The sequence below is a fragment of the Falco peregrinus genome, chromosome Z (genome assembly GCF_023634155.1).
Source record: "Falco peregrinus isolate bFalPer1 chromosome Z, bFalPer1.pri, whole genome shotgun sequence".
Classification (NCBI taxonomy): domain Eukaryota; kingdom Metazoa; phylum Chordata; class Aves; order Falconiformes; family Falconidae; genus Falco; species Falco peregrinus.
Window position 1 is genome coordinate 40,807,633 of NC_073739.1, and position 61,579 is coordinate 40,869,211.

The following is a 61,579-nucleotide window of genomic DNA, read 5'->3' on the forward strand; positions in this document are numbered from 1 at the left end:
TTAGATCTTAGTCAAGTTTAACGTCAAATCAACCTTATACACTATAGTGGAATCCCAGAAATTACTGATGTATGTTCATACTCTAAGGCCAGGGGTGTGGAAATCAGTTACTTTATAATGTATTGAGTTGCCTTGGCAGCAGAAGATTATTGACATCTGTATCTGCTAAAAATAACTATGTTACTTCCCTGCAGTGGAAAATGCACATCTGGATGGACCAGTACAAAACCAGTATCCTTTCAAATGATTGCTACTTCAGTTCACAGCTTGCTTGTTTCTACCCAGCTTCCACAGTAGGAGTGGTAGAGTAAAACTCTTGTCCCACTGACCTCATCAACTCCAAAAGGGCATGGGTTTCAGCTCAGAACTTGAGCAGAGTATACTTAGCCCTGTGAGTAAGATGAAAGAGGTTAGTTTTCCTCCGGCATGAATACCAAAACCTTAGGTGGTGACCGTTTTGAACTGATCTTTGGCTATTTTACACTGAAGTACAGCTCTTACTGCAGGTTGCTGATATATTTGTCAGGGTCTTCACGATTAAGGTAAATCATCACAGATCAGCAGCTCTGGGATTTGTTATCATAACTCATATATTCCCAGGCTGTTCCAGCCTACTTGCTTCTACCTAGTTTAAGTGCAGTCATTCAAAATTTTATGGGATCTTTGCTGTTAATTGTTCTCAACTATTAAGAATGATTAGCTGCTATAGGTGGTTGCAAAGCATTGTTAACCCTTAAAGAAAGAGCTAATTTCAACATTGTGTAAACTTTCCAAAATCCACCTGCCACTCCAAGAACATGACAGTGGTCTGGTTACCACTTGCCAAAGACTGAAATACCCCACTCAGAAGAGCATTACAGCTACTTATGTCTGGTATCTTCAGGACTGTCTGTAATTCTGGACTTGGCTAAATCAGGCCAAAGTTGTGTGTAGTTGCAGAAGACATTTATGCATACCTTTAAAGTATGTGATGCATAGATATGCCATGTCCTTTACATGAAGAAAGAACATATATATGTGAAGATGAGCACATTTTAAAAGATTTTTGCCCTGCATTTGGCACCAGCTGGAACGATTTCAGTCTGCATTTGCAATTTTAGGATTTGACACTGTGCTTATCCAACTCATGGATACATTCTACTGAAAAGTAATCAAAATTTCTTGGATTTATCTCCTTGGATAATGCAAACATTATGAGTAGTACCCATGTACTCCCCAAATGATGGGTAGTACAACAAATCTGCACTGTATAGATCACCCATATCCAGATTTGTACTTGTCAAATTATTGTGTGAAAGAGTGTGTCTAGAGTCAGGTGTTGGGTGACCTTGGTTTCACTTACTAATGCCTAGATTTTTCTGATCAAACATGAGCAGCAAAACATACTGCTTGAGTTTGCTGCACAATTGGGAAGGCTGGAGTAAAACCCAGTGAGATTCAGGAGGGAAGGGTCTGTGTTCTTAGGTGTGTTCTGCAGCAGTATTTGTATAAGGTGCATTAATTTCTAGCTTTTGGAGTGTGACTTGACCTACATGTTTCTATTGAAAAGGTTTGGAGAGTTTGTTATAAAAGTCTTGTTAGGTCCAGCTGCCAGGGGCTGTTCCTTTGGTGATTTTTTATGGTGTTGGGTACGTTGGTGCACGTGTGGTCAGCATGGTCTCTTTAAAGAGAAGTAGTTAATACTTCACAGAATCGGTTACTAAATGTCTGTTTTTCTTGTACTGCTGAGTCAGGATGAGAGAGCTCCTGCGAGGCAGAATATTCTAACCTTGCTCTGTAGGTTGTGTGCAGTTCACCACAACCCACATGCCACAGTCAGAGTTTTGCAATGTAGTGGTGAAACGAAGCTGACTTCTGAAGTTTTGGGTGCGCTATCAGCAGCAGGAGCACTGATGTGAGACACCAAGAGCTACCAGGGCCCGTGGCCCGGTTCACTTCCCGTGCCATTCACATGCCAGGTGCCCCCAGCACTGGCTCCCCCCCAGGGCACGGGAATGAGCCGCGCTTTGCGCTTTGGTAAAAACACACCAAGGGTACTTGCGAGGCTTCCCCGCCGCGGATATTTCGGGGGGCCCGGGGGAAGGTGGGTCGGGCTCCCGCCCTCCTCCTCACCCCATCCCCAACTTCCTCCAGCCCGGGCGCAGGCGGGGCCAGCAGGGCGGAGGCCACGCCCCCGCCCCCGCCCCCCGGCACGCCCCCGGGGCTAGTGGCGGCGGCGGCGGCGGCGGCGGTCCCACTCTGCCGGAGCCGCCACCATGACGGACCGTTCCGCCTTCGACACCAATGTCATCACCATGACCCGCTTCGTGATGGAGGAAGGCAGGCGGGCGAAAGGCACCGGGGAGTTCACACAGCTCCTCAACTCTCTCTGCACAGCCATCAAAGCCATCTCCACCGCCGTCCGCAAAGCGGGCATCGCCAACCTGTGAGTGCCGGGGTGTCGGCGGGAGGTGGCGCGCCGGTAGCATCCCGCATCCCTCCCCGCATCCCCGCGAGTGCAGAGGATCCTGCCGCCTCCGGGGTGGTGGGGATGGGGATGGTGGGGGTCATCCGACAGGCGTGCGAAGGGAGTTGCATCCGCCCACCCACTTGCATTGAGCTGTAACTAACTCGTTTAGCATCTTGGACTCTTGATTTACTCAAGTGAAATGGGTCCTGTGACTTTTTAATAATATAAGGCATGCAGTCTTTGACAGATGTCTGCTGCTAACAGACCTTCATGCAAACCTTCGGCAGGTTTTGTCGTTGACCAAACGAACAGACTAAAAGACAAAGTCTGTCAGCGTGTGGGTGATTTTTTTGCTCATTGTAGTCAGTAGCTTAATATCAAAGCGACATTTTATGCTATGAGGCATTTACTCAAATTCAGTGGTGGTTTTTGGTTTTTTTTTCATATTGCATCATAGCAACTTGAGTTTCTCTATGAAGGTTTGGTTGTCTTAGGTATTTAGAAAAAGCACTGGTTAGAAACAGTAGTGTCTGTAGTCAGCCAGTCAGAGGGGAGTTGCTCTGGAGATGCATCAGAGGGAAATTAGAGCTCTTGAAATGTTAAGTGACTGCAACTGGTCTTAGGTAACTAACCCCCCCTATGTATTTCACATATGATAAGCCTAATTGTATGCTGATCAGGGCTTTAGACATGGGTTGTTTCATTATTGAATGGAAAATGTAGTACAGAAAAAATGAATTTGCCTCTACAAACCGTGTAGTGGAAAATGTAAGTGAAAGGTATCTGGCAACACAAAGTAATATTTATTACAAAATGTATCAAAAAGCTGAAAAAAATGATGACTGAAGTTAGTAATATGGAAGTAATTGTAAGAGAGAATAAAAATCCTCCCTTTATGTATGTTTGAACTATTTTTCACTGTTTTGACTTCAGACTTTATACAACGGTGGTATTTTTTTAATCATTATGTGCTAGCCTTTTCATGTCCCTCCTACGTCTCTCAGTAAAGACCAGGATTTCCCATCTGTGACCAGATTTGTAACAGTCCCAAGTTCCCATTCTTTATGCATCCTGCGTGTGTGTTTGTTGCCAGCTACCACAGGTTCGATACCTGTGCTGATAGCCTTGCCCTGTGATCCCACACACTGGATTTACCTCTCCACCAGTGCTGGGGTAGCCAGCTTCAGGCTTGCGAGGTTCCCTGAGCAGTACATCTCCCACTGTGAGGCTGTGTTTTATAGCTTGTGGTGGAATTTTGCATGGCTGTTAGGGAATGTGAACAAGCAGGGATTGATGGGGCCCGGTTCTTTGGATTGTCCTCAGTTTCAGCTGTATTCGCAGTGTTGCTCAGCAGTGGAGGTGCAGAAAGCTGGGGAAGCCACAGTCCCTTCCCAGCTTCAGGCTCCATGCAGGACACCCTGCTGATCCCTCCCAGAAGTCCCCAACAGATGATGTGTGAGAGCTGTAGCTGATGGCTGTGTGGAGTTTTTGCTCTGAGGATGAGGATCTGTGCCTCCATTCACAAGCATAGTGTTCAAAGTACATGTTTTCTAAAAGCATTTTCACACTTGCAGAAAAATGCTCAAGCCACTGTAGCAGAGAAGCAGAGAATCATGCCAGGCATTTTTCTTTGTCTCATGCCGTAAGCTGAAGAAATGCAGTGCATTCCTAAAGTAGTGTTCAATGTTATTACAAAACCCCTGAAATACCAGTATTCAGCCTTGTAACTGAAGTATGTAAGACTCATCTGAATGTGTGCAAAGCTGGCTCTTGTTTTTCTCTTCTAAGAGCTAAAATTCTGTTTTGTATGCTTTTGAAATCACCTATCGCAAGTTCTCCTGGTACTTCCTGATGCCAGATGGTTTGATTCTGATTAGCTCGCAGGATTTGTATTTCACATTTGTATTTCACAGTTTTATTCTCAAGGAAATGTTTCTATGTAAAATCAAAACTGAAAACATTGAACCATAAAAATCTTGATTTATCTGTGAGCAAAGTGTTTCTACTGCAATTTGTACATCATATGGCTAACTAGGAGCAAATTACACACAGAAGTTATAGCGTAACTGGTGTTGTCACATTCATTGTTACTTTTTAGGTGTAAGTTTTCTAATGAAGTTTTAGTGTTTAGCATATGCAGCTATATCAGAGCCTAGGATTCAGGGACAGTATTTAGGTCTTAAAGTCAAGAGACTGTTAAATAACACAATTATTTTAATTCACCCTTCACAGCCAGAGTTTGTCATAGTTTACAGACTGTTGAAAGATTATTCCCTGTTTTGTGTTCCTCACAGTGTCTTCTAGATTTGCCGCCACAGCTAAGGTTAGCAGGTCTCAGCAGGGATCCACCACACATTAAATAAAAAACAGGCTTAGAGAACTGAGATATTATCCAAAAGTGCTGTTTGTTTTACAAGCATAAAGTTGCCAGAAACAGGGCACTTTGGAAGACGTAGTGTCCTGTTCTCACAAAATGCTCTCTCTTGCCATTGCTCTAGCTATGGAATTGCTGGGTCTACCAACGTGACAGGAGATCAAGTAAAGAAGTTGGACATCCTTTCCAATGACCTGGTGATTAACATGCTCAAGTCATCCTTCAGTACGTGTGTTATTGTGTCAGAAGAAAACAAAGATGCTGTGATAGTGGAAACTGAAAAACGGGTTAGTAGCTTTAAAGGTTTAAAGCTTTAAGGTTTCTGTTATTTCTGCTCTCAAGATTGATGTTTGTTGTTTTAAATGTTTTTCTCTGTTGTTCCTCCCCACCTTTTTTTTCCCCCCACTTTTTCCTAATTGTGGAGGAAACATTTCTTGTTTGTCCCATCTGATCTCTGGAACTATGCTCTGAGTCAGTGAAGCCCTTTTGTAAAGTAGCTTTGTCAGCAGGACACTGAGGAGCTGTTCTGTACAGGTCAAATCTCAAGTTCTTTAATTCATGTAAATTCTCTTTGAAGCCTGTGAAAGACTTAACATCAATGAAACAAAAATAATTTTTAATTACTTATTATTTATTATAATTTCTATTCACAAGTCTGCATGCACTTGTTGAGTGATAATTCCTTTTTCCTGCCTAGTACTTTCGTGTGATATTGTAAAAATCTGAGTAAAAATTTAGTGAAAGCAAACAGCTAAAATGTGATTTGGAAAGTATAATAATGTTTGCTTTGTCAAAGCAGTTTTCTCTCTCCATGTTGAGAAATCTTCAAAATTGATTTTATAGGCATTGGATGAACAAAGGTTGTTGTAGATCTGAATATGATTTTAGATCCTCAAAAGTCACTGAGGGAGGCTCAGCATTAATGCTTTTCTAAATTAAATGTGAGCTAATATGGTGTTTTTATCAGAATTCCTACCCAGAATTCCCACCTCCAGAGCAGAGCTTTGCCGGACTTAAATAAGATTCTGGCACGCAGGGTAAAATCAAAGAAAGAGCAGAGAAACACTTAGTATTGTTAACACATGATTATTAAAATGACTTTGGATAAAATAAGGGGAAAACAAGCTATTTGAAAGGTACAGTTGATTCAGCTGTTTTCCTTGTGTTGGCAATTTCCTGTACCTACAGGAATTTTTAATACAATAAGAGGCAGGAGCCATTCTTTGTTTGCAGGGGGAACCCCTAAAAAAGCAGGATAGGACCACAGACTGGTTAAGGTAATTTCTGCCTACCTATTCATTCAGAGCACAGATAAAGTGAAATGTATAGTTTATAAATGTCAGGTGTTAAAGGCCTTTTTAATGTCCCTGATTATTGTTCTATGTGAAAAAGGCTGATCTTCATTTGTCTTCTTCCTTGTAATTCAGAAAGCCATTTTGTTAGAGACAAGAAATTGTAGCCTAAATGGTAGCTATTACCAGACCTCTGATCAAAATAGTTTGGCATTAATTAGATAGATGAAGCTAAACTGATCATTAAAAAAATATTATTTTTTTAATATTAAAAATTCTGTAGGAATACTTCGCCTTCCCTGTGTCATCATCTGTTACTTGCTTTGAAGATTTTGCAGCTTCTGCTGTGGGACAAATCGCACAGTTGTAATCAAGAATGAAATCTGGGCCAAATGATTTTTAACATTTTAATTCAGTTCCTTCATAATATATAAAAGCCTTTCAGTTTATATTGCTTAGAAAGTCTCTAGAAAATTTACTTACTGATGTACTTTTATTTAGGGGAAGTGGGTAAATACTGTCACTAATGTAGTTCTCTCTTTTGTGTTTTCTAGGGTAAATACATAGTCTGCATAGACCCTCTAGATGGCTCATCGAACATTGACTGTCTTGTTTCCATTGGGACCATCTTTGCCATCTATAGAAAGGTAAAATGCTTTCATGTGGGATAGGAAATTGTGTACCTTTTGATGAAATATAATTGCATGTGAAAACTTGAAATCTAATTAAACTTGCTCGTGAAAGAGACTCTCAAGACCAGCTTTAAGTTACATCTGCTGTTTTACAGACACTTGTATAAAACATTTGTGAGGGATTTGCATTAGTCTCTTAAAAAATGAGGTATCTGTATGTACATAGAAGCCTGGCTGATATTTAATTCCTGCCAAAGGAATTACCACTTACAAACAAATCAGGTGTTAGTGTTGAGACAAATGTCATCTGGTTGTCATCCACTTAAGGAATGCACTTTCAGGTTTTCTTGTTCTCTGTACTAATAGTCCTGTTAGCCTGAGGACAGGCTTCAAACACAAACCAGAGCTGAAACATGGCATGTGCATTTGAAGTGTCTAATTCACTCTGAAAGGCAGAAACCTTGTCTGAAGGAGCTTGAAATGCTGGACTTGGATGTCACAAGAGGAGGGGAAAAGTCAGATAAAACACACCCAACTGTCCATTTTAATCATCTTTTGTATGATGTCATACATCCCAAAGCAACTATTTTCAACTTCATTTTTGTGTGAAACAAAAGAAAACAAAAAAATCCCAAGTACTTTGATCAGCTGTGAACTCCATGAGTCATGTTTCATTGCTTGCTTTGCAACTGTGCCTCGGGGTTTTCCTTCCAACTGTGTTCATCATCACCTACAAGTCTATATTATCTCCTTAATCCTTTCCTGTTTCCTGCATTCCAACTAGGTTTATACACGAGCATTTCCAGATCAATTTGTTTGTCTTCTCTGTATGATTTGTATTAGTGCATCCAGTAGGAATCTCAGTTGTGGATTGTGGAAGCATTTGTGTTACTTTATGCATGGACATGGAGAAGACCCTCCCTACCCTGGACAGTCCAGTTATGTACCAGCTATAAAAATGAAGTAAAGTTGACTATGCTCCTTCTTATTCTAGGTGTCCCCTGATGAACCATCTGGGAAGGATGCTTTACAACCTGGGCGTAATCTTGTGGCAGCTGGTTATGCTCTCTATGGGAGTGCCACAATGCTGGTACTGGCCACTTCTGCTGGAGGTGTCAACTGTTTCATGCTGGATCCGGTGAGAATATCTATCATTTTTTTTTCCTTATTAGGAATAACAAGGTATTGTATACAAAAACTGTTCCCCCCCCCAAAAAAAAAAAAAAAAAAAAAAAAAAAAAAAGGGAACAAGGAAGCATTTTTCAAGCTAATGTAGAGAAACCAAGTAGACAATAACAGACCAGCAGTCATGTCAAGAGATTTTTGCATTCTGCCTGCCCGCTGCAGCGGTGCTATGTGTGATTCAACAATGGAAGACAGCCAAGTCAGTGAAGCAAATATACCGCATGTGCCAGATCATGTGATATTTAAAATGATCTATTTTCTGCAATGCAGAATGCCCTTTAAGACTTATTTCAAAGAGTCACAGAATGGTCAGGATTGGAAAGGACCTCTGGAGATCATCTAGTCTGACCCCCTGCTAAAGCAGGTTCACCTAGAGCAGACTGCACAGGATCACATCCAGGTGCATTTTGAGTGTCTCCAGAGAAGAAGACTCCACAACCCCTCTGGACAGCCTGTCCCAGTGCTCTGTCACCCTCAAAGTGAAGATTCTTTCCTCATATTCAGATGGAGCTTCCTGTGTTTGTGCCCATTTCCCCTTGTCCTGTTGCTGGGCACGACTGGAAAGAGCCTGGCCCTGTCTTCTTGGCATTCACCCTGAAGATATTTCCATGCATTAACAAGATCCCCTCTCAGTCTTCCCCAGCTCTTCCCCAGGCTGCACAGGCCCAGCTCTCTCGGCCTTCCCTCGTGAGGGAGATGCTCCAGCCCCCTCACCCCCTTGGCAGCCCCCCGCTGGCCCCTCTCCAGTCGCTCCCTGTCTCTCCTGAACTGGGGAGCCCAGCGCTGGGCACAGCACTCCAGGTGCGGCCTCAGCAGGGCAGAGCAGAGGGGCAGGACACCCCCCGCACCCGCTGGCCACGCTCCTCCTGATGCAGCCCGCGCTGGCAGCGGCCTTCTTGCCCACCAGGGCACACTGCTGGCCCACGGGCCACTCGGTGTCCTCCAGGCCTCCCAGGCCCTTCCCCGCAGAGCTGCCTGCCAGCAGGTCAGCCCCAGCCTGTGCTGGTGCGTGGGGTCGCTCCCCCCCGGCGCAGGACCCTACCCCTGCCTTTGCTGAGCTTCATGACGCCCCCCCTGCCCCACTGCCCAGCCTGCCCGGGCCCCGCCGAACGGCAGCGCAGCCCCCGGGGTATCAGCCGCCCTCCCAGCGCTGTACCACCAGCAAACTCGCTGCGGGCACGCTCTGCCCCTTCACCCAGGGCGCTGGGGGGTGGGCTGAGCAGGACGGGACCCGGTGCTGAGCCCCGGGGCACAGCGCTGGCTGCGGGCCCCCAGCTGGGCTGCGCCGCTGGTCACAGCCCTCTGGGCTCTGCCATCAGCCAGGTCTCAGCCCACCTCCCTGCCCACGCGCCCAGCCCACCCGGCCTGCGCTCACCTGGGGCGGCTGTGGGAGACAGGGTTGAAAGCCTTGCTGAGTCAAGGTAGTCAACATCCACCACTGTCCTCTCATCTACCCAGCCAGTCATTCCATCATAGAAAGCTATCAGGTTGGTCAGGCATGATTTCCCCTTGGCAAATCCATGTTAACTACTCCTGATAACCTTCTTTTCCTCCACATGCTTAGAGATGAGCTCCAGGATGAGCTGTTCCCTCACCTTCCAAGGGTGGGGGTGAAGCTGACTGGCCTGTAGTTGCCTGGGTCCTCCTTCTTGCTCCTTTTGAAGACTGGAGTGACATTGGCTCTCCTCCAGTCCTCAGGCATCTCTCCTGGCCTCCATGACCTTTCAAAGATGATGGAGAGTGGCTTAGTGATAACATCTGCCAGCTCCCTCAGCAATTGGGGGACATCCCATCGGGGCCCATGGATTTGTGTTTTCCTTAATGCTAGAACCATAGTAAGCCAGCGAAGCAGAAATATTTAACCTTCTTCTGTATTTTCAGATCCCACCATGATGTGTAAAACAGTAAGTAATGTGTGTGCATGCATTTGACATTCTAGCACACATTGACTGTATGAGTTTTAAAGTAAAAGTCATATTGATCATAGCAGAAAGTTTGCTTTAATGACCCTTTTTTTGTAATAAGTTAGTCAGGTGCTGCCACGTGCCGGTATTAATTTTTTAGAACCTACCAGTGGTCAGGCAGCAGGAAATAAAACTTGGTGCTCCCTGTTAACTAACAGCTTAGGTAGCTCCATGTATTTTTGTCTATATTTGGATAGCAGATTTGACTTTGAGCATGCTTGCATGTTATTTTGGTTATTTTTAGCACTTGGAAATGTATTTTAGTGAAAACTAAACACAGCAGCCCTCAGCCCTCAGCTACTCAGATTGGCTCTCTTCACTCCATGCTTCCAGTTAGCTCCAGCTAAGATCAACTGGAATTTATTAATATCTACATTTATTTGAAGTGTTTGTGCATTGCTTCAATTGGCACTCTCAGTTTCCAAACTCCTCAGAGCTGTACTTTTGTTGTAAGTCTAGAAAAAGAATGAAGTGCTAAATAGATTTACAGGCAACAGCATCTTTTGGCACAGAAAAGTGAGAGAGCTGGGAATGGTAGTATGAAGAAGCTTGCCTGACCCCAGGATTCATGGTCTGTCTGTGTTTTATGGATCAATGGCACATTTCACATCTGGACTGCAAATATGACTTTTCATATGTACTGAATTATTAAAGAAAGTGGCAGCAGTAGTTAATTTTTCATACATCATGTGTATGTTTGGGGTTTGCCTTAGTTTATAAATAAATGAGCAATTAATGTTAACAAATTGTTTTTCTTTCATACTGTTAGGCAATTGGAGAATTCATTTTGGTGGATAGGGATGTGAAAATCAAAAAGAAGGGAAATATCTACAGTCTCAATGAAGGCTATGCTAAATACTTTGATCCTGCAGTCACAGAGTATCTCAAGAAGAAGAAGTTCCCTGAGGTAAACGATCCTGTTTCAGGAAACTTTCTGATGACAAACAACATTCATAATTTCCAACTTCATGATCAATCACTGTCTCATGCACTGTTCAAAGCTTGTTTACTGGGCATTTGGTAGTCCAACTAGAGAGAAGGTCTCATCTGGTAATCAACCTGTATGTGTCTGAGTAGATGGAGACCTGAGTGCGGATGGCAGTGGATCCTTGCTAGGTGGTAACACAAGCTGGGTCCTGGGGGGGCCTCTCACTTGAAAATTTAGCGTAGTCTTGCTTTGTGGTCATGCAGCTTCCTGATGTCAGGAGGCCTAAAGCTGTAAGGAGTGCCTGTAAAAATGATGTCTGTTCTCATGCCTTGCACCTGTCGTCACTGGAGTTATTATGTTGACAATGAAGTGTAAACATTTACTATTGTTAAGTGTTCATGCCCTTTCTTGACTTCCTGCAAAGACTGGTATTTTCATCTGGCATCTTGCCAGGCTTAAGGTGTTGTATATTTAGATATTAAGATGCACTCTCTGCAGTATAATAAGGAAATCATATCAGTAGTCAGCTATTAACCTTTTCTTACCCAAAAAGTTGTAGAAGCTGGCAAAAATGGGTAGAAGTAGGAAAGACTGCTTCTTTCGCTCCTTGATAATTTTTTCTGCTACAAAGAAAGAAACCCAACATCAATTCCTAGCACGTGATCTTTTTGCTACTAGAAATGCAGTATTTTCCAAGGGTTAGAGCACTGATGGAGTGCTGGGATGCATTTCCTGTTGGCACCACCACTCATCTATTCTGAAATCTTCTGACAGTCCTTTTCCTTGGATTTTCCCGATTAGAAAATTCAGAGGAAACGGAAATTTTCTCCAAAACTACTTGGAATATTTTCAATGAAGCACCATATGGAGGAATTAGATGGTGAGACCACTAAGAGAGGGAAGGGGGGGGAAATACATATATTAACCTGATGTGGTGGAAAGTTACATGTATTTAAATGTCTTTTTGTAGGATGGCAGTTCACCATATGGTGGGAGGTACATAGGATCTATGGTGGCTGATGTGCATCGCACGCTGGTGTATGGAGGAATTTTTCTGTATCCTGCTAACTCAAAAAGTCCCAAAGGAAAGGTAAACCTGAATAAGGCAAATTATATAAAATACTACATTATCTAGATATTTCACTATCACAGATCAGTGTTCTGATTGCAGAACGTGTTTTATAACTTGGTAGCTTGCACTTCTGGTGTGTTGGTATGGTCACCTTTGCACGCTGCCACAAGTGACAGCAACCTGTTGTCAGACACCTATTTTAGTGCTGCTGCTAGCCTACTTCAACTTTACTGACTTCTTTTTATCCCCAAACATATTCAGATTCTGGAATGTACCGGGGGATATGCTGTTCAAACAGGCTTCTCTGTACCATCTGAGGCCAAACCATGCTGGCCCCAACCTAGTGAAACATTACAAAGCAAACAACTTACAATACCCTGAGATTCCTATTACAAGCCAGTATGTAAGAAGCCTAATTCTAGTGCACCCCTTCTGAGGAGCTCTGCCAAAAAGAAAACCATCTGCATCTTGTAGTTGATAACACTGCCTCATCTGAAGGAGCTATGCTTGGCTGCCTGTGCCACAACAACAGTCAGTCAGGGAAGATCACACACTTACAGGCTGACAAGGGGACTGTTTATTCAGCAAAGACCTTTCATCTGTTTTGTAATTGTCTGTAAATTATTGCTTCAGGTTGCAGATAAGATGCAGTTATTCATTAGAAAAACCTAATGGCACACTCAGGGCCAGTGTTTTTCTTTCTTTTCACACAGGTCTACATGGTCTGCTGCCTTGTTAAAGGTTGTGTCTTACATATGAGTTTATCTCTGTGTAAAGAGCACAATGCAAATATGAGCTATGGAGAAAGCACTCAAACTGGACAAATCCAGCATTCACTGTGCTTTGTTTAAAAGAAAAATGCAGACAATTTCGTTCTTGGGTCAAAGTTTATATAAGATACAGAGTACTTGGAGCGTTGACTGTTTTTAAATCAAACACTAAATGTATTTACATTTCATGATTCCCAGCATTGCCTGGGCTGACCATTGCCATTTTGATTTTTGTCTTCTAGCTGAGACTGCTTTACGAATGCAATCCTATGGCTTTTATTATTGAGAAGGCCGGGGGAATAGCAACAACTGGTCATCAAGCAATACTAGATATAGTGCCTGAGGATATCCACCAAAGAGTGCCTATTGTCTTGGGATCTCATGATGATGTGAAGGAATACCTTGAGATAGTCAAGAAGCATTCAGCTAAGTAAAGAAGGCTTGCTGGAGTCATTGTGCAGACGGGAAGAAATGCCTTAGAGCTGAACCAAAGACCATACTGCAGTAGCGCAAGAGTGAACTGTCTGACTTCTGTAGCAAGAGAGCAAATGAGCTATGTTTTCATAAATTTTTTAAAAAATGAAATATTGTGCAATGAAAGGCTTTAAAAGAAGCATTAAAAGTAAATGCAAGGGAAAAACATGTTTGCGTTTCTATTTCTCAGTTGCGATTACACAAAAGCCACTGTGCTACAAGGAAACACTGTGTTGCATTCAGTAATTAAGGGAAGACTCAACTTTCTCAGATAAGCTACAGACTATTGCCAGAATATCTGACTGTGCTCTTCTAAAAATTTCAGGGGGAAGACTCAGCAGCCTTTTAAAGTGAGTGAACCTTCCTAGACCAGTCTCTGGTTCTTTGGTAATGAATATAAATGCTCATGTGGACACCTTCACATGCTGTTTTTAGGTCACAGAAGTTAGTCACCATACTTCAGTCTGGTCTTATTCTGACTGAGAATTAGCATTTGTGAAACATGTACATTAGGGTATGTTAATTCTGACACATATTGTTAACATTGCCAGTTGGCACTCTATCAGATCCAGTTACACAAGGATGGAAAACAACATTTTGGAGGTGGATATTGAATTGGATAGGGAGCATGTGTAGTCAGCTTGGTACCATTCTGCTGTGATGACCTGGCTGTCTTTGCCAGAAATTAACCTGCTTGACTGATGAAAAAAATGAACCTGTGTGTTGCTAGCAATACCCACCAGGTGTTCTTTGTGTTATTCTGGGAGCGTGCATTACCGTGGAAAAGAACTCTGCTGTGCAAGCAAAATTAAGTTGTGAAGAATTCCCACAAAGCATGCTGACAATTAATATGCTGATTCAGAGTATGCTGCTAGGAACATGACTTTAGTGCTTGGGAGCTAGATGGGTTGTCCACCTCTCTGGGTACAGTTTATGGCCCTGGCTCACAAGCTCTTTGCTTCAGTCCAAGTCTGCAAAGCTTTGACATTTCTCACTGCCCACCTACCTTCGCCACACTCAACCCAAGGGGCACATTGATGTTGCTGTTGGGTAGGCTGCCACTGAACGTTCACCCAAGCCATGGTCTGGGAGCCCCTGTCTATGGGAGTAAACCTACCTCCCTGAGCGTTTTGCATCCATCAGTGCAGATAGCCTGTCTGAGCTGGGTTCTTGTAAAAATGGAAGAAAAGAGTGTGGGGGAACGTAGAGGCCATGGTGTGAAGGTATGCTCTGTGAGAGCTCACACACAAAATACCTGGGGGCCTTTGTTCTGCTGCAGGTTGTGTCTGGGCCATTTGGAGGTGTATTGGCAAACCTTGGGTGGGTGTATGTATGCATCTGTTCTCCAGAGTGACAGGGGACAAGGCATTTTGGGCAGGGACTGAATGGCCTGGTTTCTGCTGAAAATGCTGTTTCTGGTAAGGCTTTGTTAGTGAAGAAAGCACTTTCAGGGACCTGAGCCCTTAAAGGATTTGGACAGTCCTGGAAATCTCCACTGAGCTCTCCTGCTTGTGGGCTTGCTTTTCACACTGTGAGGGTTTCAGCCTTGCCCTGCAGGGACCTGGCTCCTCTGTACGCCAAACTGTGCTCTGGGAAACAAGCAGACCATGGCTTAAGTATTTTGCCTGATACGCGCCTGCAGAATCAGGCAGCTCATGATCAGTGACCATGAGGTGTGCTTGCTAATTTCTGATTAACTCCGCTCTGGGAGAAGGCTCAGACCCACATCTCCCAGCGAGGTGCCCTTGTTGCCTGTCTGGGGATTAGACTGGAAGGAGAGGGGCTACTTCCCTGGCCATGGCTCTGTGCCATGATGTGGAGAGGAATTCATGTGACTGGACAGCCAGTGGGACAGCCATGTGCTGGGGAACTCCTGTGGCCCAGGCTTTTCTTCACAGGCTGCTCTTTCTTGTGCTAGAATCAATGCTGCTTCCTCTGCTTCTTCACATGGGCAGCTGACCACTGGGATATGGCTGTGCTCTTGCTTTTGTAACAGAGAAAAATATGCAATCCTTGCACCTGTTTTTCCATTCATTGTGATTTGGAAAGAAACAGCAAGTCTCTCTCAATTTTGATGAGGAGTGACTGGAGGTTCCTACCTTGCACACTGAAACACTTCCCAAAGGCATTGCATATTCCTGTCCTGAGCATTTCCTTACTTGCTGGCTCTGGCACATACCCCACAGCCCTTTAAAGGGCTCCAAGCTCACTGAATCATCTAGAGCAGACAGCACGCTAAGAAGGACTCTAAACCTCTTTGAGGTTCTGAATGCTGCTTCTAGAGGAAAGAGCATAACTGCTGTCATGTACAACTTTTTTTAGATCCTTAAGCTTTTAATTCAACCTGTGCCCAGAGCCATAGCTGGACACAATTTTTTGTTTCCTACACTGAGTAGAAGGTAGAAGCCCTTACAGCTTTTTTCTGGCTTTCCATGTATCAGTTTGAACTACAGTGCCTCACTAGTCTGTTGGCACAACTTGACCATCAGTATCCACAGCAACGATTTTTGTCTAGTTACAGTAATTCCTTGGCTGTATTGTGCCCTCCACCTCTTCAGGAATCCCTGGGCTGCATAGATCTATTTTTAAGACACTATATTGGCAGCAGATAAAGGTTATAGAATGAAAGGCAATACTGTCCATGTTTGCTAGGTCATTTCCAGTGTTTTGGTTTTGCCTGGAGGCTGACATTTTATAGTCAGCATTTTTCACATTGTGAGCTGGGGTTTTTTTTCTATATCTTTAATGCTTAAGCCTACGTTTGAGCAGCATCCCTATGTAGCCACCAGTGGCGTGAACTATTCAGCAATCTCCCTCCACAGCCCCATTTCCAGAGCTCACCCTGTGCATCAACATGGGGTGGGAGAGTTGGTTTGTCACAACATCCACCTTCAGCCCCCATTGCAGTATTACCCACTGCCTTCCTCAGAGGCTGAACTGTGGCATTTGGTGAAAGGTCGCTGGCTCCAATTTCAGCCGGCACCATCCAAGTGACTAACATTTCAAATCAGTTAGAAAAGGTGTCACCTTTAAGGCACAGGACTAGCCTATATGCCAGTGGAAGCATGAATCACCTCTGAGAGCTCTTCTATAATCTCTATATTAGAGGGCAAATCTCCCGTGGAATTGTCAAATTGAAGTTTTCATTTTTTACCTTTTCTATGCTGTTCTAACCTATCTGTACTAAGCAGTTCTCAGGCTTATAAAGAATCATCACACATTTTTGAAACAATCTGATTCCCATCACCACCACCCTTAAATGGTAGTTATTTATATAGCTTAATCATTTGGTTTAATCATTCAGGTTTTTATCATTCATTGGGATCATAGCATTTATCAAAATAGGGTAAAGTTTCCATGCAACCCATTCTTGTGCCTTTATCCCAGTTTTATTCTTTTATTTCTCTTCTTGCTCCCCTGTTGGCTGCAATATTTCTGGAAAGCTTAGTTGTAGAGTCCATGTTCTTTACATATTAGTGTAAGTTAAGTTCTTATTGAAGGAGTGTTACTTGAGCAGCAGCTCAAAGCATTGTACTTTTTACATACTAAAAAGTATTTGGTACCTATAAAAAGCATTTTGGGATTTTTCAGGTAAAAAAGAAAAAATGAAAGAGGCAAATAATGGATTTATCAGCTTTGAGAATACCCTTTGAACCACTAACTCCAAAACAAACGTTCTGTTAGAAGATGATCTGAACTTTGTCTTTTTGACCAGTGTAAAAGATCACTTAGAATCAACAGCAAAGAAGATCTGCATGTGATGTTTTGACAAATGTTAGAAGCTGTAGGCCAACTCCCCACCCCATTTCTTATTTGCTAATTTGATTGTGTATCCTGATGGTATTCGAGCGACACAGCAGAGAGATTTTGCATTAAAAGCATTATAGTACTGGTCAGGGTGACAACTGCCATGATGATTAAATCATGCACAGAATGTAATGGCTGTACTTTAAGCCAGCAGATCTGTTTGCATGTATAACATGAAACCTGTCCCCTTCTTTTATTAATAGCACTGTGTGCTACCCCAGAGCTCCCTAAATATGTTATATTTTGGTTTTGTACAATGTCTGTTCAAAGAAAGAAAGTCTTCTAAACTGGCAAAAGTGCTCTGAAATATTTCCCCCCTGATGTGAATGGTATTGTATACTTTTAACCAGATCACAGTGGCAGAAAAAAGAAATCGTCAATATCACTTTCTTCTTCCACCATTGCCTTAAACGATGTAGTGCAAAATCTGCCTGTTGCTCCACGTGGGGAGCTCTGCTCACCAGTCCTTCTTCCTCCTTAGAATAAGCCTTGAAAAACATCCCCAAACCTAAGCACATGGGATGCAAGCAGCACTGAACTCTGTCTTTCTACTTGCTGCTAGTGTTCAGTGCTGCCAGTCCTTAAGACCTTTGCTTGAGGCTGGTTTCAAAGTAGAAAACTGAAGCATTCAAATCCCTGTACAGCTCTCCAGGTAATGTATGGTTCATGGGTAAAGAGACGCTTTCAGGAAAATCCAAATAAATGCTAAAGATTAAAAAAGGAATGGAAAAAATCAAAACTCTTTGTCTACTGCTGCAGTAGGCAAAAAATTATTTTAAAAAAATAAAGCTAGGTATATGTTTTGTTACTGAATTTTGTTTCTGTCTTCCTTGCATGATTTTAGTGCAGTAATTTGGTTAAGCAAATTATAACAGTGAAAGTCAATCAAACTTTTCTTCTTTAACCCCAGATTTTCTTGTTTTGCTTGTGGGCTTTCCAGATCTTGTGCTGAAAAATAAGAGATTGCTGCTAATAAGTAAAATGAAGAGTACAAGATACAATTTTTCTTACTGCTTTATCTGAGTGGGAAGATAGTGCTGCAATTCAAGTTTGTAATTCCAATATTCCAGACAGTATGTACCTAGTTCACTGACAATTCTGTTTACCTTCACATTATCATCAATGTGATCCAAGCATATTGCTTATAAGGAGTTACTGACAGTATAATTGCAAACTTGGACATACCTGTATTTATATGGTGCACTACAATACCAATGCCGATGTAAAATTTCATTTTGTGAGTTATGACACAGGTATGCTTAAATCAGATAAGCTTCATTTGTAAATTATTGAAGATACAATTACTTTGTAACCAGTTAAGCCACAGATCACCGGTACTTCACATTCATGCAAGCCGTATAATATTACAAGTAGCCCAGACTAGGAATGAAGTAATTAAAATGGAATTGCAGTAGACCAACTAGCAACATAAAACATCTTTAAGAAACGCATGCATAGATGCACGCTGCATCTCTTGTTGATTCCCCTGGGATGTCATACACCTTAAAAGCCCGCTTCTGTGGAGAAGGCTGAAAGGGTGAGCAAGCAGGCATTAGGGTGATTTGGGAAGGGAACTTCACCATCCAGATTCACAGTGCACTGGGTGCCCTGCCGTGGGGCACTATGGCACACGTGGTTACTGGTGCCCTATGCCTACATTTCTGGTGACTTGCAAATTTTGCAGCTTGCCTTGTCTATGCTGATGGTATTCTAAGCAGCTACAGGAAAGCAGTTTCCAGCTAAGCAGACAGCGAGAGTTTTGCCTTATAAGCAGTCTAATGCACAATTAGAATATGTTACTAGGTCTAATTTCATGTCACTAATTTCAGTGTGTGGGGAGAGCAGCAGAGCAGTGGGTTGCTCAGCTGTAGTCCTGTCTCAGGCTCCTTTCCTGCATCCCAGAGGAGCCGTGGAGCCAGCCTGGGGAGCGGTTATTCTGAGCACTCAATCACATGGTCTTAGAAACACCTTAATAAACCCTGACCAGCAACGCAGCCAAGAGCTTCACCTCAAAATAAAACAGCTACCCAGGATCTCAACACTGCAAAAAAGGGTCTCATCCAGCTGAGAAGATAGGAACTCTGGTACCCAGCAGAAATGACAGACAAAAGCCCCTTCGAAACAGATATGCTGACGCTCACACGATTCGTTATGGAGAAGGGACGCCGCATTAAAGGAGCGACAGGGGAGCTGACACAGCTGCTCAACTCCATGCTGACTGCCATAAAGGCCATTTCCTCTGCAGTCAGAAAGGCAGGCCTTGCCCACATGTGAGTCCTACCTAGCGATACGGGGAGGAGGTAGAGAGGCAGCTGCTTGCACAGCAAGGCTGGGGAGAGGGATTCAGAAATACATTGGAAGCGTCTCTTTTAAGCTGAGTGACTGTAGACATGAGGTCAGAGCCTGGATTACCATGAGTGGGAAGTGGGAGATCTGTCTTTTTGGATCATTTTTATATTGGGTGAGAAACAGACATTTAAACTAACTGCCATTCTGTAATATTTTAGTCTAAAAATGTAACTTCAATGCACTGCTCACCTTGTTATCCCTTGTAAATGTTGATACTGATCTAGTTTTAAATCTGCTTTGAATTTGCAGAATATCACACCATGATATTTTTAATGCAGAATATCACACCATGATATTTTCTGCTAACATCCAAACCTGGTGCTGAGCTGTGCAAATCAGGGCTTGGCTTATCTTGGGAAGTTGATGTTCTGCCTGACTGCAGTGTAAGTAATGGTCTAAAGCAACAGCCCTGTAAGAAATGCTGCACGCTGCCACGCATGAGTGCATGTCCCCTTCCTTCCTCAAGTAGTATCAGGATTACAGGTGGGGAATCTGAAAATGCTCTATATGAAAAACAAATATAGCGATGTGGCATCTAGTGATTTAGCAAATGGAATGAAGAATTGCCTTAGTAAAGCCTGAACTGAACTGTTCCTCACAGGGCTAGGTGAAGGAGACATCAGTGAGATTCTTTTAATGGTGATCTATCTGAAGCAGTTCAGTGAGCTGGAATGTCCCAATAAAATTATGCATTTAAATAAATATACAGGTTCTGTTATGTATTGAAAGATATGTTTCTGTACATGCCTGTGAATCTACATATGCATACATGCATAAAAACCACAGGGAATATATTTATGTAAGACAGTATCTGTAATTTTTTCTAACCCCTGCCCCCTCCCTTCCATAACACCAAAATGTATGACACTCAGGGGTCTCTGTGCTTCTGTTGACTAGTTTGGTCAAAGTCCTCCATGATCTTTGCAAATCATGAATTCAATTTCTCAGTACTATCACCCTCATTTCACAGGTACGGACCATAATATGTAGAGAGGACATTGAGACATACTCAAAGGTAATAGCAGCATCAGGCTCCTATGCCCTAACTGCTAAACTGTGCTTTATCTCTGCACCTGCTTGGGTGAAGCTCAGCTGTTTTTCCTCCCTGACTCAGAGGAACAGTTGCTTTTATCTCATTTTCATCTTCAATATGCAACCTCTGAGGTATTTAATAAGTGGGAAGAATCACTATTTGATAGATGAGAGGTAGAATAGCCACCTAGCCTACAGGACACACTGTGCTGGATGAAGCTTCACTTCAGAAAGAAAACATCCGTTATGGTGAGGAGCAAATGTCTCCCTGTGCAAACAAAAGTTTCAGGTGATGAACCAGAAATATCTGAAGTATCCAAACACACAAATTAGTAACTCCACCAGTCAAAGTACTGCAACTAACCATGAAATTTCAGAAATTCCTATGGCAAACCATCAATCATGGTGACTGGCTTGCATCCGTTTGCATATGTGGTTTGAGCTCTGATTTTTCTAGCCCCTTCAAACAGGAGACTGTGAAGTGTCTTTAATGTTAAAGACTCAGCATTAATGTTTAACAAATTTGCCATTCAAAAGTAAAGGATGACTTTTCCCAAGCCATAGACTTGAGCTGGGAATGTGCCTGAAAACACACTAACTGGAGAATGGGTGCTTAGCACTCCCTGAAAATCATGGTCCTTTCCAGTATCTCAAATTTGGCACTCCAAAATAAAGAGCCCCAACAGTTCAATACTTCTGAAAAGCTCAGGCAGCTTTGAGCTTTGAGTAAGACAAAAGACCTGCCCTGCTCCCAGCTAAAGCCTGCTGCTGACCAACATCCTAGGGATTAATTACTTGCCCCTTTCCTCTTCCTTCCTTTTTTTTTTTTTCATAATGAATAAAAATGCTGTATCTACACCCTGTACAATTTTTTATACTTCTAAGAGGCCCTGACCATGCACAGAAGGTCTAAACAGTGCTTCCTCAACAGGGAATTGCAAAAATACATGTACTGCTATACACTAGATCATTACTGTATTGCTAAAATCAGGTTAGAGGACAGAAGCATCATCCTAACTCAGCCAAGGATCACTAAATAAAACAGACCTTGATCTTTAGATACAGTTCAGCATGGGGAATCGTCTGAGGGTGTCTTTAAAGCTTCTGCTTTTGGGGTGGCTGGGCACTGAGTGGACATGGATTACAGGACCATCACGGAGCTCTGAGCAGCCAGTGGCAGAAAATCATGCAAGTGCCAACTGCCCATTCTCTTCCCTCAAAGCTACTGCCAGACACTTTGTGGGATGACTAGGGAAGTCCGGCACACAGTGGCCAGGCTGTGGGCTCTGCTTCTGGCTTGGAGAACATCCAAGCAGGAGCAAAAGGACCGAGGCACAGCCCCAAAATGATGCCATTGCCTTTTCTTTTTCTCATGCACACTTTTGATTTCTAGCAGCAGCAACCATCTCCTAATGCACCTTAGCAATTCGATCTAAAGGTTAGAGGTGTAGGAAGATGAGAGGAAGGAGCCACCTTGATTTCTTTTTTCTCTAAAAGCCCATAACGTTGGCCTCCCTCAGGTTTCTTAATATTTTTACTTTCCTGTAGGTTTGGTATAGCTGGCACTGTAAACGTGACCGGTGACGAGGTGAAGAAGCTGGATGTATTATCCAACTCCCTGGTGATTAATATGCTCCAATCCTCCTACACCACCTGCGTCCTGGTCACCGAGGAGAACAAAGATGCCATCGTCACACCGAAAGACAAGCAGGTCTGTGCGGCTCCTGCCGCCAGGGGTTACGGGCTCAGGCAGCAGCAGATGGCACTCTCGTTTCAAGTATGAAACCTGGGGCTGGCCCCACAGCCAACCCTTCCCGGGGGAATTCAGAAAATTTGCACCATTACTGCATTGTTTTGATTAATAACTGTGGTGGATGACATGGTTTCAACAGCTAAAGAAGCTGTGGAGGGTGAAATTGCTATTAAAGTTTTTTTGTGAAGGGGGGAGAATAATTATTTTTGAGCTTGTTAATACACCCCAGATCCCAGGTGTAAAGTGTACTATTACATTCCCTTACCACCAGTGTAACGGTTTTGGATTACATTAATATTTAGGCAAGATAAAATGAGATGAGGGGCCAGCAGAACCGGGTTTTATGTTACATGCCCAGAGGAAACACCTGACTGCTTCGTCTGGATTCCCCCAGGAGAGGATCCTGTTGCTTACACTGATATAACTTATCCTTTCCCCAAGATGTTTTCCCTCTGCTGCCTTACCCTCAAACCTCAAATCACAGGCAAAGCCTTTTGTTCATAACAAAATGTAAAAAAACAGAACACATTTGCTGGAGGAAGATATTCACTTCCAAAATGAGTCCTTAGCTTTCAAGAGATTTCTTGCATTGCTTGGCAGCAGAGGAGTGCTCCTTTCTACCATCACATTTTGTGCTGTTCAAGCAGAAATGTGCCCTCTCCTATTTCTCCAGCAAGCCCTGCAGGGAGTGGGTGTCACTGTGCTCCAGGGCCAGATGGGTCAACAGTGCCGCCTTCTCTGACAGGCTGTGTGCACTTGGGGCACTAAACACAGTCATAAAAACATGGGTTTTGTCAAATAAAAGGAAATAATAGTGCAAGACTACATATAATTTAATGCTTCCCTTGCAACTCCTGTTTTAGGGTAAATACATTGTGTGCTTTGATCCCCTTGATGGCTCATCCAATATAGACTGCTTGGCACCAATAGGAACAATATTTGCTATCTACAAAAAGGTAAGAGAATGAATGAAGCATGCATAGCATGATTCACTTGGTAAAAGCAAAATGTCTTGGGCATATCAATTTGCTTAGTTTCTTTCCTAGGTCTTTTAAGTGTCTTTGGGATCAACAGAGCCTTAGAAAGGGTAGAAGAGGTAACACTTGAGATTCATGTGTGCTAAAATGCTGCCTGAATTCCCAGGAAGGGGACACTCAGTCCCATGAAATTGTTAGGAGGCAGCACTTCCCTCCTCCAGACTCACAAGCACTTAAATAAAACCCCGTCAGCACCAGGCAGGTGGGTAGCTGCTTCAGTGATGCCCTTACTCTCTGCAGGAGAGCTGAGGGGTGTCTCAGCGCCTACGACTCACTCACTGTGTTTGTCTACCCAGATGGTGGCTGGGGAGGGCTGATGGTCACTGCCCAGATCGTATCATGGTTAGCAGTGTGGTGGCCTCCCAGCACAAGTTGCTTGGCCTACAATGGATGGGAGTTTATAAGCAGACTATCAATGGGGGCCACCGGAGGCTTGAAGGAACCAGTCACCTACAGCTGCTGGTGCATTGCCTGCATGTCTGCTCCCATGGGGCTGCACAGAATAGCAACTGCACAGCCAATTAACAAACATTAATAGTTAAGAGTCATGCCAAGTCTTGTGATTTGATTGCTAATCTCCCAGCAGCTGGTGTTTTCCCTAAAGCCTGAGATCACAGTCATATGACTATGGGAGACCCTCAGCCATTACTGTTGTGAAGTAACATTTACAGGACTTGTGACTGCAAAGAAGTCTTTGTAGACTCAGATGCTACACTTCAAACATGAAGATACATTTTTAAAGCTCTCTTTCATCTTCTAACTCTTAATTTTCCACTGGTTATTCCTCTTTTTTTTACATTTCTGGTAGGCAATGCACTAATCATCACTGTTGAGAAGATGCATCTACTAGTAAACCGAATAGTTCAAGCACATGGCACAAGCCAAATGCTGGTATATAGCTGTCCACGCTGTCAACAGTTAGTACAAACCCCCATCACAGGTGCAGCCCAGACCAACAACACTGAGATGATGCCTGGGTATGGCTTCTGGAAAGAGCAGCCCAGGGACTTCCTCCAGTACTGTCTACCACCTTGCTTTTTGCAGGGAAGAGGACTTAGCTGTATGGATGCAACCAATGCCATGTGCCCTTATGGTAAGCAAAGGGGCCCCCATTCTCTTCACTTACCTGTCTAAAGATAGTCTAGAAGACATTTGCAGCAGGCAATAGCTGAATTGTCCACTGTCGCTAAAGCTGGTAAGCACCATCCTACAAATACTAAACATTAGCTTTCTCTTTCTAAAAATATCAAATTACTCTGCATAACTACAAGGGCAAATGCTCAGTGTGATTAATATAACTTAGCAGGTTGAAATACAAATTAGATTTCTCTACCGTCTTTTAACTCGCCTGTTAATATATGTAAAGACTACAGACTCACAGTCTTCTCTAGGGTTCTGTTTCAGAACAGAACAGAATTACCAAAGAACTCATGTCACTCCCAAATACTCGAGTTTTCAATTAATTTTCTGAACCTTCCATAGTTGTTGTTTTTGTTGTTAACATATTTGTTGTAAACATTGTTTCTAAGTTCTGGTTTTCATGTGGGTGGATACCCTTCAGCACTTCACAAGAAGAAAATTACATTGCTTTGTACAAATGCTTCATATCGAAATGAAAACCCTGCTGCTAGGATGAAGCACAGTTCATAAATTACATAAACAACTTACCATTTTTCCCTGGAAAATTAGAAACAATGTTGAATTTACAGACTTTCACTTCCATAATTCTTTCTATTAAAATGCTGATTCCAAAATACATGTTAATTAATGCACCTTCCTCTCAGACAAGACAATTTCATAGCCACGCTATTAACTTTAAACACTATTAACTTCAAAGTCTTTGAAATAATTAAATAATAATGTGCTTTATGGATTGTTACTGAAGGGTAGCGTAAAAGGAATAAAAGTGACATGTTTATCCCAGTGGATGAGAACCACTTAAGAAAGAAAACACAATTTAAGGTTCATGAACATCATTTTTTAAAAGCTAGAACTGTAATTTCAAAGGATGATCCTTAGCACCTGTCTGATATTCAGTGTCTTCCAATTCTCAGATGATTGCATGGCTGATTTTCTCACTGTGTTACCACCTTAGCTTCATTTCCAAAGGCATACCCTCCACTACTGAAATATTTGCCTCACTTTAGCAGGAAAATGTAATCAGCACTTTTCTACAAAGGCTAGACTTGACCAATACATCTCAAACTTGAAAATGGTTCTCTGGCTGCTCCCAGTCCAGAGCCATTGCCATGGTGGCAAGTAACATTGCCTCTTGCCAGAAATGCACTGCATCAGTTTCTTGGAGAAAACCACCAGGAAGTTAAGTGCCGTCTTAGGGTTTTATGTAATTTTCCACCTGGCTTTTACTGTCTGAAGCATGGGTGGTATTGTTAAAAAGACCAAAAACATTCAGAAAAGTGGGGCTGAAAGAGAAGCCTCGCTGAATCAGCTGAAGCCAGAGCAAGGGATATGGCCCTGGCAGTCACTGCTGCTGAGGGGCTCTCAGCTCATGGAGTATCAGGATGTGGTCACAGTAAGTATTTTTTGCTTGGATTCTTCCCAATTTTTCATCCCACTGAGCTGAATCTACAACTTTCAGTTCATGCTGCACATATATGGTATGAAACTGCTGCTTTGTTTCATTCTGGTTTTAATTTGTAACTTTGCCCCGTGCTTCAGATGTATTTTATTCCTCCCTCTTCACTGTCATGAGGACAATGTCCTTCCCTCCATGTGGTTTCTCACAGAGAAGGTGTAAGAATTCAGGGCAAATGCAAAGGGTACTCACCAAACACATGATGCAAATGGAGACCTGGAAGCCAAGTCCTTCCAGAGCTACTCCCACTACTAGAAATCCCTCATGTGATGTTACGCAAATCATGCATGCAAAAATTTTCAGACTCAGGTATCACCTGATGGTACCCCTGTAGCCACACTCGCAGGCCTTGTTTCATCTGCTTCATACCAACAACAAGCCAAAGTGACGGTGTCAACACTTGGCAGAGCTTCTCTGCAGTCCCCTTGACTGTTTCAGTGCTTTGCATAAAGAGCTCTAAAAAAATTTCACCATCACCATCTCACAGTCAAAATATAATAGAAAAGATATCCATCTATGCACCAGAAAGAAGTGAAAACATTCAGCAGCTACCAGACTCTACTGACCAGCTTAATTCCCTGGTTTGTTTCACAATACATGGTACTTGGCAGGACAAAGCTCCTGCAGTCCCAACAATGAAGTATCAGCTGATCTGTAGCTTTTTTACATTCTGTCTGACAAGCTCTGCAAAATGTTTGTCTGAGACAGCTTTCTTCCTTCCTTTTGGAAGCTGGCTCTTGGAAACACAGTGTGAATGAAGAATGAAAACCAAGGGTATTCTGCCCGACTGTCCATCTCCTGAGGAAGAAGTTCCTCTGGTTTTTTTCAGAATAATCAATAAATGTGTGATTTCTCAACCATATAAACATAGAAAATGTATTCAAGAGAGAGGACTGAAAAGCTCATCTCAGAAAAATGTATTTTGAATCAATATCATATGTAAACAGCAACTATGTATGCTGTTTATACACCATGTTCTATAAAACAAACCTCTTTACTGTATTTATACAAAATTAATTTTTATTCAATGAGGAAAGCATACAAAGAGCTAGGAGAACCATAATATGCTTGCAACTAGTTGTGTAAATGTATGTTTAATTCTGCATTTAATGTTGCAAACAGTCTACTGTAGACAACCATTGTTTTTGATGTTGAGATATATGTGCCATGGGCATATATTTTTGAAAGAGAAGATGCTGTGTAGGGTGTAATAGTTGGTTCTGTAAAAGATTGTTTAGCAAAGCACTAGCCACTACTAGTCAGTATTCAAAAATATACAAACAAGTGTTTTAACTAGTTTTCCTTCATTATGTGCATTATAACCTCTCTGAATAAGCAGCTTGGCACAGAATAATTCCAAGGGACTGCATACAAGATGTATTTGCACATGGTATATTTCAGGTCCCATGAAGAGCTGGCTGGCAAGTGGAATTTTTTTCTACAAAAGAAATAAAAAAAAGAAATGGCAAAATAATGATAAAAAAAAACTTGATCAAAATACAGCTAAGAACCGTAAGCTAAAGTAACAAAGTAAGAAAATCTTTCAGCTGAAAATGAAAATACTTTACTGTAGAGCTACTGTCTTCATATGCCAAGAAATATGTAGTTTTGGTGTCCTACATCTCACTTTTCCTCTAGAAGCTGGCATACAATAATTAACAGGATCCCCAGGTTACCCTTAGCTTTCTGCCCTGCTAGGACCCTGATGGGCACCCTGAGACCTCCTTGCCATGGGGCACACCAGAGAACTTCTCTGTTAAGGAGAGACGTTTTCCTTTGGAAAATATCTTTGGAATCCATTCATGAATTTTTAAGGAATTAAGTGGATAGTCACCAAATATTTCATTTCCTACACAAAACAGTATCCACTGATCTTTACTTTTTTATCCAGGTATTTAGGGCTAGACCTGCTGTTTCTATTTAGCTGCTACTCAATCTAATCAAACCCATGCAATCACTGAGAAATTGTCTGAGTCTGGAACAATAAAATGCTAAACCAGGGCCTGAAGTAAGGATCTAAGGGGGTTCTCATTTTAATTCCTCATGAACCACCATCAAAATATCCACAGAAGACCTACCACAACAGACCAGCTTTTAAAGAAACATTAAAATCAAGCATTCCCTGACCATGTTGTAGTCCCAGGAGGTGAAGACTCAAGCCAGCCTTCCCAAGTGCTCTTGGCTGTTCTCCTTTCTTACTCTACCAAACTCTTGTATGCCATGGCTGAGGCACACCCCTAAAGCTGGCTGGAAATACTTGCACCAGGTCTGCTTGGGGTCTTGTTGTTCAGTGGTAACCAAAGTGCTAAATCAAAGTATAAGTGTTGGAAATTGATTAAAAGCCTGAAGTACGTTGCCAGGTGAATGTTCTAGGGAGAGTTATACCTGCACACACATACACATTACATATGCAAATGCAGTTGTTATTTTATGTATAGTATGAACATTTACATCACCTCAGCTGCCCATTGCTTCACCAGCAGAGGCCAATGCACAATCCTGGTTCTATCATGTTGCACAATCTACCTTTTTATTCTGCATTACTGGAAGCAATTTTTCTGTAATGTTAATTACTGCATTCGCCTCACAGTTATTCCCTCTGAAAGGTGTCAGTGTGATAGCTTATGTTTACATTTACAGAAAATTAGTATCTCTGTTCTGTCTCAGATTTCTGATGTTCTTGAATAGACTGGCCTGTAACGCTAAGGTATCAGCTTTGTTGCAGGTATTGATTGCATGACATAGATAAAATAACGAATGCTCAACATTCTGTTCCAGCCTGTGCATGTACTTGTACCAGACTTGCTGTGACCCAGTGGGGAAAATCTCTCTTTCGGTTGTTTCAAAGGCCTGCATAGACTCAAAAAGGAAATCTGCCCCATGTTATTATTGAAGTGTTGTTTTATTGTTTCTCGTAAGCATTTAACCTTCAGTCCAGTGGTAATTTTTCCTCAGGAAACAGATGATGAGCCCTCTGAAAAAGATGCTTTGCAGCCTGGACGCAAGATTGTTGCTGCAGGCTATGCCCTGTATGGCAGTGCTACGCTGGTCGCCCTCTCGACAGGGCAAGGAGTGGACTGCTTCATGCTCGATCCGGTACAGTCATGGTGTTAATCACATTGCCACTATCTTTTAGAGCTTTCCATGCTTGGGTTTACTAATTTTTGTTACTCCCTGACTGTAACCTAGGCAATCTATGCAATTCTTTTTTTCACCCATGTCCTGGAGCATCCCACTTCCACCTTACAAATATTTAATAACACATGGTTATGTTCGATGCCATACCTCTGTTTGTTTGTTTCTTCTACTCAGTGAAAGAGAGTTTAAGTCAAACAGCATTCGAAACCCTGTTCATTCAAACCAAACTGCTGGTTTGCAGAAACACTTAAGAAAATTTACTCTGAACAGTGTCTTTGCCTCCACTTACAGGACTCCTTTTTCTGTCTGTAGAAGAACCTCAGCATGTTCAGTGTTATATAGTCTGGGACAAGGACCATTTTTTGATACAGTTCATGCAAAGCGAGTGATGTCAGGTTTCCTGAGTGCAATTTAGTTTTATAGCTAAGTCCTTTAAGCTGCGTACACAACAATTTGCAAAAGCACAACCATACCCATAGAATTGGAGGACATGTGCCCCCCCCCCCCCCCCCCAGTGCCCAGCCCAGGAGCCCATCAGGTGTTACTGGAGGCATGCAGAAAGGAAACTGCTCATTAGAGAAACCAGCACTAGATGTGGGCAATAACATGGGGCGGGGGTGGGGTTGGATAAAAAGGTGTAATATTATCAGAATTCCTTTTAACCTTTATAAATGGGCCCATTCTAAGTGGGAAAAACTGGGAGAGTAACTGCTCTGGTTAAAGACAGCAGAAAAGAAGGTGATAATTGCACTCAAACTGCAGACAGCAACACCTGGGAGCAGCTGACCACATTCACTTAAGATATCTAGACAAGGCAGGCAAAAAGAGTTCAAAAATCAGAAGGCAGTGTAATTTCTTAATTTGTAACCTTATGATACGTGGACAGAGATTCACAATCCATCTGCTTTCAGGGCTGACTGATGTTCTTTTGATACAGTTGAATTGCTTTTTATAGTACCAATGTGACAAGTTCTTATTAACTTAACACAGGTTCTGTGCATTCTGCTCTTTTTGAAATACTGTGAAGCTATACACAAGTCTAGCACTGAAAGGACCAAGCTGTGCTAGCGTTTCTGCCATCTCTAGTGTGACAACAGTAACAGAAAGTCAACAAAATTTTTCTACTGCTTGTTAATATGCTGCTCTATCCTGTTCTTCCATAGGGTCTTGGTGAATTTATTTTGGTGGACAGAGATGTTAAAATCAAGAAGAAAGGGAAGACATACAGTCTCAATGAAGGTTATGCGAAGTATTTTGATGCTGCAATGACAGATTATTTACAAAAGAAGAAATTCCCTGAGGTAAGAAAATATTAGCACTGTATTCTTGCACTGTGCACTGGCAAGCACTGCATTCCATGCAGTCTTGGCTGATGGGAAAGGATTTGAAGTCCTGGATGAGTTCAGCCCACCATAACCCTTTTGTGCCATCAGATCCATTTTGGGTATGTATCTGCTGTGTTTTTTTCTGGTGCCCCAACATCTTTTATAACTTAGACTTAGGTAAGTAAATTCATAGCTTGTTCGTCACTGTGTGGAGGAAAATGTGCTGTACATGAAGAACCAGTTTTTTTAAAAAGCCTCTGAAACCATGCCAGCGAAGTGTGGATGTACCCTTGTTTTCTAGCTTATCTGAATATGCAGTTCAGTCATATGCACAGACGGGCATTTGGGGCTAAATTCCACAACACTGCCCAGAAGGTGCTTACAGGGATCTGGGTGACACCTTCTCCTTCCTGTACGTGCTTGGATCTGAGAAATGCATTTATCACTCTTGCACTGTCTGCTTGCATCATGTGGAGCATGAACCTATCCACAGATTGAAAATAAAAAAAGGTGTGAGGCACAATTTCACTGTATTCTGTTGTTAAGAGGATTATATTGTGTCCCTCAAAGGGGTAAAGCTGAGAACATCCCATGTCTGATGAACTTCCTTGTGGGGACATACAGCTTTGTATGGCCTCTAGTCAGTGCTAGGAGGATGCAACACAAACTCTCCATGTGGAAAGCTGGAAGGTCTCTAGAAAGTGTGGCTATATGACCAGTAAGTCACTACAAAATATGGTGATGTGGAACAGCTCAGGACTGAATTTTGCCAGGAAGCTGGTTTTAATGCTCTTTTTTTAAAAAAAACAAAACAAAACAAAACCAAAACCCATAGGATTATTTTTTACGCTATTATTTGCCAAGAATACTTATACAGGGCTCATGTAAAAATTGATGTATCCAGTAGAATACTTCAGGGTGCTGTACAAGGGAAAAGTAATGAATAAGAATTTAAACCATAGTCCTGTGAGAAGCTCCTTCTCAGCTGAAAATCTGAATTTACTACATTCGATATAGCTGCAATGCAACCTCATCTTAAAACCTCTTTTCCATATTACCCAGATTGTAGCTACAGAGGGTGTCACATCACAGCATTTAAAATATATTCATTTTGAATATTTGAGGCTATTTTGAAACTTCAAAGCCTGCTTTCAGTCCAGCTGTGAGAGAAGCAGGAGCCCCAACACAACTTTCATACTTCCTTAAAACTAAGCCAGCTGGGAAAGAGGAGATCTGTGCTTTTCATTATGTTCACGTTATGCTGAGCTATGTATTCTGTATAATGCACTAACACTGGATTTATTAATTTGTGTTTTTGCAAACCACCCAAGTGTTGTTTAAAGTGAAACTCTTCAATAAATCATCAACCCCAGACAACCATAAAAAGACTGAAAAGATTTCAAATTCAGTGGAAAGACCGGACAGAGATATTTCACCATGGGCTTAGTGAGGACAGCTCCTTCAGGTGATTCACTGAATCCTTATGTTAGGACATACAGGAAAAACCTCATTTGCAAACACTATTTTATCTCAAATCTGTGCTTCATTTGAGGAAAATCTATTGAAAATGTGCTGCTGTGCTAATGCAACAGAAGTTGGCAGAAGGTGTTTCTGTTATTTTAAAGCAAGCAGCACAGTAGTGCATGGATTATTTGGGGCAGGGGAAGCCTCCTCAGGGGTGCTCAACAAGCACATTGCTCTGCTTCTCTGAGACATAGGGTTGTCTGCGTGAGAAGGGTCAAGGCGCCAGTGTCATGGCTACAAAGCAGAGGGAACGGCCCTGCCCACCTGAAAGCTTGTTATGAACCTGAGTTTTGGAAACAGCATAACTCAGTTCCTTGATTTAAAAAGGACATTATATTTGCATTGTGGGAGGACAAGAGAGAGAAGGTGTTGCTACTTTTCTGTAGCATGAAACCTGCTTCCTGGCATCATCTGTAAGCCTTACCAAATACAGCTACATTGGTGGATGCTCCTGCCTTCTGTGCAGCACCCAGGTGGAGCATTACACCGCTTTGGTCTTTGTCTTCCTTTCTTCAGCATGTACAAGGGCAGTGGGGGGTATCTGCTGGATACCCCCTGCCTCTGACTTGAGGAGGAACTGATGTGTAGGTCATGGGGGATCCCTTCTTACTCAGGCAGATCATTCTCACTCTATGGCCTTCTGGCCGCTAGAAGCCAAGAGACTAGGCATTAATTTCAGGTACTCATCACGTTCTTATCCCTTTTGTTCCTTTGATCCTACTTCTGTTTCCTCCTTCCTGTGGTTCTTGGTCAACATGTTGTTCAGATGACTCTAATATTGCCACAAAAAACCTGGGAAGTTAAAAATACAACAGGCAAACGAAGTAGGAAGTTGTCCACAACATGTCCTGTGTTCTGTATTACTGTCATTGGTGACCAAACATTACAATCAATGTTTATGTGGAGAGGAGAGACTTTCCCTTACTATCTAACAACAGCATCCCTGATCAGGCAGTTTGAACTACAAAGCCATGTTGGCTGTCAAAGTTTCTTGTGGACCACCATTCACCTAAGGTATCAATACTGAATTAAAAGCACTGGAAAAGTGCTGCTGTTGCGCAGGCCAGCTGTAAATCTCCTACCATTGTCATGTAGATCTTAATAGGAAATATTTGTCTAGACACATCTCTTCTGGAATGAGAGTCCAGAGTAAAGATAATTTTTTGTTAAGCATCACAAAATCTCCTGCTGCTTAGCCAGCTTGAAGAGCAAGCTGCTGTTTGTAAGGCTGCCTGTAACACATGTTTGTGCCAGCCTGCACCGTATAATGGGCACTTGATAGGCCAGAAACTGTTTCTGCACAAGTATCACTCTTAACTCCTTCCCAAAGTGTATTCTTCCACCAGTAATGCTTGCAGGGCCCTTGCCTCAAGCTGGCACTGATTCACTGATGGTAGAACTCAGATGCTGTGGGCATCGTTGTCCTTTGCTATTTCACCCATTTTTATCTTTGCTTCCTATAGCCACAATAGAAGTTGAGAGTCTTGTCACAGCTTGTTGGTTGAGAGCCATGCAATGGAGACTCCCTGGTTAAGGATTTGTCTTCGCAATGCCATCAAAAACTTGCCATCAACAGCACATTTCAGCATGAAGCATTCTTCTGGAGCCAGCCCAGGTGTGCCCCAGTGATATAAAAAAGCTAATAAAAACACCGTGATTTTGTCACCATAACTGTATGTGGAGCAAGGGATGCAGGGTGCTGCTGTAGTCTGTAGGAAAGAGTTTTTTCCCCCTGCTCTCCTGGTCGCTGTAGTTATGCCAGAAATACACAGTCTTAACTCTGCTGTGGAGGAACATAGCCTTTAGAAATCAGTACAATACGGAAGTGAGAAAGTGACTTACATCACATTGTGAAGAAAAAAATCACAGGACCTACCTGTTATGAGCTATTTTTGTTCCTCTGGGTTAAGCGAAAAATAAGCAGGCAGAAGGGTGGAAGTAAGAGCAATCACAAGTTTACTAAAACACCATGGATGCTGACCAAGGAAACATCAAGGTTCTCCAATTCTTTCATTAGTATCAGCTGAAGCAGTATGGAGTGCTCACTGGGCAAACACACAGTTTGGCATTACTCAGAACCCAGGATGAATCTCCCTAACATTCATGTTCTGTTATTTTGTTTGAGAAGAAAGCCTTGGCAATATGCCAGCATGCGTGCAACACCTATTAACTTTCTCACCTGTAATAAAAACGTCTGGGTGACTGAACTGGAGAAACAAGAAGTAACATTTCTAGTAACTAGAAGGATTATTAATTCCTCCCATGCAGGTAGCTGTAAGCTAAGGCAAGTGAAAATTTTGTTTCACTCTGTCCTTCAAGTGATAACTGTACCAGAATGGAGGAAATCCTCTTCTGTATTTTTCTTAGCACAGCCTCAGCAGGTTTCTAGCAGGTGAATTTCTGTCAGGGTAAGAAGCAACTAAAATTGTCAGTGGCATCTCATCAGCTTCACCTAACACTGTCCATGCACACATATATTGTGTAAATGACCTGCACATGAATAGGAAATCCAGCATACCCTAAATGTATCTGGTTATTTGTACAAAGGTGGCTCAGCTGTGTGGATCACCACCAGTAAATTTCATACATGTGGGTTGCAGACTTTTTATTTGATAATGTCATGGAAGCAGTCCTTAGCAGTCTGCTTCAGGGCCTGTTTATCATCAATACACTATGACTTTTCTTAATGTTTAACAAACTTCCCTTAAGACTTGCTTCATCACCTTCTGAAACCTTAAAAAAAGAGCTCTTCCTTTGACTGAATTTTTAAATGTAATTTTAAACCATAACCATATAATCATGCAATTTCCATAATTGCAGGCTTGCATTGGTGTCTCTCCAACACCTCTTAAGGTGTTTTTTTCTGACCTCAGATTTTTACAGTTGCAAAGTCACAAGTACAAACAGTTGTGGGATGGAGAAGCTACCATATGAAGTCTAAACATGTAATTATTTGAGGGTAAGCCATGGGAAATAAGGGGTCAAATACTTAAAACATATTTTCGGTTGTGCCTGGAAGTAACAGGGCCATGTTTAAACAAACTAAATATAAAAACTCCAGGCTGTGCCTTACCCATCATGTCTACCATACTTTACATTGTTTTCCTCTGAATTTTCAGTTCTAATGTGTACAAGAAGAAAGAACAATGGAAAACAGCATAAGTGCAGTTGAACAAGGGTTATCACCTAGGATGGAACAGTTCTCTGTTCCAGTTTTACTACCAGCTGTATCAAATATCCAAGTCTTATATTTAGTGGATTAGGAGTCAACTTCTTAGTGTTGTGTGGCATGATATTGTGCAATTTTATGAGAATCTCTTCCCATAAAAGAGAATCAATATCAAGACTTCACAGTTGCATTGAACAGTTTGAAAAAATTATTTCAAAATAGAATTATGTTTTTCTCTATCTGTTTTTTCCTCCCACTTGTGGATTCTTTTTTTCCCAAATAACATCATAATTTTGCTGGGAAGGGTGACTAACTTGTGATGTCTGGAGGTCTTGGGGGTGGCATTGCTGAACAAGTTATTTATGTATTTCTCTGGATCTACTATCAGCACAAGGTGAGCTTTGTAGAAAGCACTAAGATCATTTATTAGAAAACTGACCCAGACAGAAAAATCTGCAGAGGTCTTTTCAACTTTTAACATTGCAATACACAAATATATGTATGTGTATTAAATGTGCATGAAGTCCCAGTCTCTAGTAATTTTCTGGGGAGGCGCAAATTCTTCCTCTGCTTCATTGAAGACAGAGTGAGAGGTATCAAAAGACCAACAGACTTCTTGGCATAGTAGCTTTTGAAAAGCTTTCCTTCAGTTTACATTTGTATTGTGTATCTGCCCTTCATAAAAGTATGGTGATGCATCACTTTTCTCAGGTGGAGCTTATTTGGTGTACATAACTTCTATTTGTGCAAGATACCTTGCTTGTCTTCTACCTTTCCTACCTTACCATTTTTATGACCAGTAAATCTGAGACTGGTATGAATACTTCCCTGTCTGCTCTCGCTAAAATGACCTGCCCTTCAGCAACATCAGTTTCTAAGATGAAAGCAAGGAAAACAATATTAATGAATAAATTCCCATCTCCCAAACTAAGCTGCAGAATGAATGCTACGACCAATCTCACACCTTGACAAATAAGCTAGAAGGAAAAAGCTGAAGTCCTCTGGGAACCATCTGGACGTGTATTGAAAAGTAACATCCCTCCTCATGCTTAGAAACCAGTGAAGGATCAGCAATCAAATGGGTACCTTGTTCTGATAATGCCAAGAAATTTTCAGCCACTGTTAGCAGCCATTGCTTTTCCACACTCTAGGGGTTGATACCAAATTGTGCACTCAAATTATGGGCACCCTGGTTTCCATACTGTGAATGCAGCTCTTGAAAGTGCTTATTTTAGAATTAAATATACAATCACTACATCTTACAAAATGCTTCAGGCTGGTTTAGTGTCCATAAGCAAGCATTGATTTAAGCAGCTTTGATTCCTGTTTCATAACAAAACTACACTGTGCCATGCTACTAGCTGTCTAGCCTGGTAGATATAATGCTTCACTCTGTTTTCCAGGATGGCAGTTCCCCATACGGCGCCAGGTACGTGGGCTCTATGGTAGCTGATGTTCACCGTACGTTGATGTATGGGGGGATCTTCATGTATCCTGCTAATCAGAAGAGTCCTAAAGGAAAGGTAAATCACTTGACTTACTCTCTGGTGAACTTAGTCAACCTGATACCTCTGGTTTTCCCAGAGCGTAAAGGAACAGTTTAGATACATAAACAGATAATAATTTTCCACCCCTGGAGAAAATTATTAATGGATATGATGGTCAGCAATCAAATTTAGGCAATTGCCAATTCAGGCCAGAAGTCTTCCAGTGTACTTTTATACTACAGACTACTCAAATGCTTTTCACTGCAACCAAAGGGCTTTATTCATTTTCCTGAAGAGAAACATTTCAGTACCATAGAAACCTGTTGAGACACCTATGCACCGCTGGCAGTTAGCAGTTACATCACAGGCCTAAGGAAGACCTGTGCACTTCATACTGGCAGCTAGAGTCCAGGTGGGATATGCTGAACTCGAGACAGGGTTTTGGCCAATGTTAGACAGCTGAGTTTGCCTACCTAGTATTTCCAAAGGATGTTAAACCTACTATCACCAGACCTGCAAATACGAGCTTCTACTAACTGATCTGAAAACTTCACCAGTGGAAGGTGCTTCACGCGTGCTAAGATGAGTATTCTTGGAAAAGATGATTATTCTTGGAAAAGATGATTTCCCATTTGGACATCTGTACAAAACACACTGACTGACTGAAGTGCAATGCAATCCAGTGACTCCCTGAATCTGCTGGGTCATGGATGATAGTCAACCTCAACTTTTCTCCTGCAGCATCAAATATCCTTTTGTTCTGAAATCTGAGTTAAATTATTGTTGAAAGATGAGAAACAGGACAAAAGAACAAATGTATGAAGTACCTGTAACATTTTACAAAAGTCAAGATTTTCAAATGACTTAGCCTACATTGACTATTGGATTGATCTGGCTTGGACTCCCGTAATAGAGAAAGTAATGAAAGAAGCAAAACTGTACTATCATTGTAAACAAAAATTTTCTTCTTGCCTTCTCAGACTTCAGGTGTGTACAGCTCTTTTTATATAAACCTCTTCTTGCTGGAGAGGTAATGCCTTTGTGGTAGGTGCCGTGACCATCATCCTCCTGAAAGACAGTCCATGCACTTAGAGAGCTGATAGAAACCAAATGTCACTGGAATTGATCCAAAGGCTTTAGAGTAAATGCAAATGACATGCATGTAGGCCCTATCATCTAGAGCTCCTTCTTTCAGTTAAAAGAAGAGTGAGAACAAAATGCTCAATAAGCAGTGCAGAACCAGCCAATAAATAGACCTTTTCAAATCAGGTATGTTAAATAATATTTTTTATGAATGTAAGATTTATAGTTCTCTGTTAGGTGAAAAATGTTAAACCTATCTGAAGACAGAGCCCATTTGAAGACCCCTAAGTGTGACTGCACTACACCCTGAAGGAAAACTGCTTTTCTTAAGCCACGTAGTCACAGTTAAGCAACACAAACTCCACAGTGGTACAACAAAGGTTGGGCATGCACTAACGAGAGCAAAAAAGGCTATTGGTCTTGTGTTGCCTGTCACATGGAGTCCTTGTACCAGAAGTAGCACTTCAGTGGCGTTTAAAGATAAGAATGAAGGTAATATGCACTATTTAAATTTGTGATATAACATGGTTTTATTACAAACAGCTTGACAAAGGAATGATGGCTAGTAAAATCCTGAGTCCAACCCATTTCTTTGTCTCTACATACGGTTGCACTCTGTCACACTTCCTTTTCCCCAGAAAATATTCCCTCTTTTGCATATATGAAAAGCCCTTCAAACATAATAGCTACTAATGTTGTTGTGCACGATCATTTCATAGACCATCAAAGATTCAACTAAACCTACAGAAATCATGTCTGTTAAAAAATAACCATCTATACCCTTTTAAACACAGAAACTTTTGGCTGATGTCCCAAATTGTTTGCATTCCACCAGAACACAGGCACACCAGACGTAACATTTTTAAACATGTGAACAGATACCAGGGTCTAAACCAAAAGTGCCTCTGTACCAAAAGGGAAACATTGCTTTTAATAATTACTGCAGTTACTTCTGAAAACATAGCCACTATCTAGATGAGTTCAGGCCGCTAGTATCTATTCACATTTCTGAAGAGCAGCAATCAAATCCTGAAATTTGAAACTGGGCGCATCAAGTTTCAAACTCCAAAATACCCTGACCAAACACAATGTGATTACCCCAAGCTTTCAGGTAACATGTAAAGCCTGTACGTGAGCAGAGATTTTGGCTTTTCTTTCCCAGTACTGTTAACTTAGCTGGCTTAGATGTTTTCCTGGTATCTGTGGGCCTAGCAGCTGCTTTTGACTTTTTTGACAAAATACAGCTTCACTGGTGCTGCACATCAGTATGTCAGCTTGGAAACAATGGTGGTGACGCTTGGATGCAGGGTCAGTACACTTTTCCTTGAAATAGAAGGTGTTAAGGGAGGTGAGAACAGGAAAGACAAGAAGGAGGAGCTGCTGAGAGACATCACTTGGTGTTGGTACAGAATTTTCCAAAATCACAAAAAGTTCTGGCAAGTCCTTTGGTGTAATTTCCCCCAAAGGCAGTCATGTGTTCTCTTTCTTTCTAGCTCCGACTCCTCTACGAGTGCAACCCAATGGCCTTCATCATTGAGCAGGCAGGTGGGATGGCAACTACAGGGACTGAGGCAGTGCTGGATGTGAAACCTGAGAGTATTCACCAAAGAGTCCCTCTGATCCTCGGTTCTCCAGATGACGTGCAAGAATACCTCGCTTGTGTACAGAAACACAAGAGCAGCTAAAGTCCTCATCAGACTTTGCTCATCCGTCTTCAGTCTACAGGAAAAGCCATACGTATCAAGATGGTGGATTCCAGCACTTAGCACCCATCTCTCAGTGAAAATGCCACTTTGTGAGAACAGGAAAAATAGTGAGAATGGCTGATGAGAAAACCCAAAAATTTCATTTCTCTTTGCAGACAAACGTAAAAATCCTCTAACTCTGATTTATGCAGTGCAAATGTAGAGACAGACACCTGATTATTAAACAGAAGTGACTTACTTTATATAATATTAACAAAAGGAAGTGGGCTGTATCAGTACACCCATTTGATCTGAAGCTTTACACCTGACATTAGATGATTGGCATTGTTTGGGGCAGGATTTTCACATCAACATTCGCAATGCCATTACCTGGATTTTCTGTCAGAGTTTTTGTTGCAGGTGCTTTTTATCTTGACAGCCCTGAGAAGAACAAAAGTCTCGAGCTGTCTGAAACAGTTCTAAGCTCCAAATTATATATGTCTTGGGTAACTAATAAAGATGAAAAGGCTACAAAATTTCCAGTTATTTCAGTTCTCTTCAGAAGAGGAAAATGCCCCGTGTTATTTACAGACAGGTAACCTTCAACGGCACAAATTACAATAAACCATTGCTATGGGTGTGACACTCAAATCGTGCCTGTCCCCTGTTTTTCCATTGTCCTCTGCAACAGAAGATGAGCTATTGCCACCAAGCCACCGTCACACCTCCATTTGCTTTTATTTTGAAAGGTTCTCATTTCAGATTGAAGTTTGCCATTTTATGCACATCATACTGGCGTTCCTAATCACCTCCAGCACATCTGTCCTGTTGATGCCCTAGTGCCATGTCTCAGGCTTGACACCATCTAAGGAGATCAGGAATCGCAAAAATTATTAATGAAACTAAATGTGTGATTATGTTAGGTGATAGAGGTGTGAAAATTGGGCTTTAGGTTACTTTAAGTATTAGACATCCTGATGCCTCTATAGCCCTCCTGCCTTATTTCACAGATGTCCCTTTTGGTGACCATCTTGTTGTAAGCAACTTGTGCCCCATCTGCTCGTTTTCACCCCCACTCTACACCCCCAGCCAAGGCTATATTAAGAACACTCTTAAGAATTATATTAGGACATAGATAGGAGTTCAACATACTGCTGCCAAGAAACTCCAGTGGTTATTTTTGAACTTAAAGCTACGTTCTGTTCTTCATAAAGAAGAAGCAGGCTAAATAAAGGCAGACAGAAAAGTATACAGGACAGGTATTTACCCTCAGGTGTTGTTATCCCAGGGGGTCAGGATGTGATTTCAGTACTACTTCAGGTATCAAAGCACTCCTTCTGCAGGTCTTTGTCTGGCACTCTTTAAAACTTAACAGTGGCAACTGTCTAGAATCAGCAAGTACAGTGTGTACTTGTTTATTCCGTTCCTCCTCATGTGCTTCCTCAGTCTCTGCTATCAACAGCAAAACACAAGCAACACTTAAATCCTGGAGAATGAGGAAGAAGCAGAAAAAACTACAAGGGCTTAGGCAGTAGACAACTTTATACTGCAGAACGCAATTGTGCGCTCTGACTATGAAAGCTAATAAATCAAGTTTTCCTGCAAACAAAATATGCACATTGTGTATATGTACGCATCTATATGTGTTTATACATATATTTTATACATATATAGTCATTCTCTCTATCTCCCCAGCAAACTCCATGTAAAAACACAAATAGTTGTTGATGTCACCAATTTATTGAGAAACTCTATTGCATTTTTTAAATCTGAAACCTGAAACCAAGCACAGTTCAAGGCTAGTCTAGCTAACAATACCGGTACTGCTTTAGAAGAAAGATAACCTGATCCTGTTTCCAAGGGGCCGAAAGAGATGACAAAGGACAGAGCAAGAACATGGATTTGGTACTCTCCTATATAAACGCAGGGCCTCTAAAAATTACTACTTTTGGGGGAAATGCTGAAACAAGTTTGTATTGCAGTGGGTATGCACACTCTAGTGACCAGGATCTGTGTTCCTGTGTTGGCAGTCTGCACACTGCAACGTGTCAGTCATTCAGTGCCCTAGTACCAGCAGAACAGTGCCTAAGTTGCCTTCATTTAAGTATGATTTCGCAGCAAAAACTGCATATAATCCCAGGTGCTACCCTTCCCATATATATATGTGGGGTTTTTTTCCCTGAGTTTGCACCTGAAGCACCTGTTAGTGGAGGAGCTAGTGCTGGGTCACTGATCTGAGAAACAACTGCTGTTTGGGTGGCTGCTGATACCTAAATAGTAACATCCACATTTTGTGGGCTGCCGGGTGGCTGGTATCTACAAAGAGATCAATATCTCCACTGTATAAACAGCCCATGCAAACCCCAAAGGGAGATTAGGAAACCAGCAACTTTCTCCAGTGCGAACTCTGGATTTTCTTCACCAGAGTCCCCTTTTGACCTACTACACCTACACTGCTGTCTAAGCACTTGCTTATATGTTCTCTGCTATATCTAGCACAACCCTGCAATCAGACTGCTCTACAGAGTCCTTCTTAAACCTCAGGATAAGTTTGCAGTTTCCCTTTCCAGTGCAATACCAGTTCAAACTGTTTCTCCAGAGCTCTCTGACACAAACCGCAGGGTGTCTGTGGTGGTGGCTCACCACCCACACAGCCCTGGCGATACTGGGCCACAACTTCCCTTCATGGTCAGGGTGCCTGAAGGCATGCAGACAGCTGAGAAAACAAGATGTAGCATTTTTTATTTTTATTTGAAAATCCAGATCTTGTATTTAGTGGTTGGAATGGTGAGAAAGGGGACACACCTTGAGCTGCCATCAACACTACTGGGAGGAGCAGGAAAGCTGGCATGGGCCAGTGCTCATGACGAAGGCACTCTGACTCCACTTCTGCATTCAGAAGGTGGTGACACCTGGTGTTATTCCTCGGACAGATACTCACATGATACAAAATGGAAAATACATGGAAACATCGAGTACATGAAGCAACAGACCCGCATTTAAGTATTAGTTCACAGATGTGCCTTTCTATCAGTATTTAATGGTTTCCTGGCATAAACAAATGCCAGCTTGACTTCCTATTACTTTTGGAAGAGGATGCGGAAAGGAAAATATACTAGTTGTACTGTGCCCAGTATGTAACAAACATGACTGTTCTGAAGGCACTGGTTTCTGACTTGTTGCCAAATCTAATTCCTATTTCCAGTTTCAGGACACCTTTGCACCTATTTCATAAGTAAAATAAAAGCAAACTACCTAAACCTAGCGGTATCCAGTAACACAAGCAAACACAGAAATTCCACCAGTCTCTAATAAATAAGCAGTTGTTCACAAATTACTTTGACTGGAAATTTAGTCTGAACAGCCAGGCGTAGAGAGTTGGCCTTGTGACTGCAATCATGAGACAGGGATCAGAGAACAGGTCGGGGCTGGCAGGCATCCCACCAGCCTCATGGCACCCAGCCTGCCTGCGCTGCTGCCCTGCCCACCCTCTGCAGCTGGAGCTCGCCTTGCCCTGAGACAGCAAGACAACCAGAGCAGAGATGCTGTGTGAAATGTTGGATCAAATGTGACTTTAAGCATTTGTATCAGGAGCCCATACTTCATTCAGCTTTCCACAAAACATACACACAGGGATTTTAGTTGTTTTTTTAATAGAGCCAACTGATATTTCTGGAAAAACCAGGTAAGACTTTTCTTCATTTATAAAATGGAAGCTAATTACAGACAGAGAACAAGAAAGAGCTCTTAGTTTACCCAGATTATACTACCCAGTTAGGCTCACTGTGAGAAAAGGGTGGTTGGTACCTATGGAACAGAAGAGAGGGATTAACAGGAGCAAAGGTGATAAATTCATTAACTCCTGCAAGACTGCAAAGATGAAATTACCTATTTTCCAGAGATATCCAAGGCCCAAACATGGTTAAAGCACAGAACAGAATGAACACAGAGACACAGGATCTCCACACAGTTACCCAGAGGTACAGAACCCCAGAAGTTTTGAGAAGAGAGTCACCATCATTCAGACTTCATGCTATCGTGGACAATACTCACAAACTCCATGCACTGCTACTGAAAACACTTTCAAGTTTTGTTCCTAGCTTTCTGCAAATACAGATGTGGTTTCAGGAAACAGAAAAATAAAAACCTTAAGCCATGCATGTGATGTAATTCCACTGAACTGATTTTAATACTTCCTGGAGATAGGCGACAGATATGCTTTCCCACTGAGCTCTGCCCTGGGGGAGTTGCTCTCACCTGATGCAATGATTTACATCAAGGTTTTTTCCAGGACACCGTTCACCAGGAGTCAAGCAGGTTTCTGGTAGCAGCTTTTGCTGCTACGACCGATGAAGGGAATTTGTGAGCCAGCTTGCAGCGGGTGTTGGCTAGGTCAGCTATGTACTCACACACCAATAAACAGAGCTTGGCCTAAGCATTCTTGTCAGCTGCTAGGCAGGTGACCCGGTGAGTATTTTATCACTTTTGAAGAGACACCTCCACGGACATCTCAACACAGCTGCTCAGTCACCCCATCAGCTGTGCTAGGGCTGAATGTGTGAGGCCAACCTAATCCCAGCCCGGGGCAGGACTGTTCCAGATGTCTCATCGATTCAGCATTATGCTCAAATGCACTGTCAGCACATGCCCGGGAAAGCAAGAAGTCAACTTCTCCCCTCACCCTGCCGCTGCAGCACTGGCCTCACGATCACGTGCTGTGAGAAACCTAACTGCGAGACACCAGTGCGCCGGGTGCGTACTTACCGAGTGACACGCTATCTGTGTTCCGCCCTTTTGATTGCCTGGTTTCCTGTTTTGTTCCCGCACGGACAATTTTCTCCCTCTTTTAACAACTCAGCATGATTTCTTATTCCAGCACAGGAAGATAAAAAGGAGACTGCTCAAATGAAAAGCAAGCAGGGAGGATACATGGAAGGGTCATGCAGCAAATGTAGACCTGAAATTTAAACTCAGTAAAAGAGCAGAACAGCGGTGTTTACCTTTTTAGCTCTGCCGAAGCTACAACGAGAGAAAACAAAGCCAGAGGAGGAGGCTAGCCTTCTCTCAGAGGCACACACACAGCTGCTAATCAGCTGCACAGCCTCTGGCAGGCAGCCTCACCGCTTTCGCCCTTTTTCCTCTTCCACTCCTCAGTTCTGTGTCAGTTTAGATTAAAAACTTGGTGAGGAGGGAGGTTCCCCGGCTTTTGGATTTACAGAGTGCCAAACAAAATGGGACGATAAAGTTCGTTGAAATGTCTGGAAATACTGCAACTGAAATAACACTTCATAACAATTCCTGATGGGTTTCCTGTGACCACAAGTTTGCTTCTGAAATGCTCTATTATAACATGAGAGGAACGTGATCAAAACTTGTAACAGCACTGTATCAGAAAACAGGTCCCTTCCAATTCTTCCTGTGACTAGCAAGCAACTAATATCAAAACGGCAGCAGTATTTATCCTTAACCTTTGCATAAAGCCTTGTAAATTATATATAAACACCAGCAGAAGTTTATTTCAACTACAGGAGAGTATTATCATAAATCTTCAAGAGTGAATGCAATTTCACATCAGCGCTGATGTTTTCAGTATATATTACCTATTTCAAAAATACCCTGCCGACAGCCAGTGTTTCATATGCTTGAATAAGGAAAGCAAACTGCAATACCAGCAAACGTAGCTAAGCAGAAGGAATGTTAAGAGGGCTATTGAGATGAACTTGCATTCACAATTCTCGCATTGCTGTGGTGTTATGGTAAAAAGACTGTGGTATGTGCTTGGCCATACACATATCTAGCAAAACTGGGCATTTGCAGACACAGCAATGAACTGTTCAGCATTTTGTTGGCAGCCCTATATAATTTTTTTCTGTGACTTGTTAACCAGCCTCATAAAATGGTATATTACAGAGATGCATTTAGAGATGTACTTCCTTTGCAAGTGGGGAAAAACCACCTGTGACTTGGCAGCTCTAAAGCCACCTTTATTTCATTTCACTTTTGGCTTTTAAACAAAAGCAAGGGTGTTCCAAGACATGTGCTACAGCCTCAAGGAGTTCTCAACATCTCGCTTCAGCATCAGCTTCCCAGACACCCTAAACCAGTTTGAGTGTCTAACAGCCCAGCATTTATTTTAAACAGTTTTATGTCACTGCATGCATGCTGTGCAGGAAACCATTGCTAGTAATTAAAAAAAACCAACCACCTAATCATTAAAACCAGAACTCTGAGTATTTCCATGCCAGTTCCAGAGACTGATTTTCCCTAGCAGACACATAAAATAATAGCTGTAACAGCTTCAGAAGGCCCTTGGTGGCACCCCAGGAGAGCACACCTAAACCAGGCTTGGCCTGGGGGAAGGATTAACATAGACAAAGAACTGTGAAACAAAGTTAATTCCAGATGAATGTCCAAAGCGATCATTTGTCACTAAGTATGGATAACCCTTACCAGGCTGGAAAATCATCTTTCCCTTGTTCAGCTCTCAGCCCAACCACAATCTTTCCCTGTAAGCACTCAAAAAGCCAGCCTTACCAGGAACCCTCCTCTGAAGGGGGCTGAGAAAACGAATAGCTCGCGCTCTGACTCTGCTCTGACCACTTCTTCCCAAACCAGGACTGCAGAAGGTAAGGTAATAGGCATCAGAACTGCGGCACCACACCTGACAACACATGCTACTTCTAAAACACATGTTTCCCAGCATTACTTTATTCGGAAAGGCTGTCAGGTTTCATGTAGAAGTAGGTTTTGAATCTCCTGGAAGTGGTGAGAAATGTAAGTGAACAAAACAAGGAAAAAGCATTTTAAAAAGAACACAGTATGTCTTTTATAAATGCCTGTCTTCATGATTTCTTTGCCCCTTTACTCACAAAGGTTGGTGGTAGCTCTTCAACAGATGCTAGCATGATGGAAACAAAAACTGCTGCAGAAATCAAATTTTTAGACCACTGGAAAATCAATCTTCAAGCAACTTAGCACAAAAAAAGAAATAAAGCAGTCAAGTCCTCTGAGCACAAGCAAAGGTGGCTTCTTCTGAGGCCCCTAATATATCTAAACTATCAACCCATGGATCAGGTGTCCACCATGTAGCTAACCCTCCTCCTTCCCAAAGTGAAGTTTCAGGTGGGGTTCCTTGTATGTTTTCAGATGAGCCTTACTGAATGTCATCTAGGTTTGGTTTTGTGAATTAAACCTTTGCAAATGAAATTTTGTGTCTTAATTATACCACTTCCTCCAATTGCTTTAGGTGCCCCTGCACTTACCTGGAATTTCACTAATGATTTGATAAAGCCCTGATTACAGAATGAGAGAAAGTCCCCATTAGTGACTTAATCTTAAACAATTCTATTCTTTCTTCAGAACAGTATAACTAAGTCTTAGCATTTCCTGCTATGACTTCCCAACAAAAAGAATGAAGGGTATTGGCACAGGCTGCAATTAAAAAGAGGCTCTCACTTAAGTGCAAAGAGAGCTAGAGATCAGAAGCACCAGCTCACATTATCACAGCCATCAGGGTATGCTCAATTCCTTGGTTCATAGCCAGCAACTGCAGTTAATTTCCAATATGTAAAACCTGATTGATTGGTATTGAGAGATACATGGCAGGATTTTTTTGTTTCATTAAGGAGATTAATTAAAGAACAAATACTGCATAACTGATGTTCAGAAACTAGAGTGCCCTTATGTAGATCACCAGTTAATCAATTCACTATAGTAAAACTTCATTGATACAACTTACCGTGTTTGGCTTGCCTGTTAGGTTTCAACAGTGAGATGACAAACATTTTATCAATATAGTCCTTAAAAATATTTTGAAAATTACTTTCCTGCATGGATTGTGTAGGGAGGTAGTAAGCTTATTTATCCCACTGTTAAGGTCTGGAAATTCATTTCACGTTAACGAAGATGAAAAACAACGTACATTAAACCAAAACCAAAATTTCATTCCACTTAGTTGTCAGGTAAGATAACGACTGGTTTTAAAGGGAAAATAAATAGTTACCTACATGACAGCTAAATTCATCTCTGACTTGAGTTTAAAGAATAAGCACTTCATGTGTAAGTGGAATGATTTCTTTCCATGGTTTTCCTTGCCTCAAGAGTACTTGTCTTCAGAAACTTATGACAAACTACTGATAAATAGTCATTCACCAGGCAGATCAGAGAAACTGTTATTCTTATGAGACCTTTAGGACAAGCTGAGAAGCACCAGCACATGGAAACCAAATTCAAAACCTTTTTTCTTCCCAGACTTAAATAAAACAGTTCATTTTCACAAGGAAGCTGAAAGCAAGCAATGACCGGCAGAGCTTTATCACTTTACAGAACTGCCACCTACCATGTGTGTAACATAGTGCCCAAATCACATGTTTAGACACTCCTTAAGTCCCCATTAACAACAGTAGCTGTAACTAAAGACAGAGCCTAAACAGGACAGCCTAGATAGGATGTTTTACTGGTAATACATGTGCCCTAGTATCTTAAGAAAGAACACATTTTGTAATAAATGCAACTTCAGCTATCAGCAGGAGCACAAAACCAAAGAAAGCCTATTAAAAAAAAAAAAAAATTTGAACACAGTCATCAAAAGCTTTAATTACCCATAGCTTTTCTGGGAACAACTTGGGAGCTTTCTATGTACATACATAATGTGCATTCACTGTATCTTCAGAAAAGAGTGACTTTGAAGAGAGAGAACACTTTCCCTAACAGGACATTTACCAGTATGGATCAATTTGCTACTTCATAATAGTGTTTCTAAAGTAAATGAAACAGCTCTACAGAAGATAGGGCCGCTGCAGTGGAATCACAAAACCAGATTTAATGTAATTCTTGACAGGGAACAGGTTTTAAATTTCTAGCAGAGTGCCTAACTGCAACTTATACAAAATTTTAATGTTTACACTGTCATGTAAAGCAACTATGGGTGAAGCTGTCACTTAAGAAGGCTACGTAAATATTGATTTATCTACATGACCTGACTTACCCTGTCCCTTTCTTGATTATTTCATTCAGAAGGGAGGATGTTCAGCCAGAACAGTCAGCAAGTTTTGATGCATACAAGTAGCTGTATTATCACTTTTTATTTCTAAAAAAGTCAAAAGGCTGATACCTCTTCTGTGAGCTACGTTCTCATTCACATGCGTATGCTTTGGAAAGTTATTTCCTTTTCATTTCCCATCTGTTCATAAAAACTATCTTATTTTCCCAGCAACTTGTGTTAACCTTGGCCTTTGTAACCAAACACGTTTCCCTGTGTTCAAATCCTAGCAGGCTTTGTACTGGTCTCAGTGTGCGCTGGACATTCTCACTGTCTTGTGGTTTTAATCAATATAGAAAAAAGCACCACTTCAAGTGCTATTAAGCTCACAGTAACGTTAGCTTCCAAGATTAAAAAGTATTCATAGAGACAGGTCTCCTTCCACCCCCAGTTCTGGGCCAGCAAGAACGAAAAGCAGCTACTGCCTAAGAAGCCTACACGCTTCATTTACAGCATTTTGATCTTGCTTCCCATTTTGAATGTACAGACCACTGCAGTTTCCTTCTGAAAATAACTCTTTAGAGGACCACCAACTCAGCTCCGTATTAATTTCCTCCATAGCTTCCACCAAGTAGTATGGATGCTCTCCATAACAGGCTCAGCAAGTCAACAGCTAAATTCTAACCGGTATTTCTGCTCTGTGGCTTGTTAAATAGCCACTGGGCTGAGGGAGGCTCTTCCTGTTAAAAAAAACAAAACAAAACAACAAACTTGTAGGGAGACTCAGGTTGAAAGAATTCATATATAGGCAGCACACTGACACACTCACAGCTGAAGAGTAAAGTTTTGATTATTCTAGGTACCTCAATCTTGTTTTTCTTTCAAGAAGTGTTTATGAAATGCAAGCTTAAGATTTATTTTATCTACAATAAGGACAATCAGCTTTCGTAATTTGTAGTCCAAGTGTTCCCTTGTGGCATAGCTATCAGATTCAGGAAAGACACTATGCATAAAAACCTATGGGTCCATAAAATCTGAACCGGTGCTGGTCAAACTGCAGAACTAGCCTCCTTCCCCTCCAGCCCAAATGCAAGAAGGTATGAGTCACCACCCAAAAACCAAAGCCAAATCCTCTCCCCCAGCTGTTTTTGGCATTATCAATTGATAATCCTCTGCAGAAACTACTGGCACCTGAAAAAAACAACAGTACATAACAGCTAGTAATTGTGTTTCAGCAGCACAAATACCTGCAGTCCTCCCAGAAGAGGAGCTACAGTGCAAGTCACCACAGTTCAGTCAGCCACAGAGTATCCAGGGATTAAGAGTCACCCAGCTTCACTTCCTGTAGGAACAGCATTCCTCCCTGCCCACCCCTTCCTTCCCCAGCCAAAGGTGGTGCAGGGGCAAGATACTAAGTGTCCTACAGACCAAGAAATAAGATTTCTCTCTGAACAGCCCAGGTGCTTTTGGGTGTTGCCACTGTACACATAATATTCAAAAGGAGACAGTTACTCTAACTACAGAAGTGTGGTACTTCGAGGTGCCATAAGAAAACACTGATGCTATTAAAACTAAGTGAAGATCAGATGATGCTGCATGTAGGACATGCAAAGACTGAAGATGTTATGAAGTACTAAGAACCAGAGATTGTATCACCTCTGGGTCACAGGACTAAGCCAAAATTCACTCAGGCACATTCTAGGGAACACAGTTTCAAAGAATGAGGGTCAGATTTTCATCACTTTGTTGGCTGATAAAGAGATTTTTCTACTTCCCATTTTAAGTAAGTCCATTCCATAACAGCTGTTAGCCATTCCCAGCTAGGGTTGCATTTTAGTAACTGATGAAGAGAGGTATGCATACAGGCTTCAGTTACTAGCATAATTTAGGATGCCTGTTCGGTAAGTCTCAAGTGGCAAACATAAAAAGCCAAGTCATCCATACACTGGCATTAAAAGGGTTTATTTAGAAAGTAAAACTTTATTCACATTAAAATTTATAAAAGGAAAATAATCTATTAGATTCAGCAGTAAAAAGCCAGCAATATTACAAGCTGTATACATACCAACATTTACATTAAATTAAGACAAATGGCATGTCACCAACATGTAATAACATACTTTGAAAGTTTTACAATTAAATTGATTTTGTAAGGATACAAGTCTAACTCCATGTGTGAACATGGGTTTGGTCATTCAGTTTAGAATCCCCTCTTGTACTGAAATGTTTGGTCTTCAAATTAAACAAGCGGATAGCTAGCAGCTGTTGCTATTCCACAGTGGTTCTTCCTGTCCTTGGCCATGTAGATATATCCTTTGTCACCCCACTTCTCACCCCAGCTGAAACAGAAGTAAAGGGTTTGTTTTCATATTCAGAAGATATTTACACATACCCCCATTAAGTGTTTAAATTGAAAACTGCTGCCTTCCACATCTGGAGAAAAATCAAGATAGCTGCAGCCAAATTAGAGTGCTTCCCTGCGATTAAATGCATATTACAAAAGAGGCACCCCAAGCTCACAGAAAATAAAGGCTGCAGCCATCCTTTCACTAGGTGGAGACCTTAATGTGCAATCCTTGATTACAAGTGCATGAAGCTCAGACACTGCTCCCAGCCAACTTTAAGGGAAGACCAAGACTGCAAGCAGCATTTGAGGGTGGTGTCCCTGTAAGTGCTGAGAACACGGGACAAGTTCATGTGACATGCCCTTTGGCATTAATTTATTTTCCCTCCAACCTAGAAGGTAACTCGACCTTTGAAATTCAAGTGTTACCCTATTTAACATAAATGAGCAATGCTCTGCTTCCAAAAAAAAAAAAATCCATTACACCTTCGCAACCCCATTTTCTCCTGCTCCCCCTGCTCAACCACTTTTAACTCCTACTAGCTTCACAGGCTGTTCCAGTACTGAGCTCCCTTGAATTAACTAAAAAGGCAGAAGAATGAGTTTGCTGCTTCAGGCCTATTTTATTAGGCTGCCATCAGCCCAAGTCAGGTTTAACTTTTGTCATACAATACAGTCTGAGAACAGTTTCCAGATTTTTCACACAGATTTTAATTACTGTTGCCTTCCCACCCCCCCCCACTACAAGTAACAACCTACCTTCCCTTCTCCCCTACCCCTAAAGGCTCAGAGAGATCTTACCTGTTCTTAACAATCCAGTATTTCTTTCCATCTACATCTTCTCCCTCAAAGCCATAGCCTACAACCAGAACACCATGGTCCAGGTCTTCACTGCTGCAGTCTGGTTCATAGTAGATACCTGCAGAGGCATAAGTTCACACATGAACAAGGTCTACTCAAGATGCAGAGATGCTCAAGGTGCAGGAAACCTCACCAGAAGCTATGTGTATTTCAAATAAATATTGCATAGCCTCTTGAAAGTCAGAGAAAGAAGTCGTAAGTGAAGTGTATCATGGCAGAAACTGAGGGACAAGTACAATGCATGGAGAACCTGACTAGAATTAAAAGGAATCCCGATTATGACTACATCACAAGATCATAGGGTTTGGGTTTTTTTTACATATTAAACTGAAAGGTAATGAATACAGAGTATTCAAAAAAAAGTTCTCTGCATGCAAGCTGCTAACAAATACCCACCCGACTGATAGAACTGGAATGAAGAGTGGCCTGCATCAATAGCAACAGACACAGGACCCACAGCTGCTACTGCTTTCATGAGAGCTCTTTCATGTCCTTGAGGGATGTCAACAAAGCCAGTGTCATTAGCAGCATTGTACTCTGCCTTGTAGCGACATTCTTCATCATCCTAAATAAAGCAAGCCCTAGTTATTACATAGTTCTTCATTTAACACACAGGTCAGCACAGGAACTACCAGACATTGTGACTCTTCTGCCTTGGATCCTCTTCCATCCCTTGTTTTCAAGTGCTTTGAAAGGAGGAAAGGAGAGAGACAACACAGAAGCTGCTTTTGAGTTTCTGAAAGGTACAGGAAAAAAAAACAGATGACAGTGAGGCCTAAAAGGAAAGCTTTACTGGGATGCAAAGGACCATCATACATCCTGGAACCCTGCCTTCTTTGGTGGGCAGGACAAGTCTCTCATCAGGGAGGAAAGAAGCCCAGAATGCATTAATAGACAATGGAAAAGAGCCAAGTATTTTTTAATTACAAAGCAATCCAGAAACTGCTCACTGAGCAAATACTTAAAATCCACAATTTTAGTCTGTCATAGTTTGAAAACCTCTACAAAATGATTTGGAAGTTAATCATTCATACTGTATGACCTTACACACAGCATTTGTTAATTTGTGCTTCATTATGTTACTTTTTTACAGTGACACCTGAACTGTTGGTGCCACAGGCATTTACTTCAGGGGAGGGGGCTGTTTTGGAAGTCAGGCCATGTAAAGTCAAAATAGACTGAAGCAAGCACATCCCTCCCTTACCTGTGTGGTAAATCAGTACTGAAGTTCCCTCCCCCCAACTGAAGCAGCACAGAGTACACCCTCAGTTGCTCACTTCTTGTACTCAGCAAATTAGCACTTCCTATAATCACCCAGGATCTCCAGAAGAGCCAAGATAAGCAAGAAACTCAAGATTACTGGGATGCAGGTGATTAGGAACCCAAATCCAAAGGCTTCTATGTTATAATGAACAGCATTACTAGTGCCCATTCAGTCAACACACAAAATAAGCCACAAGGGAAGATACTCTATAGCGAGTAGAGCTCCAAACAGTGAAAATCCCAAACCATGGGCTCTTCAAATGATACCCAATTTACTACTGCTCTTTTGTCCTCATGCCTGTTGAGCTTTTGGTAGATTATTGGTATATTTCAGAAGTCTGCCCATAATCTATGTTTATGCACATTTAGCCCAGAAGTAGAACTTAAGACACTGCCAACTACTATGTTAAAAACCAGATCACACTAGCTGCAAGAATTACCTGGCCTATGGGTAGTAACTCTGTAACAGCTCAGTTATGGCAAGGTGAACAGCACCCCTTCAAGTAACTAGCACTGTTGACAAGGGCTGGGTTCTGGTTTGGTGTATCAACCAAGATAACACATGACATCTGATAAGAAGGCAGCAATGAGGGGGAGGAATAAAAAAAAAAAATTGCTCTAGTTTTTCCAACAGGTCTGGTAAGATTTTGACCTCAAAGACCATTACAGCATGTGATTCCTACTGGGGCTAGCAGTCATTCTAGTTTTATTAGGAAAGATGCAACCAGAAGAACAGATGTACTGATTACTACTTCGTCATCTTCCTTTCTAGGTAAGTGTTTCCCAACACAGTTTGTCCACACAGAAGACATGACACTCGCAGTGTAAGTTCAGCTATTACACTCACCTTTGCAGTGTATGGGTATGATTCCTCTGAATCAATTCCACCATTATCCTGCACATACTGGAAAGCCTGGTCCATGAGACCACCATTGCAGCCTTGATTCCCTTCAGGCCGAGAGCAGTCCACCAGATTCTGTTCACTCAGTGAAACAAGCTTGCCAGTTTTTCTGAAGTGCTGCCCTTCAAGAGCACCTGTTGTGCTGAAAGCCCAGCAAGAGCCACACTGACCCTGAAGTAATGAAATCACAAGTTATAAATCTGTCCAGATTAGGCAATTACTTTCCTTACCACCAAGGCAAAAAAAAAGCTAAAGCCACAAGACCAACTTTTGTGTTTCTGGCATGTACAAATGAGGATACTACAGCCTTTTCAGTCACTAGACATTCTGTCCAGAACGCCTAAAAAATCCTAAAGGGGTACAGCAATTTTATCAAAATGACACTGAATTTAGTAAGCTTGTGCTTGGCTTCGTTCAACAAGATCACAGTGCTTTTCCCCTATGGAAGAGGAGGTAGCATTCAGGAAATGACCTGTAACTGGTTAAAAGTCCACCATCAGAGAATACCTGGTCTTTAACTGGAGTTACATATCCCTTCTCTCTCCAGTCTACTGATCGTGGCACTTCCAGGAAATTGGGCTCAAGAAACTGGGACCCTCTGTACTTCCTTTCAGACTTCTTGTGTGTGTAGCCATTCATCAGCTGTCTGAACTCCTCAGTTGTCTGAAGAAAATTCAAGACATGCAGTCACCATCCATTACACAACACTGTTTAGAACCACAGGTTTCATTCCTCTATACGTACCATGTCACTAAACTGATTCATTCCCAACCTGTAGCTGTGTTTTCCCAATGTGTGATCCAGATTATGGAGTTCAATCCTTTTCAGATTCTTCTCCCACACCGCTCTCCTCCAACTTTCCTCTCTCTGAGGGGTCAGAAAACATACTTCAAGGAGGCAGTTCAAACAAATTTCACTTGCAAGATTGCGTGCTTTGTAATGGCTTGTATCCTTGAGCAAGTGGGAGACTACTCAAATGGTAAGTCGGAATGGCTGCTTAAGATACGGTCTTTTTGTCACCCTCATATAATAAAAGCACGGTACTGCTGAATCCATGCAGAAACACAGCAAAGGGGCCCAGAAAGAGAGGGATTATCCCTCCCAAGCGCAGACCAAACGCTGAAACAAAGCAGGCATGACTCAGCGGGCAGGGCCCCGCTGCGAGCGCTCAGCCTAACCGAGCCGTAGCCCGGCGCTCACCTCATGGTAGCTCTTGCCGTGCCACGACTTCCACAGCTGCCAGTGAGTGTCCAGATCGGGGTCTGCCCTCGGAGCACCGAAGGCCAGCCGCAAGCCGAGACAGAGCGCGATCAGACACAGATTCATGCTGGCAGACCTGCCGGGAAGGGAGGGACAGCGGTCAGACACGGCAACTGGCAGACGAGCCGCCCTTCGCTCCACAGCCCCGAGCACGGAGGCAGCCGCCAGCGCCGAAAGAGGCCTGCCGGCCCGCACCCCGCCTGTGCCCCGCTCCTTCCTCTGCCCACCACGGGGGGGACTGCCAACCGCGCACCCCAAATACCCCGGGGCGGACCCGCAGGCAGGCCGACCGCCCCCGCCGAGCCCTTCCCGGAGGCCCCACGCACTGACCCGGCCTCCGCCCGTCCCCCTCTGGGGCGCGGGGCCTGGGCCGCGATTGTAAACACGCCCGGGCGGCGGGGCCCGGGGCGGCTGGGCGGCAGCCCCCATGGAAGCGGCCAGAATGGCGGCTCCTGCCGCAGGGCAGGGACCGAACCGATGCACACGGGACGCCCGCCCCTCGCCCTCCCGCCTTGCTGGACCGTCTTCCCCCCCCCCCCCCCCGCCCCGCCGCATGTCGGCCCAGCCCCACTCACCGACCTCTAGCCCCCCCGCCAGTGCTCCCGCCTACCCGACCTGCCACTGTGCTGCCCCCGCGGCCCTTCTTATACGCGCCGCGGCCGTGCCCGCCCCGCCGTGACGATTGGCGGCCGAGCCGGGCCTCGCCCCGCCGGGCCGCACCTCCCGCCGGGGCCGGGGCCGCCCGGGGCCGCCCCGGGCCGCCGGCGCTGCCTGCCGCCACCCGGGGGCGGGGGGGGCGGTCCCGGTCTGACGGGCCGGCTGCGGGGCCGCCGCGATGGCCGGAGCCCTTGGAGGCGATGTGGGGCTGCGCCGCAGAGGCCGCTAACGTTGAGCAATTCGTGTCTTAATATTTATTACGAGTGCCGGCAGGCTGGAGATAGCGGCAGCGCACTGAGCCGGCTGGAGTTTAACCTGGGGAGGACTTCAGGCTGGGGGCTGGCAGGCTAAAGATAAACAGAATCTGGAGGACAGAAAAAAAGGCCAGAAACGTCGAGGTGTTTGCAGCCCAGGCCCGTGTTGCCGTGATGCTCTTGCTGAAGGTGCCCGGCCCTGGTGGCCAGCAGCCACCGGGGCTGGCGCGGGTGCCGGGGCGGCCGGTACCCCGCCGCAGTCTCCCCCGGGACAGCCCCCCCGGGAACAGCCCCCTTCGGGACAGCATCCCCCGGGACAGCCCCCCCCCCCCCCCCCTCGGGACAGCATCCCCCGGGATAGCATCCCCTGGGACAGCCGCCGTCGCTGCAGCCCCGGCGGGCGCGGGTCAGCGCCGCGGGACGGGCAGCCCCGGGGCTGAGGGGCATCTCCCACAGGCAGCGTCCCAGCCGTGGGGTCGGTGGTACAAGAAACGTTTCCAGGAAAGGCCTTTTTATTGCCTCGTAATTTAACAGCTGAAAACGGCTTTTTCCTGCCGCTGGACCCGAGCCTGGTAAGGTCGGGTATTTTACCACCGGTGTGGCCGGTATTTATGTGAGTAGCATCCAATAATCTCTACTGGAAAACACCGGGTTGTGACACCAAGAGAGTTGCAGCACAGGTGAGATACTAATAGGTTTACACATGGACTTGGTCTGCATCTAACCAGGAGTAGACAGACCTTGATTTTTAACAGGGAAATTGCTTCTAGGAGTAGAATAACTGCAAGAGCTATGCAAGGTTTCCACTTAAACTCTTGCAAAGCCTGCATTACTGGTACCTTTAACTTGCAAACTTGAAAGCATGCATTTAGAATAAAAAACAGGGTTTGTAGGCGGTTGCACAACAGCAAAAAGGAAAAAAAAATCATATGATATGTGCTTCTCCCTTTTTTGGTGTCTTAAGACACACAGTGTCTCATTAAAATAAACAATACAACTTTCCTTATCCAGATTATCCCAGGAGCAGTCTTTGGCCCAAGGAAGTCCTACAGGGCCGAATACATAAAGAGAAGCTGGAGGGGTTGTCTTGTCTTTTCAAAGTACCTGTGCAAGTCTCCTACCACTGAACTACTGTACTGATTCCACGAAAAAAATGTGCAAGTACACCCAACAGTGATACTCCCTCATTAGTAAGTAATCATAAGCAGGCCTTGTAAAACCTCTGGGAAAATTAGGTATTTTAAAGCTAAACTAATTTAAGTGAAAACTTGTGTATGAACACTCAGGACTGATGTGTGCATCCATGTGTGTGCATATGTGTGCAGCCATGCCATGCCACTTTGAGCAGAAATATAAAACATGGAAAGGACTTCTTCAAAATAGGAATGCAGAAAATGCACACTGGATACAAGTTTTAGGAATTACTTGCTCATCATTTTAATGTTTACTTGCTTTGCAAAGCTGTGTTATCAAATTTCTAGTGGTCTTTGTGGCTGAAATTTCTGGAAGTTCTTGCTTTGCCTTAAGTTTTTATATTGCTAGTGGCTGACTGGCCATGCAGACATCATGGAACCATCTTCTGAAAGGAAGAAAAGTGTGGTTATGCACTGCAACAATCAACATTGCACACTTGCACAAATTCGAGTAATTAGTAGTGTGCATAGGTTTGAAATATTAAGCTAGATATCCTTGTGCTTTCTGTTCAATCATTTGTGTTTCCAGTTGTCAGTTTTGAGACCAGCCTTTTCTAAGGAAAATTACCCTTTTCCTTATTTGTAAATGAAAATGAAAATTGTATGCACTGAGTAAGACTATGCATTTGTATCTTTCCAGCATGAAACTTCTCACTACCTAAACAAACATGTAAATACCTCAGGAGAGTTAGATGAGCTTCATATAGTTTGACTAACTCATAGTTAGGGGGGGGGGTTGTGGGTTTTTTATTTGAGTTGCATGGGATTTGAAAAGTTCTTACTTAGCAGCTTTTTGCTGATATTTTCGGTGCAATGGGACTTCTTAGTCCTATCTAGGTTAGCTTAGTTTCTGCAATTGTATCTGGTATCAACTGAGCATTGAAAAGGTACAACTAAGTTCTCAATGAACTAAGGACAAGGACTTATTTTCTAAAAGGGCAAGACGTTTAGCTGGCATGACAGGAGGTAAGGTCAAAATTACAGAAGGTCTTACACCATAAATCACATGTCTGCTGCTCTGTAATGTGCCCTGAGATACACCAATACAAACTGATGCTTTCCTAGATGATATGAGGTCCTGTCTCTTTGGGGAAGTTACCATGTACTCAGGTAGCATGTGATACCACTGTGTGACCTTCCTCATGAATACTCTTAGTGCATATACACACACACAAATGCCAGATACCATTTTGACTGTGAAGGTAAGTTCACCCTACAAGTTTATTTAACTACTATACATAGTGAAACCTTAACTGAGAATTTGTTGAAATTCTTGAAGGAATCAGGAATACTTTCACCTTCAGCACATGGACTGTGGCTTGCACTGAGTCATAACTGTTATGTGGATATATATCAGTTCCCTGGGTATTTTGGGAAGGCAGCCTGGGAGCCCAGGTGCAGAAACATAAGCATATGCAAGGGAAATCAGCATGGCAACAGCTATGGTCAGACCCTGGTCATCACAAGAATGCTATTTAGAAACCTTGGGATAAGAAGCTGGCCCAGGACTACACCCAACTCCTGGATGAATGTTTCCTCTCTGAGATTTGTATTATATTGTCATCAATGTAAAGACTGCCAGCCGTGCTGCATACACTGTTCACAACTTCAGCCAAGGTAAAAATGCCATGCTGCACCGCTACTAGATATTCCTCTGTCCCAGAACCGTTCCTACTGCTCCTGTCTGTGCACCATGATGTGTTGATACACCAAACTCCAAGTCCAGCATGGTGGTGGTCTGCTGGGATGAACAGAGGGTCGGGGGCAGCAGTTAGAGGTAGTAACGGGGCAGATACCGCTAGAAGTAATTTTCTGTCAAACTGCAAAATCATGACACCGTACTGCAGTCAAACCAACCACAGCAGTCTTTGCTGTATTGAAAACATCTCTGTGGGGACTAGCAACTGTGTGGGGGTCTTGCATGCAAAGCAGTCCTTCCAGGTTAGCAGAGAGAAGGGGTGAATTCAAGAGCTCTTTCAGTTCTTCTGCTTAAAAGCTCAACTGAAGCCCTGCTATCCAGTCCAGAGGAGACCTAGATAGCCATGCTAATCACAGTAGTCATAGTCCTTTCTGCAATAACCTAAAGATCAAAACGTTGAAGGAAGAAGACCCTTGCCCATTATTTTAATCTCTCCTTTTTGGAAGATAACTTTCCAAATTGCTTTGAGAAAAACAGCTTTTGAGGAACTCTACACATACAAAACGCCAACTAATTTCCAAAGGCTTACCACTCTCCTAACACTCGGGAACAACACCTTTTAATAACTGGTCATGTTTCCTTTGGGACAGCCAACTTTTCTGTAGTTGTCTGGCCCTAAAAGTTACAATACAACAAAGGCCATGCATTTCTCAGTAGTCTCAAGAACTTGCATAGCAGTGTGTTGTCTCTGCAGTCAAAGGGGTAAACTCGGCATTGATCTCCAGGGAAGCATCTCATCAACATGAAATTCAGCTGCCACTGCACATCGCAGATGCGCAGCACAATCCTCCCTCTCTGGAACCATTCTATTTATTTAAGTGCAAGATTTCTGAAATTTGTTTTGTACTTTTAAATCCTTTTTCTTGTTTGTTCTCCTGCTACAAACTTGTAGAGGAAAGGGCCAACCTGTGTCTGCCAGAAAAAGACCCAGAAATCCTAACAGCAAAGTTCCTTTGTAATGGTAGTTGACTTGCAAAGCTACAGCAGGCTGGCAATGTATCAAAAACATCTGTGCAATGTAAACAGAATAAGCTATGTCACACTAAGCTATGACAAAGAGTGTGTGCACAAGCAGCTCCTACAGACCAGCTCTCTCAAGGTAACTTGTGTGCCCTGTTCCTTACTGAAGTAGAAACAATTGGTTTATTTGGATGTCATTTATCCAAACAGCAAAGGAAGGACATTTTATTTAGGCAAACATCAATTTTTGCATTACTGTGAAGGCTGAAGTCAGGATATTTATTCCTGGGATAAAAATAGCTGAACTGACTTGCTTAAAAAGCTATGACTGTGGACATGTTTATTTATACCAGCTTAAAGGCCTCGGGTTTAAGTCTGATCTCTATGATTTTACCTTACTACACCAGGACTTAAGAATGGACTTCTACAGCTGCATGGTCCTAGTCAAGATGTATCTTAAAGTGTTATCTACCTTCAAATTGAAATTACTGTAGTTCATAGCGAGTTTTCAATGACTAACTTCTATCAGATGCTACCAAAAAAAAAAAAAAGTTCCAGTTGCATGTGTTCTGTTCAGCCAAACATTGATCTAGTTTACAAAAGCACAGGTGTATTGGAGAGAACACTGTACTGATTCTACATGCCAGAGTCTGGTTTATGTGTAAGAAATGCCAGTCATATTTGTGTTTAGGAAACCAAAACTTTAAAAAAACAGATCAACTTTCTTTACAGAAAAATAATCTTGTTTTTCTTCTATTTTATGGTAAAGATTCTTCTCACAGAAAAAAAGCAAATTTCCAGCATGAGAGTGACTGTTTCAGAAAGCTAGGAGGATGTGAGAAGACAATTATAGAATGGATATCCCTATGCCATCTTAAGAAATGCTACTCACTTTAATACTTACTTTTAGTGGCAGTTTCAGAAAAGTTTTAGGAATCGCAGATATTTTTTTTTAGCCAACTTGATTTGCAGGTAAAAAGGCTACCAGAAAAAGCATGAACGGTTTTCTTCCTTGCAGCTACATGGAAAGTAACCAGTTTTCCTCCCCAACCTGGGTATTCCTCACGGAAGACCTGAGGTGGCTCTGGAGTTTATAAGGTTACTCTGGCATCAATGACATTCATAAATACCCTCTTAAGAATCTTTGTTTTGGATTCTCCCAACTGAAAAGTCAGATTCAAACTGTGCTTCAGCTGGAGTACCCATAATGAAGTTAGTTGCATCATTATTAGGTTAGAAAAGGAAGCAGCATCTGCTTCAAAGGGACATAGATAGCATTCTGTGAGTTTTCTGAAGACCTGAGAGATGGCTGGGGAGCAGTGACACAGCCCCTCTGAGACATCTCTTTGTTTTCAGCAGTCTTGTGATCTCCGAGAACCATCATTTCCTCACCCAAGTGCCAGATAAGAAACTGCATTCCAGCTTCTCTGCTGGCCCACGAGGCAGACGACTTCGCTTGCATCTCAATGTCTTACCTGATCACAGGAGTTGGGGAATGATGCAAGGGATTGCTTGCCTTGCAGGAAAGACTGGGTGGGGGTCCTAGTATTGCCACTACTTCAGGGTTATGGTTTCCCAAAAGCATTATTATTTTCCTGTGAGGTTTTCTGATGAAATTATTTTTGTACGCGTGGAAAAAATGAGTTGTTCTGGTTTCTTTTTTCTTTTATCTTAACTTGTATTTTTTTTTAAAGAGGCTAAATACCGAGTCATACTTGAAGTCAGCTTTGAAACTTTGACCATGGTGTAACTCACGCACTTAAAATTTAAAACCTCAATTTGATTGATTCTTCATTCTTTACTCAGTGTCTCCTCCTGATTTCTGACGGAGAGTGATTTCTGCGTTTTGGGAGATTTGTGATTTTAAAAGCTAAACTGGGGAAACAATGGGAGTGTATGGGGAAGTATGTTAAATCGCTGATGTAGAAATTCACAAATATAGAATAATTTTCACATCATTGATTGATGATTCTCTAAAATTTGAAGGACATTTTTGTTTTTTCCCCTCTTACTATCAAGGTTATTAATTTCAAATTTTACACAAAAGTAGTTACTATTTCCTTACTTTCTTAATTTAAAATG

General features: G+C 42.5%; 3 protein-coding genes across 3 annotated transcripts; 2 read left to right on the forward strand and 1 right to left on the reverse strand.

Annotated features, from left to right (window-relative positions):
- Positions 1 to 2,203: 2,203 nt before the first annotated feature.
- Positions 2,204 to 13,875, forward strand: LOC101914823 (fructose-1,6-bisphosphatase 1). The gene is made up of 7 exons (XM_005240686.3): positions 2,204 to 2,425; positions 4,948 to 5,110; positions 6,670 to 6,762; positions 7,742 to 7,885; positions 10,666 to 10,803; positions 11,795 to 11,914; positions 12,909 to 13,875. Exons 1-7 carry the CDS (start codon positions 2,256 to 2,258, stop codon positions 13,098 to 13,100), a joined length of 1,020 nt encoding a protein of 339 aa, XP_005240743.1. The 5' UTR covers positions 2,204 to 2,255; the 3' UTR covers positions 13,101 to 13,875.
- A 4,944-nt stretch (positions 13,876 to 18,819) lies between these two features.
- LOC101914642 (fructose-1,6-bisphosphatase isozyme 2) lies at positions 18,820 to 39,148 on the forward strand. The gene is made up of 7 exons (XM_005240685.3): positions 18,820 to 19,217; positions 21,877 to 22,039; positions 22,945 to 23,037; positions 28,670 to 28,810; positions 30,016 to 30,153; positions 36,274 to 36,393; positions 38,934 to 39,148. The coding sequence occupies exons 1-7, from the start codon at positions 19,045 to 19,047 to the stop codon at positions 39,123 to 39,125; spliced, it is 1,020 nt and encodes a 339-aa protein (XP_005240742.1). The 5' UTR covers positions 18,820 to 19,044; the 3' UTR covers positions 39,126 to 39,148.
- Positions 39,149 to 50,051: 10,903 nt separating this feature from the next.
- On the reverse strand, positions 50,052 to 55,166 carry CTSL (cathepsin L). Its single transcript, XM_005240684.4, has 7 exons — positions 54,675 to 55,166; positions 54,219 to 54,341; positions 53,982 to 54,137; positions 53,421 to 53,645; positions 51,707 to 51,875; positions 51,251 to 51,368; positions 50,052 to 50,444 (listed from the first exon to the last, which is right to left on the reverse strand). The coding sequence occupies exons 1-7, from the start codon at positions 55,161 to 55,163 to the stop codon at positions 50,345 to 50,347; spliced, it is 1,380 nt and encodes a 459-aa protein (XP_005240741.3). The 5' UTR covers positions 55,164 to 55,166; the 3' UTR covers positions 50,052 to 50,344.
- Between the last annotated feature and the right edge of the window lie 6,413 nt (positions 55,167 to 61,579).

Coding starts and splice junctions, on each gene's coding strand:
- LOC101914823 (XM_005240686.3), top strand. CDS start 2,256: ATGACGGACCGTTCCGCCTTCGACACCAATGTCATCACCATGACCCGC. Junction 7,886..10,665: donor ACTGTTTCATGCTGGATCCG/GTGAGAATATCT, acceptor TCATACTGTTAG/GCAATTGGAGAATTCATTTT. Junction 11,915..12,908: donor CAAAAAGTCCCAAAGGAAAG/GTAAACCTGAAT, acceptor TTTGTCTTCTAG/CTGAGACTGCTTTACGAATG.
- LOC101914642 (XM_005240685.3), top strand. CDS start 19,045: ATGACAGACAAAAGCCCCTTCGAAACAGATATGCTGACGCTCACACGA. Junction 22,040..22,944: donor TCACACCGAAAGACAAGCAG/GTCTGTGCGGCT, acceptor CTCCTGTTTTAG/GGTAAATACATTGTGTGCTT. Junction 28,811..30,015: donor ACTGCTTCATGCTCGATCCG/GTACAGTCATGG, acceptor GTTCTTCCATAG/GGTCTTGGTGAATTTATTTT.
- CTSL (XM_005240684.4), bottom strand. CDS start 55,163: ATGGGGGCTGCCGCCCAGCCGCCCCGGGCCCCGCCGCCCGGGCGTGTT. Junction 54,138..54,218: donor TGAATCAGTTTAGTGACATG/GTACGTATAGAG, acceptor AATTTTCTTCAG/ACAACTGAGGAGTTCAGACA. Junction 51,369..51,706: donor ATTCCAGTTCTATCAGTCGG/GTGGGTATTTGT, acceptor ATGCCTCTGCAG/GTATCTACTATGAACCAGAC.